The following is a 71,171-nucleotide window of genomic DNA, read 5'->3' as shown; positions in this document are numbered from 1 at the left end:
GAGACAGAGAGTCTTTCTGCCTTACTCTGAATTTCCGGCATCTGTAGAATCTCTTGTCCATAACTCTGCTGCATCCTACCGTCCTGTGTCTATCAGGAAGTACTCTAAAGGGACGGGTAAACTCCACTGCCAGATTACCGATGCAAAAAAAAAAATGCATCTGAAAACAAATAAATGTTGTGGGGTGGTGTAGAGGAAAAATATGAAGAATGAGAGATGGACCAAAAACACTGGGTTGAGATTGCAGCTCAGTTAATCTACCCGCCGCGCGAGCCGAACCTTCCGCCCTCCAACAGGTCACTTTGACTGCTCGCCGCAAGAAAACTTCGGAGTACTGGGAGACAGAGTAGGAAGGCTTTGGCTCGACAGGCTTCGGCGAGCAGAGGCTGAGGGATGGAGCCGACCCCCAGTGAGGTAAGGCCGTGTAAGTTTCTTTAATTACTCTAATTAACTTAGCACATAGGTAATGGAGGCAGCATTTAGAGAAGTCGAGCTCTCCGTTTGCAGTATGTGGGAAGTCAGGGCGAGCACAATTGTCCCTGATGACTACACCTGTAAAAGGTGCATCCAGCTGCAGCTCCTGACAAACCGAGTTAGGGAATTGGAGCTGGAGCTGGATGAACTTGGGATCATTCGTGATGGCGTTAGGCAGAAAGAAACAAGAGTTACAGGCAGATAGTCACCCCTAAAAGTCAGGAAGCAGGCAGCTAGGTGACTGTCAGAGAAAGGGAAGGGGAGTATGAACAGAAAGAGCAGAGGTCCCCTGTGGCCGTTTCCATCAATGATGAGTATTTGTACCCATTTTGGATACTGTTGGTGGTGACGCACTACCATGGAAAAGTTGTAGTGGTCGTGTCTCTGGCACAGAGAATGGACCCTCAGCTCAGAAGCCAAGGAGAGAAACGAGGAGAGCAACAGGAATTCTGCAGATGCTGGAAATTCAAGCAACACAATCAAAGTTGCCGGTGAGGGTCTCGGCCTGAAACGTCGTGTAGCCCCCTTGGCCACCCTCAGGGTCGCTCGGCTCGCGGTCAGATGACCGGATTTCCAAAAGGCATAGAGTTAAAGATGACAAATTTCTTTAGTATTTTAAGCAAGATTATTATTTTTTTTTTAATTTCTATCTTCTTACAGTTTGGGCACCTGCATGGTCAGTACTTAGTAACACCGCCTTTGGCAAGTATCACAGCTTGCAAACGCTTTCTGTAGCCAGCAAAGAGTCTTTCAATTCTTGCTTGGGGGATTTTCCGTCATTCTTCCTTGCAAAAGGCTTCTAGTTCTGAGAGATCCTTGGGCCGTCTTGCATGCACTGCTCTTTTGATGTCGATTCACAGATTTTCGATGACGTTTAGGTCGAGGGACTGTGAGGGCCATGGCGCAACCTTCAGTTTGCGCCTCTTGAGGTAGTCCATTATGGATTTGAGGCTTGGGATCATTATCCTGTTGTAGAAGCCATCCTATTTTCATCGTCAGTTTCTTTACAGACGGTGTGATGTTTGGTTCCAGAATATGCTGGTATTTAATTGAATTCATTCTTCCCTCCACCAGTGAAATGTTCCCCAACTGGCTGCAACACAAGCCCAAAGCATGATCGATCCACCCCCGTGCTTAACAGTTGAAGAGGTGTACTTTTCATGAAATTCTGTCCCCTTTTTCCTCTAAACATACCTTTGCGCATTGCGACCAAAAACTTCTATTTTAACTGCTTCATTCCACAGGACATATTTCCAAAATGCATCAGCCTTGTTTAAATATTACTTTGCAAACTTCTGACGCTCAATTTTGTGGACGCAGAAAAGGTTTTCTTCTGATGACTCTTCCATGGAGGTCATATTTGTGCAGGTGTCGCTGCACAGTAGAACAGAGCACCACCACTCCAGACTGCTAAACCTTCCTGACGGTCTTTTGCAGTCAAACGGAGATGTTGATTTGCCTTTCTAGTAATCCTACGAGCAGTTCTGTCGGAAAGTTTTCTTGGTCTTCCAGACCTCAGCTTGACGGCCACCGTGCCTGTTAACTGCCATTTCTTAATTACATTACGAACTCAGGAAACGGCTACCTGTAAATGCTTTGCTATCTTCTTATAGCCTTCCCCTGCTTTGTGACATCAGCTATTTTAATTTTCAGATTGCTAGACAGCTGCTTATAAAACCCATGGCTGCTGACTATTGGGACAAGTTTTGAGGAGTCAGAGTATTTATAAAGCTTTGAAATTTCACCTGGCTTTTTCCTAACGATGACTGTGAGCAGGCCATAGCCTTAACAAGCTAATTAAGGTCTGAGACCTTGGTGGAAGTTATGTGAGTGCTCAAATCTCTTTGGGTGCCCACACTTTTGCGTGGTGCTCTTTTCTTTCTTTTCACTCTAAAATTGTACAAAACAATAATAATCCACTATTCTTACTTAGAATGTTGAAAATAATGTTTCATCTTTAACTTAATAACTTTTGGAAATCAGTTCATCTTCTATTCACTTAACTATTCACAGTAACAGAAATTCTGTCCAGGGGTGTCAAACTTTTGCATGCCAATTCGCGTTCTACCCTCCAATGTCGTCTTCATCCCTCCCAAAGGAACTCATATCAGACAAAGAACCGTGCTGGAGATTTTGGTGAGATTAAAGGCTGGGGCTTAGTTAACTGTCACAGAACAAACTAAATCACTGTGGGATTCGCAGGCTGTCAGTACCGGGAAGTCACTGTCAGTGGCTCTCATGTCCCAGCGATGGCTGCCTAAAAGCTGAGGGGTGTCACAGGTCATATTGAAAAAAATACTGTCCACACTCACCACGGTGTGCCTGTGAGTGCCGAACAGGCCTTGGGACGCTGAAGCGGGATATAAAGAGGTTGAATGAGTTTATAGAAAAGTAGCAATGGAATATTGTATGGAGAAATGTGGGGACATCTACTTTGGTGCAGAATATAGAGGCACTATTAAATGAAGGGAGATATGTTGGTGGTGATGTTCTGATTGAAGAGCTGTGCCAACACACCAGAGACTGAAGACCACCCTGAATAATCTGTCACTGACTCACTGTACAGATGGTGTTGGTCTTTCTTCCCTGCAACTTGTCTACAGAAGTGTGAAAGGTTTATTCCGATTATGCGCGGCGTTTTGGAAAGTACACCGCATTATTTCGGACATCTTTGTTCTCCAAGTCTGCAAGCAAAATTCCCTGTGGAGAATCACTGTTCTATCCACTTGAAGAGGAATTAAAAATCAGAATCAAAACCAGGATTACTATCTTAGGGATACAATATCAGGAGAAATTTGTGATTTCGTGGACAAAAACTCGCAGGCTGGAGACCGGGAGAATGTTGTCCCTGCCTCACGTGTTTTGGATCATGGTTATGCTTTGTCATCTGGAGGTGACGTTGCGAAATATACTCAGAAAGAGATATATAATCACTGACATATGAGGTGATATAAATGCTTCATTGCAACAGTCTATTGTAAAGACAGAAAGTCTGTAAATTAGAATATATAAATAATAACATCAGACTGAATTTGCGAGAAAAGGAAGTGCTGACAATTTAGATCCAGAACCTTCAATCGAACTGAGCAGAGACGGAAACGCAGTTAGTTTGGGCAGTGGAAAACGTGGGAGGGCTTTGAAGGAACGAAAGTAATTTAGCTTTTCCGATGAGATTCTATAATCACTCTCCTCACCGTGGTTTGTGGTGGGAAGTGTGCATTGTGACCTGCTATGGGACCGCCAATGCCTTATAGTAGAAAAAACTACACAAGTTGGTGGATACGTGCCAGTTAATTACAGGTAATTAAAACCGTCAAAACCATTGTGCACATCTGCATGAAACTCTTCTGTAGAAAAGCAGCATCCATCCTCAAAGATCCTCACCACCCAGACCATTATCTAACAATGAGGCCAAGCATGAAGTGCTGTCCAGACAGGAATGTCTGGCGAACAATGAGGTGAAGGCCCTGGAGTGGCTACGTCAGAGTCGAAATCACAATCTAACTGAGAATATTTGGCTGGACGTGAAGAAGGCTGTTATCCCACACTGCCCATGCAATCTGACAGAGCTTGAGCATTTCTGTAAAGTAGAATGCGGAAAAGAAATCAGAGCCCAGATGTGCACATCTGATGGACACCTATCCACACACACTGAGGGCTGTAATTAGATTAGATTCAGCAGGGTCACAGCCTCAGGTAAGAAGCTCTTCCTGTGCCTGCTGCTGCGGGAGCGGAGGCTCCTGTGGCACCTACCGGATGGTAGGATAGTAAAAAGTCCATAGTTAGGGTAAGATACATCTCTGATAATGCTTTTCGCCCTGGCCAGGCAGCGTTTATGGTAGATGTTCTCATTGGTGGGCAATTGGGTGCTGATAATCCGCTGGGCAGTTTTTAACACACGCTGGAGTGCTTTGCGGTCCTATACGGGAAAATTGCCATACCACAGTGAGATGCAGTTGGTGAATATGCTCTCGCTTGTACAGCGGTAAAAGTCCGTTAGTATCCTGGGACAAAGGTGAGCTTTCTTCATTCTCCGCAGGAAATAAAGGAGCTGTTGCGCCTTTCTGATCAGGATGGAGGAGTTCAGGGACCAGGTGAGATCCTCGGAAATGTGGACACCAAAGAACTTGAAGCTTGATACACGGTCCACTGCAGTTCTGTTGATGTAGATGGGGACGTGAGTGTGACTCCTGGCATGCCTGAAGTCCACAACGATCTCTTTGGTCTTCTGGGTCTTAAGGGCCAGGTTGTTGTCGGCACACCACACAGCCAGGCACTGGACTTCGTCCCTGTAGGCCGTCTCGTCATCCCCTTTGATCAAACCAACCACTGTAGTGTCGTCAATTACTGCCAAAGGTGCATCTACTGAATACTGACTAGAAGGTGTGAGTAATTATGCAATCAAATTTGTAGAAATTGGGTTTTCACTTTGACATTAAAAAAATCCTTTTTCTGTTGATCTGCCTATTAAAAGCCAAATGAAACCCACTGTGATTTAATGTTGTAAAACATTCATGCATGATAACTTCTAAGGAGGTTGAATACATGTTTATATGCACTGTACACCCTCCTTCGCAGTCCAAACGCCCATATCGTCTCATCCCACCAACAGGAACTCGGTATCCGACTTAACAGCGTAGTCTGGGTGTTGTTGAAGTTTACGGCTAGACTTAATTCATGATTAAGAAGGCATACGGTGCACAGATCTTCATCGACAGTGATTTAAGTTTAAGAGTCGAGAAGTAAAGTTGCAGCTATATCGGTCCCTGGACAGACCACATTTGGATTCTTCTGCTTTGTTCTGGTCACGTCACTACCGGAAGAATGTGGAAATTACAGAAAGGGTGCAGAGGAGAATTAGAAACCTGTTGTCTGGACTGGGGAGCATGTCCAATGAGAATGGGTTGAGTGAACTTGGCCTTTCTCCCTGAAGCGCCGGAGGATGAGAGGTGACCTGATAGAGGTGCATAAGATGATGAGGAGCATTGATCGTGTGCATACTCGGAGGATTTTCCCCAGGGCTGAAATGACTAACACGAGAGGGCACAGATTTAAGTTGCTGGGAGCAGTTGCAGAGGAGATGTCAGGGGTAAGTTTTTTTTTGCGCAGAGAGTGGAGAGTGCGTGACATGGGCTGCAGGCGACGGTGCTGGAGGCGGATACAATAGGGTATCTTAAGAGACTGCTGGATAGGTACATGGAGCTTAGAAAAATAGATGACTATGGGTAACCCTGGGTAATTTCTAAAGTGCATGTTTGGTACAGCATCCTGGGACGAAGGGCCTGTATTTTACTGTGGGTATTCTATTGTTCTTTGTTCCTATGAAACCGATCGGCAGAGAGCAGTCGGCTGTACCGTTTTCCAAGGTGCTGCCTGGCCTGCTAAGTGACTCCAGCATTTTGTGTGTGCTGCTCTTATCTCCACATTTTCTCTTGTTTGTGATAGAGTAAGAATGCGGCTTATTATCACGGACACGCAATATGGGATGAAAGCAGTGTTTTTGTGACAGCAAAATCTGTAAGTCACAATAAAAAAATATATGGAGATGTAGGTAGAAAGATAGCTAAATTGGTAGATGATAGATAGACAGAGAGATAGATGAATGGATATATCGAACTGTAGCGAATGGACAAGTTATTCAGCGGGCTGTAGACAGGGAGCACGTTTCTGCTTTCTCAGGTGTTTTGGATCAGGAGTCTGCTCTGTCATCTGGACATGACATTGACAATAAAACTCAGACTGAGGAGCTTCATCACTGACTTACGAGGTAAATTGTATTTGCAACGTTACAGCGTGAAATTAAAAAAAAAAGCCTTTAAATTAAAATAATTAAATATTGATGTCAGCCAGCAGCTATGGGAAGAGGAAGGGGAGACATTGTAGATCCAGTAACCCTTAATAAAACGGCGGTGGTGGGGGGGGGGGGGCGCATAGCCACAACCATTGTGAATATTTTCCCGTATATAGAGACCTGTAGAAACACACATCCAGTGCAGCAAGTCTACGCTGATTAAGGCGCTCCACTCGCCGTCTCTGCACTCACTGGGTGTTAGAGACAAGGGATTATATTGCATGTAACGTCCTCTTCATCTACCACTCCGTGTAACCTCGGATATTTGATGGCGATCAAACCAGAACTGTAACGGTGCAGATGCCGTCCTTCATTTCCATAAGTGCTTCAGGATGAGTCGGAACCTTTTTCGCGAATAGTGAGGCGACTGTACTCCCAGCAAGCAAAGGTGGTGGCGGGATCATCTGCTGTTTTGCATCCGCACATATTTGTGACATTGATCTGGTGTCCTAGTTCAATAATGAGCTTCGGTTTGCACAATGTAGCTCTATTAGATGATGTAACCCTTGTGGTTGGAGTCATTAAAATCAAGAGCTGTTTTCCTTCTCCTGCACTGGATGTTCGGGACACCCAGTACAGCAAGTCAGTACTGACGTCAGCGGAGCAGTCATCGTCTCTGTAGTGGGACTTCAGTCACTGGACGTTGGAGACAAGGGATAATAAACCTCCTTCTCTCTCTCTCTCTCTCTCTCTCTCTCTCTCTCTCTCTCTCTCTCTCTCTGTCTCTCTGTCTCTCTCTCTCTCTCTCTCTCTCTCTCTCTCTCTCTCTCTCTCTCTCTCTCTCTCTCTCTCTCTCTCTCTCCCTTTTCCAATTCGTTATCTCCAAACCCAGCGCTTCGTCTCTGTCTCGAATACATATAGATTATAAACACACACACACACACACACACATATATATATATATATATAGATTCGTGCGGAGCAGGTCATCAGGTAGTACGCAGCTATGGCTAAGCACCTTTCCTATAGGTGCCCATTATCTCCCCGTCCGACTATTCATAAATTCTATTCCCAGCTCCCCGCCGTTTGTGAGGAGCTTACAGATGATGCATGTAGCTCACTTGGACAGGTCAGTGAAGTAGACTGCGAGCAGCAGTTTCCAAAGTCCCGATTCCTCCACCGGCACAAGACTAAATATCTGCCAACTAGAAGAATTACAAACCCTCTGTCTGCTTTCTGTCTTTCAATATCTTCTCAGCTCATGTCAGCAAATTCACCCCTATCAGATGTCATTTAATTTTTCAAATGGAAAGGAACATATTAAATTACGTCTTCTGTACATGCCATCTATATTATTTCTATTGAGCTATATACATGTCTATATTTATCGTGTATGATTTTGTTGTTGTTATTTGACATTCTGGCAACACACATAGAAGTTGCTGGTGAACGCAGCAGGCCAGGCAGCATCTCTAGGAGTGGGTACAGTCGACGTTTCGCGCCCAGACTGATATTTACCTCCTGGTTCGCCGTTGTGTTTATATACGTTACCCCATACACTGCAACTGTGTATTATTTGCAACCCTTTATAGATAGTTTGACAAATCCCCTTAAGGCTTTACACATGTTTGTGATTGCACCTTATTTCCCACCGTCCCATGTCATGGTCCGGTCCGTGGACGCATGATTCCGGGTCTTCCAGCTGTCCCTCGTTTGGTTGAGTTAATTATACGCACCTGATTCCCAGCTTTGGGCTTGGAATATAAATAGCCTTGGGGTTGAGTGTGGGCTGCTGGTTTGTCTTTTCAGACCCCTTGGAGCAACCTGCTGATGGAGGGCCAGTGAAACCATTTGTGATCTCCAGGCCTGGTTGGAGGACCACTGCTTCATGGAGCCTTGTTGCCACTCATTGGGTAGTCTTTGCGGTATGGATTCGGCTGGTTCCCGGGCCAGCTGTGTGACTGTCAGCCACTCCGAGCTAGGTAGGGATCCGGCTGTTTCCGTAGCCAGTGGAGGTTGCTGGCGTAACTGCTACTCGGAGCAACCGCAAAGCAGAGATAGAACTGTCTGTCGTTCTTTGGTGTTTGTCTCTTCTTGTCCTCGCCTCCGTGGGGTAAGTCAGGCTGTTTTCCGTTGCCCTGCGGGGGGAGGGGGCATGTCTTGTCTTGTCTTTTCCTCTGCTGGGTAAGTCCGGCCGTTCTGCCGTTACCCAACAGGTGAAATCTCCCATCTTGTTGTGGAGAGGTTGAATCTCGGCTTGCCTTATATAAGTGCCGGCTCTACGTCTATGTACTGTCCTGTCTCATGTTGGTGTCGTGTTAACGATGAGTCCCGGCTTTTAGTAGGACAAGTCCTAATTCTATGTTGATGTTCAGTTCCTAGTCGGTTTTGAAGCTTCTGAACTTAAAGAGGGGTAACTTTGAAGGTATGAGACGTGAATTAGCTAAGATAGACTGGCAAATGACACTTAAAGGATTGACGGTGGATATGCAATGGCAAGCATTTAAAGGTTGCATGGATGAACTACAACAATTGTTCATCCCAGTTTGGCAAAAGAATAAATCAAGGAAGGTAGTGCACCCGTGGCTGACAAGAGAAATTAGGGATAGTATCAATTCCAAAGAAGAAGCATACAAATTAGCCAGAGAAAGTGGCTCACCCGAGGACTGGGAGAAATTCAGAGTTCAGCAGAGGAGGACAAAGGGCTTAATTAGTAAGGGGAAAAAAGATTATGAGAGAAAACTGGCAGGGAACATAAAAACTGACTGTAAAAGCTTTTATAGATATGTAAAAAGGAAAAGACTGGTAAAGACAAATGTAGGTCCCCTGCAGACAGAAACAGGTGAATTGATTATGGGGAGCAAGGACATGGCAGACCAATTGAATAATTACTTTGGTTCTGTCTTCACTGTCTTCAGGAGGACATAAATAATCTTCCAGATATAGTAAGGGACAGAGGGTCCAGAGAGATGGAGGAACTAAGCGAAATACATGTTAGTAGGGAAGTGGTGTTAGGTAAATTGAAGGGATTGAAGGCAGATAAATCCCCAGGAACGGATGGTTTGCATCCTAGAGTGCTTAAGGAAGTAGCCCAAGAAATAGTGGATGCATTAGTGATAATTTTTCAAAACTCGTTAGATTCTGGACTAGTTCCTGAGGATTGGTGGGTGGCTAATGTAACCCCACTTTTTAAAAAAAGGAGGGTGAGAGAAACCAAGGAATTATAGACCGGTTAGCCTAACGTCGGTGGTGGGGAAACTGCTGGAGTCAGTTATCAAGGATGTGATAACAGCACATTTGGAAAGCGGTGAAATGATCGGTCAAAGTCAGCATGGATTTGTGAAAGGGAAATCATGTCTGACGAATCTCATAGAATTTTTTGAGGATGTAACTAGTAGAGTGGTTAGAGGAGAACCAGTGGATATGGTATATTTGGATTTTCAAAAGGCTTTTGACAAGGTCCCACACAGTAGATTAGTGTGCAAACTTAAAGCACACGGTATTGGGGGTAAGGTATTGGTGTGGGTGTAAAATCGGTTAGCAGACAGGAAGCAAAGAGTGGGAATAAACGGGACCTTTTCAGAATGACAGGCGGTGACTAGTGGGGTACCGCAAGGCTCAGTGCTGGGACCCCAGTTGTTTACAATATATATTAATGACTTGGATGAGGGAATTAAATGCAGCATCTCCAAGTTTGCGGATGACACGAAGCTGGGTGGCAGTGTTAGCAGTGAGGAGGATGCTAAGAGGATGCAGGGTGACTTGGATAGGTTGGGTGAGTGGGCAAATTCATGGCAGATGCAATTTAATGTGGATAAATGTGAAGTTATCCACTTTGGTGGCAAAAATAGGAAAACAGATTATTATCTGAATGGTGGTCGATTAGGAAAAGGGGAGGTGCAACGAGACCTGGGTGTCATTATACACCAGTCATTGAAAGTGGGCATGCAGGTACAGCAGGCGGTGAAAAAGGCGAATGGTATGCTGCCATTTATAGCGAGAGGATTCGAGTACAGGAGCAGGGAGGTACTACTGCAGTTGTACAAGGCCTTGGTGAGACCACACCTGGAGCATTGTGTGCAGTTTTGGTCCCCCAATCTGAGGAAAAACATCTTTGCCATAGAGGGAGTACAAAGAAGGTTCACCAGATTGATTCCTGGGATGGCAGGACTTACATATGATGAAAGACTGGATGAACTGGGCTTGTACTCGTTGGAATTTAGAAGATTGAGGGGGGATCTGATTGAAACGTATAAGATCCTAAAGGGATTGGACAGGCTAGATGCAGGAAGATTGTTCCCGATGTTGGGGAAGTCCAGAACGAGGGGTCACAGTTTGAGGATAGGGGGGAAGCCTTTTAGGACCGAGATGAGGAAAAACTTCTTCACACAGAGAGTGGTGAATCTGTGGAATTCTCTGCCACAGGATACTGTTGAGGCCAGTTCATTGGCTATATTTAAGAGGGAGTTAGATATGGCCCTTGTGGCTACGGAGGTCAGGGGGTATGGAGGGAAGGCTGGGGCGGAGTTCTGAGTTGGATGATCAGCCATGATCATAATATATGGCGGTGCAGGCTCGAAGGGTCGAATGGCCTACTCCTGCACCTATTTTCTATGTTTCTATGTTTTTCAGCTCGAGGAACGCAAGCCTCGAAGATCCCGCAGCCAATCTCCAAAAGTCCAAGCCTCGAAGATCCCGCAGCCAAGCTCCAAGAACCCAAGCCTGAAGTCCGCAGCCTCCAAGCTCAAGACGCAAGACTCCATTGTGCAGCCAAGCCCAGGCCTCTAGACCCCAGCCACGTCCTGTCCTGAAGCCATGTCATGTCCTTGCCTGGTTCTGGGGTCCGAGCCCGAGGCAAGACCCAGGTTCTGGGTCCTTGTCCAGTCTCGGGCTCGGAGTCGACGCCTTGTCTCCTAGCCCATGGTTTCTAGTCCTGGCCCCACTTTCCTTAGCCCAAGTCTGCGTTCTTGTCCCTGCTCCCTGCCTGTATCCTGTCACGTTCCTACTCTAGTCAAGCCCTGTTCCTTGTACTTCAGTGTTTGCGTCCTGCATGTGGGTCCGTTCCCAGCACACCATTGTGACATTCCCTCGTCCAGGATTTTCTTCGGGACTATCCAGACAGTCCTGTAGGATCGCCTGGAGGCTCCCGTTGAAGCGGTAGGATGGGGGTGGTTACTGTGATGTTCCCTTCTGGCAATTCCCCACCTTGCTATTTACCACAGGAATAGGCCTTAATCACCTCATTTAATTTCCAATCATTCCCAGGTTCCCCTAACTACACACACATGTTTCCCATCAGAAACTGCAGGATAAAGGCCCTGTGATCACAGCAAGGTCTGCCAGTTCGTTGGTCGACTCGTGTATGAGTAACCTCGTTTCATGCTTCTTAGGACTATGAGTTCTAAGTCTAGCATCGTTCCTGAATTCGCTACTACAACCAAGACTCCAGTTAAAGACTCTCCTGGACACCAGTTCCACGTTCGCTACGACCATAACTCCTCCCCCCTGGGCCTCCGCGGCCGTGTTCAGCACTTGGGTTCGTTACCAGCGCCACGTCCTTGCAACAGAGCGAACTGACCGCGATGAACCCAGAGGACACGGATCCCGTACAACAGGCCCTGGCCAGCCAGGGCTACCTATAGGGCGCCCACAACCAACTACTTCGGGAGATCGCCGAAAACCTTTGGACACTATCCACGAATGTGCAGGAGGTCAGTGAACAAGTGGACCGAGTTTCCACTTCCTTTTCTCCACACCCTCCTAGAACCCCGGCTACCCAAACCGCACCGCTCGGGATGGCCTCGCCCCGGGAATCAGCAACACCATCCCCTCGAGAGCCGTATGTACCCGAGCCTGAACCCTATGCCGGGGACCTAGGTAGGTGCCGGGCCTTCCTGTTACAATGCTCCCTGGTCGTTGAGCTGCAGCCACGTACCTACACTTCCAATAAATCAAAGATTGCGTACATCATGGGCTGCTACGAGGGGATGCCTTGGCTTGGGCAACCGCGATATTGGATAACCGGCGAGAGGTTTGTTCCTCCTACTCCTCCTTTGTTGCTGAAACTAGGAAAGTCTTCGAACAATCTATTCGCGGTGAGGACGCCGCAAAACGGTTGCTGACTCTTCTTCAGGCTTCGAGAAGAGTGACCAGGTATTCCATTGAGTTCCCGACCTTAGCCGTAGACTCCGGGTGGAATGACGAGGCCCTACGGGGGGTGTTTTGACAGGGCCACTCGGACAGGATGAAGGATGAATTGGCCGTGAGGGACGACACAAATTGTCTGGACTCTCTGATCCCGCAGCCATTCGATTATATTATGGATTTCAGGAGCGTCAGAGAGAGAACTAGTCGCCCCGCTCCTCGGGGAAGCCCACAGTCCACCTTACCAGTCTCAGCCAGCCCCGCTTCCCCAGCCGCTCACAGTGTGGATCCTTTAACAGATTGACCCTTACCTTACTGGGAAAGTATAAAACCTGAACAGTGTGCAAGGATTGATTTGTGTTTTTATACCGATCAAAAGAAAAAGCGAAGTCACTTTCGAGTCAAAGTAAAAACAGATCTCTGCAAGGTGATCTAAGTCCATTACAAATGTGAAATACAAGATAACTGGTGACATAAGTATATACCTACCCCCTTTAATATAACACACTAAATCATCACTGGTGCAGCCAATCGGCACATAATCAGTTAAACGGAAATCACCGTGTGCAGTCAAGGTTTTTTTTTCAATTGAATGTAGTAAAAATACAACCGGATCTGGAAGGTCCAACTGCTGATGAGGCGGTATCCTGGGGAGAAAGGTACTCCATGAAGACAAAAGAGCACTTCATGCAACTCCGCAAAAACTTTACTGAAAAGCAACAGTCAGGAGATGGATTCAGGGTAATTTCCAAATCACTGTATATCACTTTGAGTACAGTTAAGTAAATCATCAAGAGATGGACAGAATATGACACAGTTGTAAATCTGGCTACAGCCGGGGCTGTCCTGAATATCTGAGTGAGCGTGCAAGTAGAGAACTAGTGAGGGGGACCACCAAGAGATCTTTGACAACTCTGGAGGAGTTACAAGCTCCAGTGGCTGAGATGGTAGCGACTGTGCATACAACAGCTGTTGTCCGAGTGTTTCACCAGTCCCATCAGTGGCAAAGAGAAAACCACTTTTGAACAAAAAACTAACATGAATTCTCCGCTGGAGTGTGCCAAAAGGCACGTGGGAGACTCTGATGTTAGCGGGAATAAAGTTCTATGGTCTGATAAAAATAAAAATGAGTTTTTTTTTTGCCCACAGACTAAAGGTTATATACTTCCTGCATCGTGCGGTGGGGATGCTTCACTGCAGTCGGCGCTGGAGAGCTGGTGAATGTAGAGGGTAAAATGATTACAAAACCATACAGGGAAATCCCACAGGAAAACCTGAGGAAGTCTGCAGAAGAAATGCAACTTGGGAGAAGATATGTCTTCCAGCTAGACAATGACCCCAAGCATAAAGCCAAAGCTATACAGGAATGGCTTAAAATAACAGAATTAATGTCCTACAGTGGCCAAATCTCAGTCCACACCCCAGTCCAATTGAAAATTTCTGGACGGACTTGCAAAGGGATGTTCGCTCACGAGCCCCATGCAGTATGACAGGGCCTCAGTGGTTCTTCAAAAGAGGAATGTGGAAAATTGCAGTGTCCATTTGTGCAAAGCCGTTAGAGATCTACTGTATCCACAGAGAATGGAGGCTGCAATTGCTGCCAAAGGGGCATCTACTAAATACGGACTTTAATGTGGTGAATACTTAAGCATAAAAAATCTATGCTTTCCTGGGCTATCTCTACTCCCTTTCTTTGAATAAGGGAACAACATTCGCAACCCTCCAACCCTCCATCTCGTCCGGTCCCGGTGTCTTATCCAACTGGATGATTTCCAACTGTTCCAGCATATTCTCTTTCTTTATATCCTTAATATCTATATGCTCAAGAGTTTCTTTCCGCTTTAAGTCATCCCCACAATCGCCAAGATCCTTTTCTGTAGTGTGGTGTCTTTCATCAGCAGTATATTTGTTTCAGAATTCTCATGAGTAACTTTAGGTTTTCATTCAACAATTATATGATTAGCTGAATTAACATTGCCCAGTTGCACCAATAGAACAATGTTCCAGGCCTTTAGACACTGGCAATATAATTTAACTCTTGAAACAATATGACTGCCAATGACTTGTATAACCAAGATTCGTACCATTTCAGAATTGAATTGTCCGTACTTGCTATGTAGATCCTTGGCCAGCTCAGTAAGTTCTCCTCAATAACTATTCAGAACTCAAACTAAACATTCGCACAGTGATGAAGAGTCTGGAACAAAAATTAGGCTCATAAACATTTGAGTCAGAATGTAATTACAGAATAAATATAGAAACCGCATATATGTGTTTCAGAGGAGAAGATGTATTCAAGATATGTGCAACAGCAGGTGTTTCCTGTGAGCTCAACAGAAAAGCACTTTTTAGAGACATTGCTGCAGAATGTGACAAGACGGTTTCTCTATATAGAGAATGAATGAATGAATATTAGGCGCTATATTCAATTATTACTGTGCAAATATTCTATCTGGACGTTCCTAGGGACATGAAGATTCAAGACACGTGTTGAAATGCTATTATTAAAATAGGAGCGGCTACATTACCTTAAAGTCGTGGCAAGATGCCACGGAAAGAGAACGCACATGTTCTTGTTCTGAAGCAGTTCTTAGTGTCAACAGTGTTAGGGGGAGGGAGAGGAGAAATTGATTACATTGACACATTTTAAAGTCAATGCAATCCCTGCTAACAGCTAGAATCGAAAGTAACTCGAGTGCCGGATCTGCCAATAAACTATTAGCTCAAACTGCATGTAAAAATGCAGCAAAATTTTTCAAATTGCGAATGTAAATTAACAGATCAATGAGTTTAACCTCAAAAATATGACTGAAGACATAAACAGCTGCTGCATTATTTGAATTTTTGTATTGCTTTTTGCCGTCCCAAAGCTGTACTCGGGATTGACAGGTGCGAAAAATACCAAGAGTCTGGTTAAGAATATAACACCAATAATGTTTTGAAATTGGGGAGAATGCATTTGATGATATGGGTTTGGAGTAGCAAAACAATATTCATTGGAATCAGTTGTGACCTATTCCAGATAGATAATACATGTTGTGGAAATCTAGGTTTCGAAATGAGTCGAAGGCGAGGCCACTGTCATATGTTGTGTGTCCTTATTTCTCAGGGTTATTTTATGATACAGTAGCATCGTGTATACCGGTATGTCAATAGGCTTCATTGTCCATCGATGCACTGCATCCAATCCAGAAGTAAATATGATAAAATCATTATCAAAGGAACTTTGGCATAGGGAAAACACAGCCTGAGGCAGCGTCCAATCCAGCTGGACATTCGTCTTCCATTCTGCCCAAAATACTTCCAATTTTCTCAGAATTCCCTGCAGTTTTAGTTTCTAAAACTATTCTGTTTTTCCTCTCCCCTTTTCACTGCCTTTCTTTAGTATTCTGTACTGTTTTATCTTTTCACTTGGTGCATTGGATCCTTATGCAACTCAGCATTGAGTTCACTGTGCTTAGTCACAGCCCAATGTTTCATATAAAAGATGATGACATTCATTCTGCGATTTCAGATATGTCCTTCTTTTCCAAATTCCTTAATGTTCCTTCGCATTTCCATTTTCATTTCGCATATTTTTCAAGAAAATGTACTGACTGACTTAGAAATTTTCACGTTGATCACAATTTATTTCTAGAAACAGAAATTCGACAGATAAATGCAAGATTGGTTCATAGACTACAAGTTTCGTCGGGCCTGTTGGATGTTTTCAGCTTTTCGCATGTGACTTGTTCTCCTTTGCCTTGCAATAGCGTTTAGTTGCTCATCTCAGCTTTGATTTTGTATGTATGAATGTATTTATTTATTTATTTTGCTGTATTAGAACATAGAACATAGAATAGTACAGCACAGCACAGGCCCTGGCCCACAATGTTGTGTCGACCCTTAAACCCCACCTCCAATATAACCACCCACCCCCACTTTAAATTCCTCCATATACCTGTCTAGTAGTCTCCTAAAGTTCACTAATGTATCTGCCTCCACCACTGACTCAGGCAGTACATTCCGCGCACCAACCACTCTCTGAGTAAATAACCTTCCTCTAATGCCCCCCTTGAACTTCCCATTCCTTACCTTAAAGCCATTTCCTCTTGTATTGAGCAGTGGTGCCCTGGGGAAGAGGCGCTGGCTGTCCAGTCTATCTATTCCTCGTAATATCTTGTACACCTCTATCATGTCTGCTCTCATCCTCATTTTCTCCAGAGAGTAAAACCGTAGCTCCCTTAATCGCTGATCATAATTCATACTCTCTAAACCAGACAGCATCCTGGTAAATCTGGCTTCCAAATCCTCCTCTGTACCTGTTCCAATGCTTCCAAATCCTTTTTCTATAATGAGGCGATCAGAACTGGCACACAGTGAGATTGCTCTACAAGTGTGGCCTTCCAACCAGGAGACGACTTTCATAGAACTGCATCATGATCCCGCGTCTCTTAAACTCTATCACTCGACTTATGAAAGCCAACACCCTATAAGCTTTCTTAACTACCCTATCTACCTGTAAGGGAACTGTCAGGGATCTGCGGACATGTGCCCCCAGATCCCTCTGCTCCTCCACACTTCCTGTGCACCTAACGTCCAAGTGAGATTGCTGCTACCAATTTGATTCCAGGACACGGGGAGGATCGGCCGTCTTCCAGAAAATGGTTTCCCACTGTACTCTGGAGACGACTTTGAATTACGAAACGTGGAGACATACAAAAAAAGAATCTTGAGATACATGTATGTCATTATGTCCCAATAAAAACAAACTCTGATGAGGGCATAGAAAACAGCAAAAAACTCAAAAAAAAACGAGAATAGCAAGTGCCTTAGCCAGAGAAAATAGAAACTAAACCGATAGACAGTAGGAACAGATTCTTGCGCCAATGATATCTCTGCTGAAATCCGCACAAAATTGCACACACCATATCTACCAGCATATTTACAGTCAAACCAGCCGCATCATGTTCCTGATCTCTCTGAAAGTCTACGGAACCCAACTATCGCGCAGAGAGAGAGAGAGAGAGAGAGAGAGAGAGACTGTGACTGTGTGGCGCGTCACTCCTCACACAGATCTTGTCGCAGTATTTTCGCTTTATTTTACGAGGTCAACCTTGCATGTACGCAAGAGCGGAGCCGACTGCTTTCTAACCCGGGAACCTCCGCTCCCGGGTCCGGCGCCGATGTCAGTGCGCCACCAGCCGACCCGAGATGCCCTTTTCCACAAAGAAACGATATCGGTTTTCCACTCCCATCCTATGTGTACTGCAGACTGTAATTAATCCTAGCCCTTACAATCCACCCACAGATTTCAGATCATTGATCAGAGTCTCATTTGTCTCTTCGATTTCTCAGTCAAGGGATAAACATTGTGCTCCAGTTCACTGGCAGCTTAGCTGTCTGGACAGTGAATACAGCAATCTTCGTCTATTCCCCAGCGATCTGCCCACGTTCATCTCCTAAAGGTAGGATAAATCCTATCAGGTCATGGGAATTCAGCCATCTCACCACCATCTCTCCTTTCAGCCGAAAGTTAAGCTGCCTTGTCCCTCATCTTCCTAACAAGCAACACATTTCTGTTCCGGGATACTAGTGTCTTCCCTAGGTACACTCTCTCAAATGTTTCCCGGTTGACCCATATTTTAAATCCCTTCAGCCATCACTTTTAATGATATTCTATTTAATGTTTTGAAGATCTTTCTCATTTTTCAGACATTCGCCATTTTGTATCATCCACAAATTTAACCACAATGTTTATGTTATTTCAAAGGAACAAACGGCCTAACACAGCCCCTTGCAGAACACCACTAGGCACGGTCTCCAAGCTAGAATTTCACGCTGCAACCTCCATAGTCTGTCGAGTTCTACACCCAAACTTCCATGTGGCTCGGCATCCTGTGTATCTAAATCTTCATGTTCAACCCACCATAGAAAGCATTAACAGATGGAACGCCAATCACCATGCCGAAGCCACCCAAGGCGAATCCATTAAATCATTGAACTCGCTTTCTACAGTTCTAAATTCACTTTTTTTCTGCGATGACCTCTTCCACACAAAACCAACATGCTGGTTGCCACTCCTACCCTATGTTGCTTTTTTCCTGTAATCAATCTTATCCTTGGCAATCTACCCCACTAATTTCACAACACTCATTGGGGACTCAATTGTCTGCTCGCATTTGTAGTCATGGGAACAACATTGAGATCCAATCCACTGGTAGCTTGGCTGAATGGACAGTAAGTACAGAAATCTTCATCGATTGCACAACATTCTTCCAACTTGTATCTCCATTAGGTAGGATAAGTCCTATCAGACCATGGGAATGTGTCTATCTTAATGTCCTTCAAATCATTTAATAACATCGACCTCTTTGCTTCACAATTCAGCAGCTTATTCTAATAGCACACTCTGATCTCACTTTCCCTGTATCCTTGTCCTTCATGAATTTAAATGCAGAAAACTGATTTAGTACTTTGCCGACATCCTCTGACTCCTGACACAAATTAGCTCCATGCTCCTTCAGCAGTAATACCCCCACCATAGTCTGTCTCTTGTTCTGAAACTGCAACACATGTAGTTAGGATTCCTCTTGAGCAAGTTGTTAAGATCGTTCTGAAACCTTTGGAGTTTATTTTCCTTGATAAAGTTCTCTATATATCTCTAAATACCTTATCCGATTTCATGAGCTATGTTTTTATTTTTCTCCCTTTAGTGACTAGAACTCCAACTTCGTCTGTCACTTAAGGCCCCTTCCTTTACCATCTTTATCTTTCAATCTCACTGAACGTACCTTATCTGACCTCTGGACTAAGTCAGTGAACTGGGCATATGAGAAACTTGAATCGGGTGAGTGACTGATTGAGCGAGACCATATCCGTGAAATAAACTACCGGGAAATAAAGCACCTTGCAAAAAAGGAGGGAATGTCAGGGGACTGACTATCATTTTAAAACGTGAAAAAAAAACACAAGTTCTGGAGTGCGTACTAATATTCCTGGAGATTTATGAATTCCCGGAGAGATATATTTCAGATAATTCCATGTATCACCAGAGGATGGTATACAGCACTCTTTTGTTATTTCTTTGATGATTTTGCGTGGAAATAACAGAAAATATTCTGCCTGCAATCGTGAGACATAGATGGACAAATTGACGACAGCATGAAGTATTTTTGTATTGCAACCCCCCACCCCCATTTCCGCACCGAAAACTGATCAGCAAGGAACATGATTTAAAGGAGCATTCAACAAGGCGTGATGCTGTCATGCTACTAGTGATAGTGTGAGTCGGGACAGGATCGCTGAGCAAATTATCAATGAGACGAACAGCATGATGTTGGGAAAATGGGAGTTGAGTAATCTGGTCTCAGAGAAAGCTCACCAGATCTTAAACAAAGTTACAAGACAGGATATGTTTCGATGCACACATCGGGTCGGGGATTCATGGCCTTTCCAGTTTCTAACTGCTCATTGGTTTCTCACAGCCAATGAGAGAAGATGGCCCCATCATTTCCATTAAAGGACAAAATGTATCTCATTGGTGCGTTTCAGTGAATTGCGGTTCACAACTCAATATGTGAAATTTGACGGTTCAGAGAGAATTATTGAGTACTCGGGGGAAAGAAAAAAAAGTTCAGATCAAGTGGAGCGTGAGAAGGGTTTGGAGAGATTCTCAGCTGTCTGCAGTACCGGCTCCTTTAACATTCCTGAGAAACCTTTCTAAATGACCACCGCTATAATGCTGCACACTGTCGTGGCACTGACGATGATGCAGATCTGGACCAGTGAGTATATTAAGAATATGGAAATTATTGGGCAGTGAAGAGAAATTATTAATAACCTGTTCACTTGCGCATGTTTATTACAATCTTGCTAAATATTACAATCTTACTGGAAAGAAGAACACAGAAATAACATTATGATTACGCAATATTGAAACATATATTTCCCCTACGAATTTCCCGTGCAAAGGAAAGCTTAATTTGTTTGTATGATTAGAGTATAGTGGCTGAATTGATCAGGAATCGGGCAGATTTGTTCGCAACTCATGACGATGAAAATAGAACACTGAGATGTGTTTACTTTGCAGCTTCATTGAAGATGTTTTTTTTATATTCCATTGTTTAAGCAAGTTCTCGTTTGAATCGCTGACGTTAGAGAACTGTTTCCATTAATTATATGGACTTACACGTTTGAACTTCCTATTGAGGTCTTTGTGAAACGGTTCACTCTGAAATTGCACCTACACTAAGTGAGGTGAGACTCAGAAATTATCCCTCTGCAAACGAGCGGCTGTTGTCAGATGATATTCCAAACAGATTATAAATTGGAATTGACTAGAACTGGAGATAAATTGATGTTAGGAATCTACGTATCGGCATCCGGAATGAATAACTCAGTGAATGTGCGTAGCTCCCAAAGCTGCAGTTGCTCCTGGCTGAAGGCTTGTGCACAACTTTCTTGCTGTTATTTATTAGTTACAGCTCTGTCTGCCACCATGTGGCATGTTCAAGTGAAGGAATTTGAAAAAAATGTACTTAGACTTAGATTTTGGAAGCGTTTTACATCTTTGAAATCATTCTGCAATACAGTGAATATTTACTAATAATTTTGGTTTTATTCTTCAATCATCCGAAGATTTTTAGTTTTAATCCACCATACAGTGATGGAATGAGATTCGTTATCTATGATCTTATCTTACATTATATATCAAATTTTACATTTAGCTTCCCTTTCATTGCGCGTCAGGAGAAATACAACGAAACATTTTGTTTTGCAGTCCATATTCCTGTGTTCCAGTGCACGGATGCGACGAATCACAGTTAGTGACATGCTGAAATTTATATTCTTATTCCCTGTCTTGGTTTATATTATGATTTAGATTCTAATGGAAAATGCGAACGATTTTTTTTTTAGCTCCTTTCAAGTATCTGGATAAAATGTTTAATGCTTGACTGCCGTATGAAATGGAAACATCCAGGGAATAAGGGGCACCAAAGAAATGGGAAATTCACTTAACATTTAGGCAGAATGCGCAATACCTATGAAAATAAAAAAAAATACAAATAGCTTTCGTCCGCAGATACAGCTTAATCCGTCTTGCGTTTTTGACTTTATTTCTCTTCTGTTGACTATTCCGCCTAACATCCTACGACCACACAACCTAATCCGACTACTTCACAAGCAAATCTAATTCTGCATTTCTCATTTCAGGTCGCTTCGGGGATTGTCAGCCAGAACCGTCAGGTAACTTTGCTAACTTTTCACTGCGCGAAACTACTTCATTTTTTTACTAACTCGTTTTTTTAATTCCAATCCCCTTGAAATAAAGGCCTATTTGCGTTCTATACCGCAGACTGAATCTGTAAATTAACCTTCTGGGAATCTTACACGAGTCTTGCAAAAAACACTGAGCTTTGAGTTATCCCACCACTTAGATAATAATTTGCACCATTGTTCATTTTACCAAAACGCATTCTCATACAATTCCCAACATAATGTCTCATCAGCCACTATTTTCTCGATTTTCCAGTTTGTCTGCGTTCTTCTGCAATCGCATTGCTTTCTCGGCACTAACTGCTCCTCATACTATTTTCGTATCATCGGCAGACTTTGCCGCAAAGTCATAAGTTCTATTATCTAATTCTTTGCCAAACGATGTAAAAAGTAGCGGCCCCAATACTGACCGACGAGGATCACCAATCGTCATTGGCAGCCAAAAGAAAAGGCACCTTTTATTCCAAGCCGCTGCCTCCTGCCTGTCAGCTATTTTTCTGCCCATGCCGTTATCTTTCCGGTAAGGAAATAGGATTTTATTTCAACTTGGTTCGATGATGAGTCATCTTCAGGTAGGGCGGATAGCAGAGAAAGTACATTCCCTGGCCTTAGTTTTCCCTAAGCTTAAATAAGCTTTCATTGTTAAATTCATCCTCTTACTGCTGATGCTGACGACACGTGAAGTCTCAGTTCGACTCTTTCCAACAAATTTTGGCTTCGATATCCTAATGAATGAGGACTGTGTGCAGTAGGACAATGACAGAATGGCAGATCTGCCGCTCTCTGAAGGATGCATATGACCTTGTCTTCTGGGGAGCTACCCAATTCTTCTCCTGGGACGACAGGCTTCCTCTAGCTCTCAGTCGTCAACTAGTTTCTTGTCTTTTTGTCACTTTAAGCAGCTCAAAAGGGGTTTCACTATCCTGACCTCCCGCTTGATCAAACGTTTTCAATGAAGAATTTTGAATTTTCGGGCGTCCTTTAGCAGCGTACGCGATGCGCCGAGCACTAATGGCCTCCAGCTTTACCGCTGTTTACTGCGGATCGTTATTTTCTGTTATTTTCCAGAAAGTGTGAAGTTGAGGTTGGTGAATGGCGGCAGTCGATGCGACGGGAGATTGGAGATTCAGTACAAAGGAAACTGGGGGACTGTGAATGCTCGTTCTTGGGATATGCCGAAATCGAATGTAGTGTGTCGGCAGCTGGGCTGTGGCGCTGTACATCAAGCCTTTGCTGGTGGCTATGAGGAAGGATCCGGACCTGTTTTCACGCCGAATATTCAGTGCGGTGGGAGCGAGGCCTCTCTTCAGGAGTGTAAATCAGAGCCATGGGGTGACACTGGCTATTCACACAGTCAGGATGTTGGCATTGTTTGTAAAGGTAAAAGTTAGGTTTTTATATCTGCGGCGCCGCGAGTTTGATGTCCTCCTGCATGTCACTAATGCCAATACACGAACAGAACGCCCTCGGCGTCAAAATAAATCCAATTTGTGTCGGGATTATTTTCGTCATGTTGGAATTACTATTCGTGTTATCGTATCTTGTACTGATGATAACCAGTGTAAACATACTTGTCAGTCTGTACAACTACACGACCATATGACCAGGTCGAACATGATCTGTGGTGGGAGAGAAATTCGCCATCAGACCATGAGACATCGGAGCATAATTAGACTATTTGATCCAATGAGTCTGCTACGCTTTCAGTCACGCCTGATCATTTCCCCCTTCCTCAACTCCACTCCCCGGACTTCTCTCTGTAAATTTTCTTGCCGTGCCCATCAAGAGCTTAGCAAGTTCTGTCTTAAATATCCCCAACGACCTGGTTTTCAGCAGAGTCTTTCGTAATAAATTCACACATTTACCTCCCTCTGGCTGAAAAAAAATCTCAGCATCTCTGTTCTATACGGACGTCCCCCTTTCGTGAGGCTGTTCCCTCTTGTCCAAGAATCCTCCAACACGGGAAACATCCTTTTCACTTGTTTTCCGACTAGGCTTTCAACATTCGAGATTTTCACTGAGATCCCCTCCCCGTCCTTGTAAATTACAGCGCGTACAGATCCGTGGTATTAAACGTTCTTCTGTGACAATCCTTTCATTCGTGGACTCATCGTTGTAACTTCCTCTGAACCTTCTTTAATACCAGCGTATGTTTTTCTTAGAATGGGAGCACAAATCTGTTAACGATGCTCAAGGTGACGCCTCACCAGTAGCGTATAAATCCTCCGCATCATTTGTTTCCTAGTCGTCTGGAAATGAAAATGCTAGAGAAAAATAATGCGTTCGCCTTGCTCACCACCGACTCAGCCTGCAAGTTAACCATTCCGGGTGTTTTGCACCAGGACTCCCAGGTCCCTTTGCAGTTCAGATTTTGTTTTGAATTTCTCCCCGTTTAGAAAGTAGTCTGTACCTTTATATCTATTACCAAAGTTTATGATCATACATTTTCCATCATTGTATTTCATTTGCCACTTTGTTCCCCATTCTCCCAACATGTCTACGTCATTTTACAGCCTGCCAATTTCCTCAACACTACCTGTCCTTACTCCAATCTTCATATCATCTGCACACCTGACAACAAAGCGGTCTATTTTATCATCTAAATCATTGACATACGGCATAAAAAGAAGCAATCCCGAAACCTAAACCTGCGAAACACCACTAGACTCTGGCAGCCAACTTAAATGACTTTTCCCACTCGCTGCTTCCGAGCAATCAACCAATGATCTCACCATTTTTCTGTAAGAACATGGGCCTCTAACTTGTTAAGCAGCATCTACCTTGTGAAAGCTCTTCTGAGAGTTCAAATAATCGACATCCTCTGCATCCCCTTTATCAATCCTACTTGTAATCTCGAAAAGGAATATCTGCCGATTCGCGAGGCAAGATTTTCCGTTATGGAGTCCATGCTGAGTTTGGCCTGCCGTGTCCGGTGTCACCAAGTACTCCATTACTTCATCGTTAGCGATTGCATCAAACACGTTTCTAACCACTGAAGTCACGTTGGCTGGTTCATAATTTCCTTTCTGCTGCCTTCCTTCTTCCTTAAAGAGTAGAGTGAGTTCTGAAATTTACCATTCATCTGGCACCATGCCAGAATCCAATGTATTATGGAAGATTATTAATAATGCCTGTGCAATATCTACCGCTACCTCTTTCAGAACCCTAGGATGCTGTTCGTTTGGACCGGATGACTGATGAACCCTTCACTGTTTCAGATTTTTGAACACCATACTCCCTTGTAATAGTAACTGCACACACTTTTCTTCCCTCACACCCTTTAATACCTGGCACACTTCTATTGCCTTCAACATTGAAGACTGATGCAAGGAACTCATTTAGCTCATCTGTCATCTCCTTGTCCCCCGTTATTATTTCTCCCGCCTCATTTTATATCGATCCTATATCCACTTCCATCCTGATTTTATTGTTTACGTATTTGAAAAAGATTTTACTATTGACTTTGAACTTGTTTGCTGGCTTGCTTTCATCTTTTCACCTTTTTCCTCCAAATGATTTTTGAGTTCCTCTCTGTAGATTTCGAAACGCTTCACAATCCTCCAACCTCCAGATAATTTCTGCAGTTTTGTCTTCCGTTCCTTTTCCTTTAACTTTCACTTGCCTTGCCAGACACGGCTGTACTGCTTTGCCTGTTGAGTATTTCTTCGTTTTTTTTCAAATATATCTCGTCTTCACTTTCCTCATTTTTTTGCCCCCAGAAACGCACGCCATTGCGGCCCTGCTCTCAACCCTGTCAGCAGCTCGTTCCAATTTACATTGGTCAACTCCTTCCTCAAGCTGGTGCAATACCTTTACTCCACAAAAATATTCCTGCTTCAGATTATACTTTTTTCCTGTGGAATTTTAAGTTGAACTCAATTATATTGTGATTACTGCATGCAGTCCATTTACCTCATGCTCCCTGATCACCTCCGTTTCATTATGAAACACCCAATCCAGTATAGTTTATCCCCTAGTAGACTCAACGACAAATTGCTCGAGAAAGCCATCTCGCACCATTCAATAAACTCACTCCCTTGAGACTAATATCTAATCCGATTTCCCAGTCACCCTGCATATTGCAGTATTCCATGATTATAATACATTTGCCCTTTTGACACGCCTTTTCTATTTCCCGTTGGTTCAGATGCGAACTCCTGTTGGGAGGCCTGTATATAACTGCAACTAGGGTCTTTTCCCATGCAGTTCCTGAAATCAACCAACATGGATTCAACAACTTCCGTTTCTATGTCACAGATTTCTAAAGATTTGATGTCATTCTTTACCAGCCTAGCCTGCCACCCTGTCTGCATCCATTCCTATCGCTCCAATGCAACGTGTACCCTCAGTCATTCAGCTGCCAACTACAGCTATCCTTCAGCCATGATTCGCTGATGGCCACAACATCATACCTGATAATCTGCAATGGTGTAGCAAGAACATCCACCATATTTCCTATACCCCGTGCACTGTTAAAACACTTTGAGTACTGTATTGTCTCCCCTTTATTGATTCTGCATCCCTAATTTTATCCTGTCATCTACTTGACCTTCGTGACAGTCTTCCTGTACGCTATATTTGGTTTTATACCATCCGTCTTATTCTGAGTCCCTTCACTCTGGTTGTCACCCGCTGCCAACAGTTTAAACACTGCACAACCGCTCTAACAAACCTAACCGCGAGGATATGGGCACCCTTCGGGTTCAGGTGCAAACCGTCGCTTTGGTACATGTCATGTTTCCCTCAGCAGTCATCCCAGTGACCCAAGAACCTGAAACCCTATCCCCTGCACTAGCGTCTCAGCCGTTCATTAACTTGTCGACGTCCAGACTGTGCAGACTCGAACCAGAAATGCCTGGAATTTGATGATCAAAGTCAAAATCAATGTGAAGCAGATGATGATTGTTTTCTTATTTCGTCCACATTTCGTTTTCAGTTGCTCCAAATTCCACAATTTGCAGCCATTGATTGTAGTGTCGTTCAGCACCGCAACAGTTCTTTTCCCCTATCCTATACAAGAGAACCAACATGATAATCTGATCCGATTTGACACACGCTGTCCCATATCTCTGCTAACATGTTCCATCTTTATATCTGTCGAAGTTGATTTAAAGTTGCGTTTCTTTAACTGTTTCAACTACTTTCTCTCGCAGTTCCCTGGGACACCTGCCAATATGTGGTTTAAGAGGTTGGCCCTAGGCTGCTTTTGATTATCTTTCCTCTCTCATGATACACCTGTGCTTTCAATTATTGATCCATTTTCCTTACAAAAGCATTGTGAGCGTCAAAAAAACAAATAAATGATAATAAATAATGGTGACAGTATGAAATAAGGGAATAAGCAAGTAAATAAACAAGTAATCATATAGCTGCCGCGAAATGGGCAGATAGATAGACAGATAGAAACATAGAAACGTAGAAAGCTTTCAGCACAATACAGGCGCTTCGACCCACAATGTTGTGCCGAACATGTCCCAACCTTAGAAATTACTAGGCTTACCTATTGCCCTCAATTTTTCTAAACTCCATCTACCTGTCCAAAAGTCTCTTAAAAAACTCGGATCCGCCTCCGCCACCGGTGTTTCCGGCATCACATTGCACGCACTCACCACTCCCTCCGAAAAAACGTCCCTCTGAAATCTCCTCTGTACCTACTCCCCAACACCTTAAAACTGTCCTCTTGTGGCAACCATTTCCGCCCTGGAAAATAGCTTCTGACTGCCCACACGATCAATGCCTCTCATCATCTTATACATCTCTATCAGGTCACCTCTCAGACTCGGTCGCTCCAAGGAGAAAAAGGCCGAGTTCACTCAAACTGTTTTCAGATATACCAACATACCAATGAATGTGCATATAAAATACTAATTTATCAATTTAACTGCTTATTTATTTGTTTGTTTGTTTGTTTGCTTATTTAATTAATAAATATATATAGTATCTGAATAAAACATATATGGAAATCAACAAACAATCGATGCTTCGGGCTGAGGCCATTCCTCACCGTGAATAATCAATGTTCGTATTTTGTGTGTTTTGCTCCTCTCGATGGATGCTGACTGATGTGCAAAGATCCGTCAGCATTTTGTGTCTGTTGCTCAAAATTTCTAGCCTGCGCAAAAACTCTTGTGTTAACGTTTAATCATTTTTTTTTTATTCCAGAAAGTATGAAGGTGAGACTGGAAAAAGGAGGCAGTCCATGCGCCGGGAGAGTGGAAGCGAACTTCGAGGGATACTGGAGACCTGTCTATGCTTCCAGCTGGGATTTGCAGGATGCAACTGTGGTGTGCAGAGAGCTGAGCTGCGGCGCCGCGCTGAAAGCCCCACACCAATATCATTTTGGAAAGGTTTTTGACTCCGTTATAACGTATAATGTTAAATGCATCGGGACCGAGGCTGCTCTACGGGAATGTGAATCAGAAGAATGGAAATTCTACAACCATCCTCAACCCAACTATGCCGGCGTTATCTGCGCAGGTAAATTGAGCCCCCTTTCTCTGGGTACACACTATCTTTATTGATCTGGGCTGTCCTAGAATTAGAATAACACAAACGTACCGCTCGCTGCGAGAGATCTGGTACTAAATCTATCTGTTTAGAGATTACTACTGCCATGTTGAGACAGCTTTCTGATTTCAAACACCTACATAAACTCGTAAATATGTGACCACCGGCACAGCCACCATCTGTGGGTAAGAAAATGCAGAATGTTGTCGTCAGGACTAGTATAGACCAAACTCGATATTTTAGCAACTTCTCTTGCACTACAGCTGTTGCTGGTTCCCCTGTGTTTCGTCTTATTTCGAAGTTGTCAGTAAACTTCAGCTAATTGCGAAGTATGAATAAAATGTGATGAGTCCTGTAGGAAGTAAGGGATTAGGAAACTGTCCTTACATCTCTCAAGGATATACGGTGTATCAGAAATATGGGATAGTAGGCAGAGCAGGTGGTGTGGTCCTGTGTATATGAAATAATATTAAATCATTAGAAATTCTTGATATAGGATCGGAAGGCGTAGCGTCTCTCTGGGGTGAGTTAAGAAATGGCAAGTTTAAAATTAACTTACTGGCAGTTTCATAAAGACTTCCAAACAGTATCCAGAATGTGGATTAGAAATTGCAGCAGGAGATAGAAAAGGCAGTGTCAGAAGGGTAATGTCATGAAATTGGTTGGGGACTTTAACATGAAGGTGGATTGGGAAAACCAGGTCAGTACTGGACCTCAAGAGAGAGAGAATTTGTGGAATGTCTGAAGGATAGCTTTTCAGAACAGCTTGTTGATGAGCGCACTGTGGGATCGGCTGTGCTGAATTGGGGTGTTGCACAATATCTGGAGGTGATAAGAGAGCTCATAGTTAAGGAACCCTTTGGGAAAAGTGATCAGAATATGATGGAGTTCACTTTGCAACTTGATAAGGAGGAACTAAATCCCAATGTGTTGGTATTTGAGTGGAATAAATGAAATTACAATGGCATGAGAAAGGAACAGAACAAGGTGGTTGGAAAGGGACACTAGCAGGAAGGACAGCAGAACAGAAATGGCTGGAGTTACTGCGAAAATGAGAGAAATACAATGCCAAAAAAGAAGAAATGTCCGAATGGAAGAAGGACACTACCGTGGCTGACAAGTGAAGTTGGAGCCAAAGTAAAAACAAAAGAGAGGGTGTACAAAGAGGTCAAAGCTACACGAAGATCAAGATCGCAGAAAGAAAGAAAAAAAGGTCATTGGGAACGAAAAGATGTATTATGGAAGGTCGCTGGCGACCAATATCAAAAAAAAACTAAAAGCATTATTAAGTATAGAAAAGTATGGAGAGTTGATGATAGATATTGAACCAATAGAAAATGACGCTAGAAGTGTTCTGAAAAAACAAAAATAGTTGAAGAGATCGTGAAGCCTTTAACGATGATCGTTCAAGAGTCGAAAGATGCTGGCATTGTACAGCATGTCTGGAAAATTACAAATGTTACGTTACAATTTAAGAAGGGTGGGTGGCAGCAGAAAGAAAATCAGAGACTAGTTAGCTGATATCAGTAGTTGGGAAATTGTTGGAATCGATTGACAGGGATGAGATTACGGAATACCTGGAGGCACATGACAAGATAGGCCAAAGCCAGCATGGTTTCTTTAAAGAAAAAAAATCCTGTATGACTAAACTATTGCAATTATTTGAGGAACGTAAAAGTAGGGTAGGCAAAGGAGATGTGGTAGAAATGGTGTACTTGCATTTTCAGAAGTCCTTCGACAAGGTGCCGCACATGAGGCTGCTTAGCAAGATAAGAGCCATGCAATTACATGGGAATTACTAGCATGGGTGGAGCATTGGCTGTTCGCCAGAAAACAGATCTTATTCTGGATGGCTGCCGATTACCAGTGGAGTTCCACACGGGTCGGTGTTGGGACCGCTACATTTTACGACGAATGTCAATGATATGGAATATGGAATTAATAGCCTGTGGCTAAATTTGCCGATGATACAAAAATAGGTGGAAGTGCGTGTAGTGTTTAGAGACTTAGATAGTTTAGGGGAATAGGCAAATACGTGACAAATGAAATACGATGGTAGAAAATGCATGGGGAAGAAATGAACGGGAAGAGTATTATTTAGATGGGGAGATAATTCAAAATGCATAAATGCGAAGAGACTTGGGAGTCCTTGTGCTGGATACCATGAGGCTAACCTTCAGGCTGAGAAGGTGCCGAAGACAGCAAATGCAATGTTGGTATTCGTTTCCAGAGGTGAAGAATGTAAGAGCTGGGATGTGATGTTGAGGCTCTATAAGGTAGTTGCAGAACACACGGAATATTGTGTGCAGTTTTGTCCTCCTTGGTTTAGAAACGATGTACTGACATTGGAGAGGCTTCGGAGAAAATTCACGAGAATGATACCAGGAATGGATGGGCAGCCCTTGGGCTGTGCTCCCTGCAGTTCCAGAGAATGAGGGAAGTTCTTATAGAAACTTTCGAAATGTTACAAGTCCTGGACAGATAAGATACGGCAAAGATGTTTCCCATGGACGGAAAGTCTTTGACAAGAGGGCACGACTTCAGAATTGAAGGACGACCTTTTCGAGCAGAGAAACGGATACACTACTCTCGTCAGAGGGTGGAAAATCTGTGGAATTTGTTGCCCCGGCGGCTGTGGAAACCAAGTCATTGAGTGCATTTAAGGCAGAGGTAAATAGGTTCTTGATTAGTCAGCACATCGGGGGGGGGGGGGAAGGCAGGGGAGTGGGGATAACTGGAAAAATTGGATCAGCCATGACTGAATGGCGGAGCATACTGGATGGACCGAATGGCCTACCTCTGCTCTCATATCTTATGGTCTTATGGTCACACTCATGGCGCTGCGAATGCCAATGTCCTACCGGATTAGATTCCACACTCATTCCCTGAGGAAATAGGAACAGGATTTCAGACCATCGCTAATGCTTGGTATCATTACATAGAATCGTTTGCCTTTTAGTTATAACGAAGTATCTTCGACCTCAGAACGTGCGTGTGCTGCCCTTTGCATTGATAACGCGGTCTGTGTGCCTCTGTGTTCTTTTCTATTTGGTTCAGATTTGTGTGAACTGCAGCGTTGCATTTTAAGTCTCAAATGCAAGCAAATTTTGCCGTTGTATAACTCCCGTTGTCTCACAGAACCAATAATTGAACCTACATTGTATGAAAACAATGTGAAACAATTTATGGTTAATGCAATTCCGAAATTACTGTTTCATGGAAAATTATTCCCAGACATTGTCACACTTGAGAGGATCAAATGCTATCGGGACTGCAGGAAACTTGAATAAAATTAAACCGCTGGATGAACTGAACTAATCACCAGTTCTGTGTAGAGAAACTATGAACAACACCGTTCCATTTCGGGACAATGTTGTAGATTGCCTGAACAGGAAACAGAGAGCAAGGGATTCAGAGTGAGTTCTCTACCTCATAAAACTGAAGATACGGCCGAAAGGGGTTTCTACTAACAGCGGAAAAGAGAAGTGCACCGTAGTACATGCTGCCGTTTCTAGAGAGGCTACTGCTTCGGCCATCGGGTTTCCGGACTTAGAATCGGAATTAATATCACCGGCATTTGTCGTGAAGTGTGTTAACATTGTAGCAGCCGTATAACGCAATACGGGAAAACATAGAAAAATTGTGAATTGCATTAGGTGTATATATATGACCATAAGATATCAGATCAACATAATGCCATTCGGCACATCAAGTTCACTCCGTCACTTCATCATTGCTGATCCATTTGTTCCGTATATGTCATGCTTTTATATAAATATGACATGACATGTGTGTTTCTGTGTGTAGTGTGTGTGTGTGTGTGTGTGTGTGTGTGTGTGTGTGTGTATGTACGAAATAGTTAATTTAAATAAAGAGTGCAAAAACAGAAAAAAAGAACAGTGAGGTCGTGATCATGGGTTCAATGACCATTCAGAAATCGGATGGCAGATGGAAAGAAACTGTTCTTGAATCGATGAGAGAGTGCCTTCAGGCTTCTGTACCCCCTTCTTGATGTTACCGATGGGAATTGGCATGTCCTTGGTGGAGGGAGTCGCTTTGATGACTGACACCGCCTCTTTGAGGCACCGCTCCTTAACGATGCCTTGGATATTACAGAGACCAGTTCTCATGATCGGACTGACAAAATGTACCACTTTTTGCAGCTTACGATATATCCTTGCAGTTGTCTCGCTGTAGCAGACGGCGAGAAGGACTTACTATTTCAAAAGTTACTCAAATCAATTCTTCTTGACTGCGGTCAAGCAATTCACTCTCCATCAAATCTCACGAAGCAAAATCGGTTTACACAAAAGCAATTTATACAACTGAGCCGTACTATGGTTTGCATATTCGGGTTTAGCTGTGATTTCTCCGTCTTTGACGAGGAGAATCTGTTCTCATAAAATCCAGACAGCATACCTAATATATATTAATATAACTCCTAGCGATAACATTTTTAATGTGATTCTTCGATTTTACTAACCTCTATTTAGTTAAATTTAACAGTCTTTAATTATCAAATAACTTTTACTAAAACAGGTAATTGTATTGGCTTGCTGGGATTCTATCGTCTGAAACCATTTCTGACTTTTCTTAACGTCGTCAACGGACAGGAACTCCGCCGGACGATACTTGTATTCACGACGGAAACAAAAGATTGCTCGAAAGACAGGGTCTGATTCTGCATAATCTGCATAACATTGTGATGGGGTAACCTCGTGTTTCTAATAAACTTGATTAATTGTTCAACTAATTGCGAATATTCTTGATGGCACAGCAGTGCACATTAAAAACATTTTGCACAAGGATTCGTATAACGGGCTTTCGTAAAGTTGGGGCACACGGGTTGCAAGGCAAGCTGAATAATTTTGAAATTACGCTGCACTGCAGGAGACAGAATCCAATTATAGAACAATGCTTGTCTTATTGTTAATCTGTGACCAATTTTGCATCCAAAAGGTGGTGCTTGAACTTTTGTTGTGTACGATGTGTACCAATAACTAGGAAATAAATGCTTGTCGTATGATTATCAATTGTATAGATGAAACGAAATTGATAGATATCTAATATATAATACGACAGGACATAGATTAAAAAAAAGAATATTTTCATTAATTCGAACTTCATACAGCTGTGGTTAATCCACACTTGTGATACAAAAATATTGCTGGAAATTGAGTAACTTAGTGAAGGAGACAGATTCGGTAACCTGGGAAAACGTTATATTCAGTAAAATTAGGTTAAAAATAGAATAAAGAGTTTGTTTGTTGATCATCTGTAAATTGAATCATAGAAACGTTCAGTGACGCGTCTTATAAGTTGAAGACGCAAATCGGCCATGATTCAATACAGCATGTTCACCACTCAACAACTCCGAATAACTTGAACATATTTTGAATGTGAGTAAGCCGGAACACCCCGAAGAAGCCTATGCGGTCTTTGGCAGGACGGCGAAACACCTTGCAGACCATGGAGGGAATTGAATCTTCTTCACTGGCGCTGTACAGGGTTACAGTAAATCCTACGGCAACGTGTGACCCAAGTTGAAACGTGGCTTGATTAATGCATATAAATTATAAGAGGACGAGAGATTGGCGTTTACGATGCTATAAAATACACAACAATAAAAATTTAACCTTATATGAATATGGGGCCCTGTTTTGCCTGACAGACTCTGAATGACATCTTGAATGTACTGCCAAAGAGAAAATGTCAACCTGCGAACGTTTCTTCCAGATAACCTCTATTGCCTGAAAAAAATAATCTACCTCATCTGATCTGGTTGTGTCTTGCAAACTATTTTTGGGGGGTCAATCTCGGAATGCTATCCCTGGACGTCGTGGGAAACAAATGCAGAAATATCAAACACTGGCAAAGATCAATGCATTTTTGTTAGCTACAGGAGATGCAGCTGAAGATACAGGGAGTTTAATGCAAAGCCTTTATTTATGTTGACTGCAATGACCATCGAGTATTCAGAACAATAAACTGTATGAAAGGTGTGTAACACTCCCTCGCCTAGCGGCTTGATATCGGGGGTGATAACCCCCCTGCCCGGCCAAACTTAAGAAATCCCGTTTCGGTGGAAGCTGCGCGATGTGTCCCCTGTTACAAGTCAGTACCCCGAAATAACAAGCAGTACACAATACGCGATTAAATGATTAAGCTTTATAACTCTTACTTTGACTATGTCGTTAGTAGACAAACAAAATATAGAAGAAAAAGGGCGCCAGTCATATTAAACAGTGTGTGCACAATCGTTGGCGCTCACTTAGTAGTCTTCCTTCCACTAATCGATATTCTCCGGGCGACGCCCACCTACGAACGCCCGCTCGGAGTCCACTCCGTCTGGCAGCCGACCGAATCTCTCCATTTGCGTCCACTCTGTTCATCCCTCTCTCGCCTTCTGGCAAAAGCCCGCGAAAACAGCTGCTTACAGAATCACAGGACACAGCAACAATCTCTTATTGGCTAGCCACTGAATTCCAAATTCCCGTTATCTCTAGTCATAACAGAGACATTGCTGCTACAGAGAAGCCATTACCTAAAAGTGGAACATTACACAGAAGCCATTACATAAGCCTTAGCAGTGAAACCGTACAGCGTGTTGCATGTGTAATATTGGAAGTAGATTCTATGTGAGGGTTTCTATGAATTTCGTATAATGCGCTTTGAAGTTTTTCCACGAGGAGTCATCTGTCATGAAACTGAAGTTTTCGAAAAACTAAACAAGAGAATCGACGAGGCAACGCGGTAAATGTTTCCTCCATGAAATTTATGGAAGTTTGGTCCAGAAAGTTAACTCATGTGCTCTCACTGTTGTGGTAGCTATTTCAATAGTAAACTTTATTGTTGATAGGACACAGGGAATCATACTGTGTTAGGATACAGAGTCATTAATAGGTTACAGAAGTGGGCTGAGAAGTGGCAGATGGAGTTCAACCCAGAGAAGTGTGAGGCGGTACACTTTGGAAGGACAAACTCCAAGGCAGAGTACAAAGTAAGTGGTAGGATACTTGGTAGTGTGCAGGAGCAGAGGGATCTGGGGGTACGGGTCCACAGATCCCTGAAGGTTGCCTCACAGGTAGATAGGGTAGATAAGTCGAATGGATATAGTTTCAGAGTCTCGAGGTAATGATGCAGCTCCATAAAACTCTGGTTAGGCTACCTTGAAGTACTGTGTCCAGCGTCCATCTACAATTTGAGAGGGAGAAGGGAAACTCGGAAGTGTCAGTATTACAGTTGAACAAAGGGAACTATGCTGCTATGAGGGAGGAGCTGGTCAAAATTCAATGGAACAATATCCTAGCAGGGATGACAGTGGCACATCAATGGCAAGTGTTTCTGGGAATAATACAGAAGGTGCAGGATCAGTTCATTCCAAAGAGGAAGCAAGATCCTAAGGGGAGTAAGGGGAGGCCGTCACTGACAAAGGAAGTAATGGACAGTATAAAAATAAAAGAGAAGAAGTATAACATGGCAAAGACGAGTGGGAAGCCGGAGGATTAGGAAACTTTTAAAGAACAACAGAGGGTAACTAAAAAGGCAATACGCGGAGAAAAAATGAGGTACAAAGGTAAACTAGCCAAGAATATAAAGGAGGATAGTAAAAGCTTTTTTTAGGTATGTGAAAAGAAAAAAAAAATAATTAACACCAAAATTGGGCCCTTGAAGACTGAAGCGGGTGAATTTATTATGGGGAACAAGGAAATGGCAGACGAGTTGAACAGGTACTTTGGATCTGTCTTCACTAGGGAAGACACAAACAATCTCCCACATGTAATAGTGGCCAAAGGACCTAGGGTAATGGATGAATTGAAGGAAATTTATATTAGGCAGGAAACGGTGTTGGATAGGCTGTTGGGTCTGAAGGCTGATAAGTCCCCGAGACCTGATGGTCTGCATCCCAGGGTACTTAAGGAGGTGGCTTTAGGAATCGTGGTCGCATTGGTAATCATTTTCCAATGTTCTATAGATTCAGGATCAGTTCCTGTGGATTGGAGGGTGGCTAATGTTGTCCCTCTCTTCAAGAAGGGAGGAAGAGAGAAAACAGGGAATTATAGACCGGTTAGCCTGATGTCGGTGGTGGGACATATGCTGGAGTCAATTATAAAAGATGAAATTACGACACGTCTGGATAGCAGTAACAGGATTGGTCCGAGTCAGCATGGATTTACGAAGGGAAAATCGTGCTTGACTAATCTTCTGGAATTTTTTGAGGATGTAACTATAAAAATGTACTAGGGAGAGCCAGTGTATGTAGTGTACCTGGACATTCAGAAAGCCTTTGATAAAGTCCCACATCAGAGATTAGTGGGCAAAATTATGGCACACGGTATTGGGGGCAGAGTACTGACATGGATTGAAAATTATCTGGCTGACAGAAAACAAAGAGTAGCGATTAACAGGTCCCTTTCGGAATGCCAGGCGGTGACCAGTGGGGTACCGCAGGGTTCAGTGCTGGGAACGCAGCTGTTTACAATATATGTTAATGATTTATATGAGGAAATTAAGAGTAACATTAGCAAATTTGCCGATGATGCAAAGCTGGGTGGCAGTGTAAAATGTGAAGAGGATGTTAGGAGAATGCAAGGTGACTTGGACAGGCTGGGTGAGTGGGAATGTGGATAAGTGTGAGGTTATCCACTTTGGTGGTAAGAACAGGAAGGCAGATTATGATCTAAATGGAGTCAAGTTAGGAGAAGGGGAAGCGCAACGAGATCTAGGTGTTCTTGTACATCAGCGACTGAAAGAAAACATGCAAGTACAGCAGGCGCTGAAGAAAGCTAATGGCATGCTGGCCTTCATAACAAGGGGAATTGAGTATAAGAGCAAAAAGGTCCTCCTTGCAGCTGTACAGGACCCTGCTGCGACCACACCTGGAGTACTGTGTGCAGTTTTGGTCTCCAAATTTGAGGAAGGACATTTTTGCTGTTGAGGGAGTGCAGCGTAGGTTCACAAGGTTAATTCCCGGGATAGCGGGACTGTCATGTGTCGAAAGATTGGAGCGACTGGGCTTGTATACTCTGGAATTTAGAAGGCTGAGAGGGGATCTTATTGAAACATATAAGATTATTAAAGGATGGACACACTGGAGGCAGGAAACATGTTCCCGCTGGTGGGTGAGTCCAGAACTAAAGGCCACAGTTTAAGAATAAGGGGAAGGCCATTTAGAACGGAGTTGAGGAAAAACTTTTTCACCCAGAGAGTGGTGGATATATGGAATGCTCTGCCCCAGAAGGCTGTGGAGGCCAAGTCTCTGGATGCTTTCAAGAAAGAGATGGATAGAGCTCTTAAAGATAGCGGAATCAAAGGTTATGGGGATAAGGCAGGAACTGGATACCGATTGTGGATGATCAGCCATGATCACAGTGAATGGCGGTGCTGGCTCGATGTGCCGAATGGCCTACTCCTACACCTATTCTCTATTTTGTCTATTGTCTATCGTCAGTTCTGGTCACCTCACTATAGGAATGACGTGGAAGCATTGGAAAGGGTACAGAGGAAATTTACGAGGATGCTGCCTGGTTTAGAGAGTATGGACGATAATCAGAGATTAAGGGGGCGAGGGTTTAATCTTTGGAGAGAAGGAGGATGAGAGGAGACATGATAGAGGTGTACAAGATATTAAGAGGAATAGCTAGTGTGGACAGACAGCGCCTCTTTCCCAGGGCACCCCTGCTCAATACAAGAGGACATGGCTTTAAGGTAAGGGGCGGAAAGTTCGAGGGGGATATTAGAGGAAGGTTTTTTTTTTCTCAGAGAGTGGTTTGTGGGTGGAACAGGGATCAGTGCTGGGTTCATTGTTATTTTTCATCCATATCAATGATATGGATGATAATGTGGTAAATTGGATCAGCAAATTTGCTGGTGATACAAAGATTGGAGGTGTAGTAGACAGTGAGGAAGCTTTTCAGAGCCTGCAAAGGGACTTGGACCAGCTGGAAAAATGGGCTGAAAAATGGCAGATGGCGTTTAATACAGACAAGTGTGAGTTATTGCACGTTGGAAGTACAAACCAAGGTAGAACATACAGGGTTAATGGTAAGGCACTGAGGAGTGCAGTAGAACAGAGGGATCTGGGAATACAGACACAAAATTCCCTAAAAGTGGCGTCACAGGTAGATAGGGTCGTAAAGAGAGCTTTTGGTTCATTGGCCTTTATTAATCGAAGTATTGAGTCTAAGAGCTGGAATGTTATGATAAGGTTATATAAGGCATTGGTGAGGCCGAATCTGGTTTATTGTGTTCAATTTTGGTCACCAAATTACAGGAAGGATGCAAATAAGGTTGAAAGATTGCGGAGAAGCTTTACAAAGATGTTGCCAGGACTTGAGAAACTCAGTTACAGAGAAAGGTTGGATAGGTTAGGACTTTATTCCCTGGAGCGTAGAAAAATGAGGGGAGATTTGATGGAGGAAAATAAAATCATGATGGGTATAGACAGAGTGAATGCAACCAGGCTTTTTCCACTGAGGCAAGGGGAGAAAAAAAACAGAGGACATGGGTTAAGGGTGGGGGGGTGGGTAGTTTAAGTGGAACATTGACGGGGGGGCGACTTCTTCGCACAGAGAGTGGTGGGAGTATGGAATGAGCTGCCAAATGAGGTGGTAAATGCGGGTTCTTTTTTAACATTTAAGAATAAATTGGACAGATACATGGATGGGAGGTGCATGGAGGGGTATGGTCCGTGTGCAGGTCAGTGGGACTAGGCAGAAAATGGTTCTGCACAGCCAAGAAGGGCCAAAAGGCCTGTTTCTGTGCTGTAGTTTCTATGGTTTCTATGAATGCGCTGCCTGAGTCAGTGGTGGAGGCAGATACACTAGTGAAATTTGAGAGATTACTGGACAGGTATATGGAGGAATTTAATGTGGGGGGGGGATGTATATGGGAGGCGGGGTTTGATGGTCGGCTCAACCCTGTGGGCTGAAGGGCCTGTAATGTGCTGTACTATTCTATGAAACTTAGATTTTAGTAAAGCTAAACAAGAGAATTGACGGGGCAACGCTGTAAATGCTTCCTCCATGAAATTTATGGAAGTTTGGTCCACAAAGTTAACTCAGGTGGTATTGCTGTTGGGGTAGCTATTTCAATACTAAGCTTTATTGTTGATAGGACACAGACAGTCATACTGAGGTATTGTTTTTGTCTTTCAATTTTGCGATCGAGGAAAATCATTTTCCTTGCTTCTATCGTATTGGTTGAAGAATTGTGTTGCAATCCAAATATAATGATTAATAGGTCTGTCGATGACATCAAATTACTGATACATTGGTTTGTTAAGAATATTGCCTGCAGTTACAGCTGGAATTAGATCAAATGGTAATGTGCGGAAAGGAATGCCTTTAAGAATTTAACTCAGATGCATGGTGCAATATTTTAAGAAATTAGAAGAGATCCGAACAGAAAGAATTATTATATAGATCTGGAGGTCCTTTGCTGAACATAGAGAGACCGGGGTGAGTACTTTGCTTACCGGCAATGACATGCCAATTAAAATTGGTAGAGTATATTTGCATCATTGGCCAAGGATTCGAGCGTGATTCTGTTGAGCTAAGGCTGTACGCTATCTTCATGCCAATGCGCCTCTAAAATTTTATGCAATTATAATGGCCGTGATATGTGAATGCTAAAATGAATCTTCACAGCGTGCAGAAAAGCGTCGGAATGATATTGCACGGACAGCTGGAGATCTGTGAACAATAGATAAAGCTATTTTTCACTAGAGCAGACTGAGATGTTACCTTACAGCGTATATAAAAAATGATAACTTCGTTGCGTAGACAAGAAGTTCGGCAGCGGGTTAACTGCCGTGGATTGTCTGTCTGGAAAGCAGCGCCTTTCTGCTGCCGAATCAGCTCGGGAAGAACGACGCAACAAACTTTTAAATTCCTAAGTCAGCGAGTTGTTTTTTTATGTCCCCCTCACACTGTGAAACGGGGACACCTCTTGTTCCCTTATTAGGGAGAGAGCGAGCCTGTGATATGACACATTAACGGGTGCGCGTCGTTTTTGGGATACTGCATGGCTGGGTCTTAATTGATAGTTTGCTGCACGCTGGACTGGTCGGAAGGGTTTGCTGATTCTTTTGTTGGTGGGTGGGGGTTATCGCTGCGTTGCAGCTGCTTGTGCGTGAGAGGGGGAGCTGGATGTGCTTCGGAGTTCAAACGTTTTAACTGCTACTCATATTTTGGGGCACTCCTCTGTTTTCGTCGATGTTTGCTAAGAAAAAATAATTTCATGATGTATATTGTCGACATTTCTGTGACATTTGAACTTACCCATTAAGATAACGGAAATCTAAAGTCTCCAACAGAAACGCTGCTGGACCTAAGCACATGGTCTGTGCGTCGATGCAAGTGAGTGAACGATTCGGCGAGCCCTTCATGGAAGAGTATGGAAAGGGCAGTCACCTGAATGGAAAGATGGGAGATGGTGAGGAAACACAGCTAGAAGTTGATAGGTGAGAGCAAGTGGGTGGGAAAACTATAGAGATGCATAGAAGGAATCTGACAGGCAAGGGAAGCGTCACTTCAGAGAAATGGAAGTTCTCAGGGTCAATACCATAAGTGACCTGACTTGGTCCAACCAAGCAGAGCCCACTGCCAAGAAGGGTCACCAGCGCCTTTACTTCCTGAGAAAGCAAAATAAGTTTGGCCTGTCCCCTAAATCCCTCACTAATTTTTATAGATGCGCCGTAGAAAGCATTCTTCTAGGATGCATCACAACCTGGTATGGAAGTTGTCCTGTCCAAGACCGAAAGAAGCTGCAGAAGATTGTGAACACGGCCCAGCGCATCACACAAACCAATCTTCCGTCCGTGGTCTCACTTCACACCGCACGCTGTCGGAGCAGTGCTGCCAGAATAATCAAGGACACGACCCACCCAGCCAACACACTTTTCGTCCCTCTTCCCTCAGGGAAAAGGCTCAGGAGCTTGAAGACTCGGACGGCCAGATTTGGGAACAGCTTCTTTCCAACTGTGATAAGACTGCTGAACGGATCCTGACCCGGATCTGGGACGTACCCTCCAAATATCCGGACCTGCCTCTCGGTTTTTCTGCACTACCTTACTTTCCATTTTCTATTTATTATCTATAATTTATTGTTTTATTATATTTACTATCGATTTGTACTTCAGGGGCGTGAAGGGCAGAAACAAATATCGCTGTGATGATTGTACGCTCTAGTATCAATTGTTTGGCGAAAATAAAGTAAAGAAAGAGGAGGGATAGCAAACGATGCACTAGGTAGGTGAGAAGCCATAAGAGGCCAGAATGGGGAACTGAAGACGAGGGGAGGGGAAGCGACTTCTTTTAACTCCAAGGAGAAATCCATATTTATGCCTTCGGCATAAAATCTACAAGACCGGCAGACAAGGTTTTGTTACTTCACCCGGAGTGTGTCCACATCGTGACACAAGTGGACCGTCATGTTGCAATGGGAGTTGGAATTAAATTGTTGGCCTATCGGGAAGTTCTGTTGTGAGAGTGAAAAATGAACTGCACATTGACGAGGTCTCACTGATGTAGCGGAGGCAACAGAGAAACGACAGTTACAATAGACGACCATAGCATTTCATAGGTGAAATGTTACCTTACCTGGAAGGACTCGTTGCAGCCTTTAATGGAGGGGAGGAAGGAGGTGAATGAACAAGTGCAGAATTTTGTCTGCTTGCAGGGATAAATGCCCAGAGAAAGATTAGAGGGGAGGGATAACTGGTGAAGGGAACTACGGACGGGGCGATGTCTGTGGAAAGAGCCGTGTGCCTACTTAGAACGGGAGGCATAAAAATTAATTTAGTGCTAGGGGACCTTTAGAGATGGAAGATGATACCTGTAATCTGTCAAGTAGGGTGTTGTGCACAATCCTTATTTGATGGAGACAGACGTGAGAGAGCGGAGGAACATCTGGAGGAAATTCTGAAATGTTTTCCTCGCTGCCACTGCTACTGTGTGATCCGGAATCTCCGGAGGGGAAGGCCCCGAGTCATTGGCTTTGCTTATTGCTCGGCGGCCGGGACGGGGTCCAACCTCTGCGCAAAGACGGTGCTCGGTGCTCGGCGTCGAAGGGCTGGTCGGAGTCTCGAAGTTTTCGGACGGATTCAGAGTCGGCTGTGGTCAGGTGCTTCCAATGCGCCGACAGTTGTCGGTGCCTGTAGGTTTCCGGCAGGCAGAGTTTCTCCCTTTTTCCGCCTGCTATCGGGGACTATCGGGAGTCGATAGGAACTTTGAGACTTCTTTCACCGTTCCCATGGTCTGCTCTTTATCAAAATATGGTATTGCTTTGCACTGCTGTAACTATATGTTATAATTATGTGGTCTTGTTAGTGTTAGTCTTTGGTTTTTCCTGTTTTTTTTTTGTGATATCACTCTGGAGGAACATTGTATCATTTCTTAATACATGCATGCATTTCCAAATGACAATAAACGAAGACAGAGTGTCCTCATAATCTAATACAATAATCTAATCTAATCGAATGCAGTCAGTCTTGACTTAACTTAATTACCGCGTTTGCATTCATCACCTTTGTAGAATTCTGAATAAGAAATATTGAAAGTGGACTGCTATTTTTAGCCATGGTCTCTTCGTCGAAAATCTTGACTTAATTTCATCAGATTTGTTTCATGTTTGAAGTATTTGTCTTCTGTATAGAATGATTACATCATTTTTTTCTTCTATACACATTTTTCAGTGAATACTTGGCTCCACCATGGAGCGACGATGGGGAAGTAAAAGTATTTTTTTATAAATCTTTTTCCCGGTATTCCCTTTGAGAAAAATGAATGATGTGTTTGGGATTCCGATGCAAACGTCACCATATCTAGAATTAAAGATGATAATGATGATGATGATGACGATGATGATGATAATGATAATAATAATAATAATAATAGCAATAATATTCTTACTTTTTTCCTTAATTATAATAATATTTCATGCCTTTGGTATCATACCATAAGAAAGATAATATAATTTCCTCTGGTTAAAAGAGGATATAAAAATAATAGGAATAAACGTGTTAAGAATCTATTATCTGGCCTTAATTAACCACCAAAGAGAGAAAGTAATTTTGATACTCAGTTCCTCTATCCCATTATGAAACTTGAACGTGGAAAACAATGTCATCTGTTTGAGAACCAATTGGGACTTTATATACAATGAAAGCAAGAGGAATTCGCTGCATATTGCTCAAATGTTCTTTTTCCTAACTGTGCTTCATATCCTCCTCAGACCACCGAGTTCCAAGATTGGTGTCCGGAAATGATGAATGCTCTGGAAGACTGGAAGTGCTGTTTGTTGAAACCTGGAAAACGGTGTGTGATCTGCACTGGGATATGGATGATGCCAGCGTGGTGTGCCGACAGCTTCAATGCGGAGTCGCTGTTGCTGTGCGGGGAGGAGCTTATTTCGGAGAAGGAGCAGGACATGTATGGTCTAATGCCTTTGAATGTCAAGGTAATGAGTCGGGGCTGTGGGACTGTCCATTTTCTTCAGGAGCTCATCGTTGCAGCCATGAGAATGATGTCAGTGTGATCTGCTCTGGTGAGTACCTAGGATCCAGGTATTTGTTATCGACATTTTTCTCATTAACGATTTGCAAATTGCATCAGCCGAGGACAGTTCGATATGATTTTCATCTGACATTGACGGACAGATTAAGAGGGTGATATTGCTGGAAGAATAAAATAACGATTGACTTCAATTTGGGTTTCGACGAAAGAAATTAACATATTTGAAGATTTCAATAAGTTGAAACAAATATCACCAACAAAAGCGTAGCATGCAGCGTTATTATAAATTAAACAATCATTACTGCAGTAGAAAATATATAAAAAATGAAAAATGGTGTTTCCTTGAGAAATTGAGTGCGAAGTACATGCCGGAAATTTTTTCAGCACGCCTTTCAAATTCTATCACACAGCTTAACGTGAAAATTAATAATTCGAAGAAATTTAATGGTACTGAATTTTGTCATGTGCCTAAATACAGACATAAAGCTGATTAAACGTTAAAATGCGCAGCAGGCTTTGAGGCCACATGATGGCTATCTCTATTAACAGAAAGCAATCAAATATTATTTATTTCCGTACTGATACTTTGATGGATTATTGAATATTGCCCGAAACATTTCTCCTTTCTTCTTTAAGGAAACACACAGATGAATTGGTGCGGAACTGTAGATAAATACAAACCATTGTTTTTGCAGCACAACTTCCAAGCATGCATTTGCACCAGTATAGAATATACATGATTATAGCGAGATAACTTGTTGCAATAGCGTCGGAATTTACTGCTACAAATTTAGCAATAACGACTGTAAAAATGACAAAAACCCCCGCAGAAGAGTAAATAAAATATCAACTATATAGCTGTTAGTTGAACGACAGATGGCTTGTGAATTCCCCATAGTTTATAATCACCAGCGTACACTTTGTTGGCCCTAACGTGAATAACAGCTTGAAAGTTGCTTATGAACCTAAGAAATCAGTCGTCAGTGAAGGAGACAAACAGAATTAATAAATTGAAAATACACTTGGACTAAGATGTTAACTGTCCTGTGCTGTCACCAGTGGGATCATCAGTTGATCTGCCACCTGTCTTCCGGAGTTTCGGCCCGCTTATGATCAAGACTCCCTCGAGGTGGTGGGCCAGCAGTGCTAAAGCACAACCTCCCACTGGTGAGCTTAAAAACTTGGCAAAGAACAGGAATTCTGCAGATGCTGGAAATTCAAGCAACACACATCAAAGTTGCTGGTGGGCACAGCAGGCCAGGCAGCATATCTAGGAAGAGGTACAGTCGCCGTTTCAGGCCGAGACCCTTCGTCAGGACTAACTGAAGGTGGAGTTAGTAAGAGATTTGAAAGAGGAGGGGGAGGGGGAGATCCAAAATTATAGCAGAAGACAGGAGGGGGTGGGATGCAGCCAAGAGCTGGACAGGTGATAGGCAAAGAGGATACGAGAGGATTATACACACATTCTTTCTCTCACTCTCCTTTTTCTCCTCTGTCCCTCTGGCTATACCCCTTGCCCATCCTCTGTGTCCACCCCCACCACCTTGTCTTTCTTCCCGGACCTCCTGTCCCATGATCCTCTCGTATCCCCTTTGCCAATCACCTGTCCAGCTCTTGGCTCCATCCCTCCCCCTCCTGTCGTCTCCTATCATTTTGAATATCCCCCTCCCCCTCCCACTTTCAAATCTCTTACTAACTCTTCCTTCAGTTAGTCCTGACGAAGGGTCTCGGCCTGAAACGTCGACTGTACCTCTTCCTAGAGATGCTGCCTGGCCTGCTGCGTTCACCAGCAACTTTGATGTGTGTTGCTTAAAACCTTGGCATCTGCCTCTATCAGAGTTGTTCCATTCCAACAGATAGGCTACTCTTCGGGTGCCTATGTAACTTACTGAAGGGTTTGCAAAAGATGTATAACATATAACCATATAACCATACAACAAATACAGCAGGGAAACAGGCCAGCTCGGCCCTTCTAGTCCGTGCCAAACTCTTACTCTCACCTAGTCCCACCGACCTGCACTCAGCCCGTAACCCTCCATTCCTTCCCTGTCCATATATCTATCCAAATTAACTTTAAACGAAAACATCGAACCTGCCTCAACCACTTCTGCTGGAAGCTCGTTCCACACAGCTACCACTCTCGGAGTAAAGAAGTTCCCCCTCATGTTACCCCTAAACTTTTGCCCTTTAACTCTCAACTCATGTCCTCTTGTTAGAATCTCCCCCACTCTCAATGGAAAAAGCCTATCCACGTCAACTCTGTCTATCCCTATCATAATTTAAATACCTTTATCAAGTCCCCCTCAACTTTCTACGCTCCAAAGAATAAAGACCGACTGGAATAAATACGCTGTCCAACTATCTGCCCCTCTGGACGTATTTGGTCCACACCCATGCTGATCCTGTCTCTGCTACCTCAGCTACAGCCCTGCTGGTTGCTTTGATCTCTCTTCTAGTAAAGCCGAGGTCACGCAGCCACTTCTGGAAAGTGAACGCAATAAAGCCACGGCAACCTACTTCGAATGGTTAACATGAGACATTCCCCCGTCTGTCGCTGCACTCTGACATTAATTCTGCATACTTGGTTAACTTGTGCTCATGGGCTTCAACGCTCTTGTTTTCACAGGGGACTGTGAGTTCACGAATAACCACTTCTCTACTGGTGTCAGACCATGCGATTATATCTGGGCGCAATGTGGTGAAAGTTATTTGCCTCGGGAAATTGCCTTTCCCATCCAGGTCAGCATTGACACACCAGTCATTGGCTGAATAAAGTCTGCTTGATCGTGGGCTTGCGCTGCACACCCTTGACTTGGAGCCTTCTTTCACAAATGATATGCGGTGTTCTGTGCAGCATGGGGCATGAGATAAGTTGTTCTGCAGTACTCTCTGCTCAACCGCTTCTGTTACAACTTTGAGAACGGTGTTATGTCTCGAAGTGTACATGGCGCAGGAAAGATTGACTCTGCATGCAATCAAAATATGTTGAAGTGTTCCCTTCTCGCCGCAAGCAGCACATCTGTCTGTCTTATCTTCATGCCAGGTGCTGAGGTTGGCAGGTGTTGGGAGCAGATCGTACTCTGCTCTACATAGAAAAGAAACGCGGAGCGGTTCCATCTGCCACAGAACATTCCAAGATAGATGTCGTTGTTCAACGCTTTCCCATCAGGTCCAAGCCCCCTGTTTGGCCAGGCCAGCTGTTTTAGCTGACCTCTTCTCCTCTTCTACCTGTCGTATTTCTCGCGTTACAAGCTCACGGCGCCCCTCACCTGTAGAAGACAACCACCACCTGTGGGCTGTCCAGCCAAGTCCCTGGTGGCCTAGCTGGGTAGTCCCAACCCTCTCCTTGTGCTTCAATCTAGACTCTGCCTCATCAATTGCTGCATGGGCTGATAACTTCCTGCCTGATCTCACAACCGGCTGGGTGTTGTTGATGACAGGGTCTTTTGAGTCTCGAAGCATCATGAATATCTTACCTTGGATACCTTGACCTCTTCAACAAGGGATTACACTGGGACGGTAAGCTTTGTCTGGCTACTATGGATTGCAGAATTGGTGAGGCTGCTCGGTACTCCAAGCCACTTCTTCACATACCTGTTGATCTTCCGTTCCATTGCATAACGATTGTAAACGTGATAAAAACCTCAGCAGAAGAATAAATAAAACATCAACTATATAGCTGCTAGTTCAAAGACAGATGCCTTGTGAATTCCCCGTAATTTATAATCATCAGCGGACATTTTTGGGGGGCCTAACGTGAATGACAACTTGAAAGTTGCTTATTAACCTCAGAAATGAGTCGTCAGTGAAAGAAACCAACATGAAAATAGATAATGGAAAAGTGCAAAGAAAATATACATCTCAAGCAAAGACTAACATCAATTTAATCGCCAGTAACGAAACAGAAAATCGAAAATGCCCCTTCTGAGTGCGCAATATCTGATTGTAGGAAGTATCCTCAAATATTACACGTAAATAGATAGATAGATAGATAAATATGATGCATATGCATATGGTCCACTGAGTGGGCAAGAACAGCATGGGTGGAATATGGTGCTGAATAATGGTATTTTCAACTTCAATAAAATAACGCGAGATTCCTGTCGTGGTGTATGCAGATTATTCACAACACTTAAAAATGCATTGGGGAAAAAAAAATGATTGTGTGTCAATCAGATAAAAGAAATACCGGTCTACATTGTGCCATACTCTGCTATTTTCGCGAAGCTCTGCCGAGCGGATGCCCTGGATAGCGGTCCGATCCTGTGCAAGTTCTTTTAATTAGTTTATGTTGACATTAATTAACTGAATTCAATTATTAATACAACAGGGAATTCTGTAGCACGACTCGTTGATGGGGACAACAGATGTTCTGGCCGGGTGGAAATTCAGCACGGGGACCAGTGGGGAACACTTTGTGATGAATACTTCAGCTTGGAAGATGCTGCCGTGGTCTGTGAACAGCTACAGTGTGGTGCAGTAAAGGCAACTCCCAGAGATGCATACTTTGGCACAGGAAACGGGCCAGTGTGGAAAGATAACTACATTTGTTTGGGCAATGAGTCCCGATTAGCTGATTGCCAAGTCTCAGCGTGGAGTCGGATCAGCTGTTCGCATGGAAATGACGCCAGCCTGATCTGCACCGGTGAGTTGTTGAAACATTAGTCTGAATGAAACCTTTCTTTGGTCGTAGAGATATCCATAACAGAGACAAAAAGAAAAGAAAAAAGAAACAATCGAATGTATCCAAAGTTTTCTGGCAAAACTATATCACGAATCTAAATTTTTGCGGCATCAGTCTGCGTTTGCAATTCGGACTGTTTTATTTTGGATACTTAGACCTTGAGTACACAGTAAATAAAACTAAAATTTGAGGAGAAATTATTGGAAAGTGCAGAGAATTATGTCAATTGGTGTTTCCAGATAGTAATTTTTGTACCATTTTAAAATCTGTAAAAATAAAGATGTAATATTTGCAGGTGAGTTAAGTCATATTATAAACTGTTGAAAAAGAACAATGAATTATATTAAAATTTTAAATGACTCTCTTTATGTTCGGCGAGTAAGAATAATACCTGGGACTGCTACGTGTGTGTCTTTTTTATCCTGCGGAGGGAGAAGAGATGTTAAGTAGCTTCTGGGGTGATTGCCTTGTAGGAAATCAGTGTATAAACTAATATTTGCCGCTAATAGCTGAAAGTATCTGGGATACGTTGAGTAATTATTAACTGTTTTACACAATCTCATCCATATTGTAGATGAAATGTGGTCTGTGCGGCTGACCGAAGGGGGAAGCCGCTGCGACGGCCAGGTGGAGGTTTATGATAATGGCAGATGGAGCAGAATACAGGATAACTTTTGGACTATCAATGAAGCCAATGTCGTCTGTAAGCAACTGCGTTGCGGTGTGGCCACATCCTCCTACATCGCCTCGGGGTACAAAGGGAAAGAATGGCCCGTGTGGGTGACCGACCTTCAGTGTGAAGGAAGCGAACCTCATCTCCAAAACTGCAGTGCTTCCATATTCAATCGGTCTTTCTCTGACTTCATCGGCGTTGGCGTCCTGTGTTCAGGTGAATAGCATGAAAAGTGGAAATTGTAATTTGTAATATAGTGTGACTATTAATTATATATAGAGCTAAATTTAGAAATACTGAGACTTGCAGGTATTTATATCTCCATTTGTCTCATCACATCGGCGTTGACAATCATATTTCCCCTTGCAGGGTTTCCAATTTATATACCCACCCACAGCTCCTACGGCAGCTCCGCTCCTAAAACGTACAAGCGAATTTATTGTAATCAATTTACCTACTAGCTAGTACAAGTTGGGAAGGTGCATAGAAAACTGAACACGATGAATAAAAACGCATTTACCTGGGCAAAATGTGCAAAATTCGCATAGAAATTCAGCATATATTCTGCTTCGCCGGAACTACAAATTTGCTGCATATATTTTCAACGATTCATTCATAATTTAGGGTGTATACTGAACGGGATCGTCCTGGCAGTTCAACAATTTTGCTATTGATTGCAATTAAATACCAGGAGTTCTACCTGCCTTCTTTGTCTCTCTCTCTCTCTCTCTCTCTCTCTCTCTCTCTCTCTCTCTCTCTCTCTCACACACACACACACACACACACACACACACACGCACAGACACACATGCTTTCTTTCTTTCTCTCTCTCTCTTGCTCTCTCTCTCTCTCTCTCTGCCCCCGCCCCCTCTTGCTTCTTCCCTCAGTATTATTGCTAGTCCCCTTGTTTATCATTTTCAAAATCAGACTTCCATTCAGGTCTGAAAATATGATGATTTAAGTTAAAGCAATGGCACAAACAAGAGCCGTGGGGTACTGTTACAGCTTGGCCAGACCCCACTTGGTCTACTCTGTTAAGTTCTGGTCACCTTACTGCAGAGTAAATGCGGAAACAATCGACAGAGTGCAGAGGAGATTTACGAGGGTTTTGCCCAGATTGGAGAGTGTGACTGACTTATGTGAATAGGTTGCGTGAACTCGGCCTTTTCTTCTTGGAGTGAAGGGGGACGAGAGGTGACCATAGAGGTGTATACAATGATTATAGGAAATATATTTTGGGTCATTTGTTCGGAGTTAAATGGAACTACAACGGGGTATTGTTTGAAGGTTCTTTGGAAGTAGCTACAGAGGGGGTGGAAGGGGTAAGATTTTTACAGAGAGTGATGGGTGCATGAAATGCACTGCTGGTGATGGATGGGGATACAATAGGGTCTTTTCAGAAACTCTTAGATAGGTACATTATGTTTAGAAAAATAGACGGCTATGTGTTAGGGCATTTATAGGCAGTTTATAGAGAAGGTTACATACCAGGTATAACTGTTTTCTTCGTTCTGTGCTCTAAAAAGAGGAAATTGAGCATTTAGTTGAACATGGAAGGGTTTCTGGAGGGGGAATTTAAGAGAAGAAATTTGCAAAGAAATGCAAAACGAGGCGATGGTTCTGACGCCTGGCATTATTTCTGATCGGAACCATTAGGGATAAAGACTCAAATAAATGTTCAGATACGACGGAAATAATTGTACTTTACTTCTAATATTTTTCGCTGCATCTTTTAATTAAATAGTTTGGTGATATTTTTGTCCGTGTACTAATACCATTTTTCATGGATTTTTTTTTTCTGTGCACCAGTATGTCTAGTTGCCAGGAGTGTCGGAGAGAGATCAATTTTGTGATATTAATTCTGAACCAACATTAATTGTTTGTTATATTTTCGGAACACCATCATTTATAACAGAATCCAACACTTTCCAAACCACTGACGATCGGTAAACTGGACTATAATTCTCTTTCCTTTGACTTCCTCCCTTCTTATAGTGATATTTGCAATCTTCCCCTCCTCCAGGACCATACCAAGGTAGATACTTTACATAGACAATAGGTGCAAGAGAAGGCCAACCGGCCCCTCGAGCCCGCACCGCCATTCAGTATGATCATGGCTGATCATTCAATTCAGAAATGCTTTCTCTTCATATCCCCGATCCCTTTAGTGACAGGGGCCATATCTAACTCCCTCTTAAATATAGCCAATGAACTGGTCTCAACTGTTTCCTGTTTTAGATAATTCCAGAGATTCACCACTCTCTGTGTGAAGAAGTTTTTCCTCATCTCCGTCCTAAAAGGCTTCCCCTTTATCCTCAAACTGTGACCACTCGTTCTGGACTTCCCCAATATCGGGAACAATCTTCCTGCATCTAGCCTGTCCAATCCCTTAGAATGTTATACATTTCAATAAGATCACCCCCCGCCCCCCCGTCTTCTAAATTCCAGCGAGTATAAGCCTAGTGGATCCAATCTTTCATCATATGAAAGTCCTGCCATCCCAGGAATCAATCTGGTGAACCTTCTTTGTACTCCCTCTATGGCAAGATTGTCTTTCCTCAGATTAGGGGACCAAAACTGCACACAATACTCCAGGTGTGGTCTCACCAAGGCCTTGTACAACTGCAGTAGAACCTCCCTGCTCCTGTACTCGAATCCTCTTGCTATGAATGCCAGCATACCATTCGCCTTTTTCACCGCCTGCTGTACCTGCATGCCCACTTTCAATGACTGGTGTACAATACACCCAAGTCTTATTGCACCTCCGTTTTTTCTAATCGGTCACCATTCAGATAATAATCGGTTTTCCTGTTCTTGCCACAAAATTGGATAACCTCCCATTTATCCACATTAAATTGCATCTGCCATGAATTTGCCCAGTCACCTAACCTAACCAAATCACCCTGCATCCTCTTAGCATCCTCCACACAACTCACACTGCCGCCCAGCTTCGTGTCATCTGCAAACTTTGAGATGCTGCATTTAATTCCCTCGTCTAAATTATTAATATATATATAAGGTGAAGTGATTCTTGAAAGGTCACGACCAAAGCATCTGTAATCTGTTCTGCCACCTCTCTCCGAATTCTGGGATATAGTCCATTTGGTCCAGGTGACTTCAGACCTTTGAGTTTGCCAAGCATTTCTCCTTTGAAATGACACTCTCTCCAGCGAACTGATATTCACAGGTTACTAGCTCACAGCTGGTGCCTTCACAGTGCACCCCAGATGCAAAGTACATATTAAGCTCATCTGCCAATTTTTATCTCATATTCCCACCTCATCAGCGTCATTTTCCCGTCGTCTAATACGAGCGTTCATCTCCCTTTCCCTCTTCACACAACTGAAGAAAACACAACTTACGGTATCCATTTTTTAATATTATCGGCTAGTCTGCGCTCATAGTTCATTTTTCTTTTATAGCTTTTTTGGATGCCTTTTGTTGAAATTTAAGAGCTTCCCAATCATCCAATTTCCGACTCAATTTTTCTACTTCATTTACCATTTCCTTGGCTTTTATGCAGTCCATAACTTTCTTTTGCCAGACACAGTTGCCTACCCCGCCAATTGAGTATTTCTTCCTTTGAGCGACATATCTACCCTGCCTGTCCTGCCCAGAAATTTCAGCTCTTTCTCATCTGCTGTCATCGCCGCCAGAACATTCCTCCGATCCACCTGCGCAATTCTTAATTTGTCGTTCGTGTAATTTATATATTCGGATATATAACCGAGGAAAACTGTCGTTGCATGACCAGACCGGATTTCGGTAAATCTGATTTCGTGGTCGCCCTTCTCGTACCTGCAGACAAGCAGACAAGCTCTATATATTTGGACAGCAAAGGGGACGTCGGGGGAGGCAAAAGCGACGGCTATGGGATGCTTCTCTTCGGAGGACTGAGCAGAGTTGAAGAACATATCGATGTATCTGAATGACAACACCGAGGTTCTCACATACTTCATATAATTAATTATAGATGAGTGTGGACGTACAGAATCACTCAGAATCTTTCGCAAAACGAAAAATTAGATGAAACATGAGATTCGCAATCTGGCGAGGACCAGATAAGAGGCATACAAGACCAGTGAGCAAGAAAGATACAGGTGGCCGTAGTACTTTATGCAGGAAGAAATGTTAAAGGAGAAGGGGATTTCCACACTAAGCATGAACCATAGAAACATAGAAACATAGAAAAGCTACAGCATAATAACAGCTGCTTCGACCCACAAAGCAGTGCCGAAAATGTCCTTACCCGAGAAATGACATTGAGTTACCTATAGCCCTCTATTTTCCTGAGCTCCATGTACCTGTCCAGGAGTCTCTTAACAGGCCCTATCTTTTTCGTCATCACCACCGTCGCCGGCAGCCGATTCCAAACACTCACCACTCTCCGCGTTAAAAAAAAAACAATTGACCCATGTCATCTCCTCTGTAACTAGCCCAGGCAACATCCTTGTAAGTCTCCTCTGCATCCTTTCTATGCTTTTTACATGTTTCCTGTAGTGAGGCGACCAGAACTGAGCACAGTACTTCAAGAGGGGTCTGACCAGGTTCCTATATAGCTGCAACATTACCTGTCGGCTCCCAAATCAGTCCTACGATTTATGAAGGCCAATGCACCGTGATCTTACTTAACCATAGAGTCAAACTGCCCAGCACCCTGATTGTCTAATGGACTCGGACCCCAAGATCCCTCTGATACTCGGCCCTGCCGATAGTCTTACCATTAATACTATATTCTGCTATTGTATTCGATCTACCTACCAAAATGAACCATCTTACATTTATCTAAGTTGAACTTTATCTGCCACTTCTCAGCCCAGTTTTACAACCTATCAATGTACCGCTGTAACCTCTGACAACCCCCCACACTATCCACAACACTCCCAACCTTTGTGTCATCAGCAATATTACTAACCCATCCCTCCACTTCCTCATTCACAGCATTTATAAGATTCACGAAGAGTAGGGGTCCAACAGATCCCTGAGGCACCCCGCTGGTCACTGAATCCACAAAGCAATGTGCCCTTGGATCCCCTGTCTCCTTATTTTCTCATTAAGCCTTTCATCGTGTACTTTTTTAAATGCCTTGCTGAAATCCATGAAGGAAGCTCGACCATTTTGGATGGGTTTGCACAAAGTAAAATCAAGCGACGTAGTGGAGAAAAGCTTCGCTTCCAGATGGGCTCAATCCACTTTATGCCCGCTTTGACTGTCAGAACATGGACGAACCATCAAGTATTTCCGGAGCCCCCGATAATTCTGTGATTCAAGTCTGTGAGGCTGACATGCAGTTAGCGTTCATGAGGGTAAACTCACCAAAAGCATACGGCCCAGAAGGGATGGCTGGCCAACTAGTTCAGAACTGAGCTGATCAACTGCCTATCGTGCTCTTTCGCATCTTGCTTCGGCAGTCTGATGTGGCCACCAACTTCAAGTATACTTCACATACTAGTTTCTTAGGAGAACCTGATGATCTGCCTGAATAACTATCTGTCAGTTACAATGGCAGCAACAATGAGGAAGTGTTTTATGAATTTGCTAATGGGTCATATCAACTTCTGCCTCAGAGGAGACTTGTCCGGCCCAAATTTGCCTACCGGAGCAACAGGTCCACTACAGATGCCAACTCACTGGCTGTTCATACTATCCAGGATCATCTGGACAGCAAAGATACACACATTGCAGGGTTGTTTCTTCACTGCAGATCAGCATAAAATGCCACCATCCCCTTAAAACTGATCAAAAACTCGAAGTCTGTACCTCAATAACTACTTATACAATTGTATCCTGGACTGCAGCCCCGGTCAATATGTTCCGAATGGCAACAACATCTACTCTAAAATCTCCATCAGCACAGGTGCTCCAAATGGTTGCGAGCACAGCTCCACGTTTCCTTCGCGTTACACTGTATGACAAAGTACAGCACCTCTGCCATACTCAGATTTACTGACGACACCACTGACAAAGTTGATGACACAATAGCATTTTGAAGGGATATTAAAAATCCTGAGGAGTGGTGCCACAGCACCAACCACTTTCTCAAAGTCAGCATGACAAAGAGGAGGTATTGAGTTCAGGCGGAGGAAACCACCGGTCCATGAGTCAGGCCTCAACGGCGCATCAGATGAGGAGAGGGTCAGCAATTTCAATTACCTGACGACCTGTCCTAGACTCAACACAGAACTGCAATTATAGCGAAAGCACAGCAGATTCCAGAGTTTCTTGGAAGATTTGTGTATCGGACCGCAAAGCGTTCCAGCGTGTGGTCAAAACTGCCCAGCGGATTATCGGCACGCAATTGCTCACTGTTGAGTACATTTTCAATGAACGCTGCCTGGGCAGGGCGGAAAACATTATCAAGGATGCACCTCACCCCAACCATGGACTTATCACTCTCTTCCCAACCGGTAGGCGCCACAGGATCCTCCGCTCCCGCACCAGCAGGCACAGGAAGAGCTTCTTCCCTGAGGCTGTGACACTGCTGAATCTCTCATCAGGCGCTAAGCAGTATGGAATCCATATTGTACTGTCTCAGTATTTTTATATTTGTGTGCTGTAGCACTTATTTTATTCGCAGTTATTTTGTAAATAACGCTATTCTTTGCATTTCAGGTCAGATACTGAATGCATTTCATTGGCTTTGTATCTGTACTCGGCACAATGACAATAAAATTGACACTAACCTAATCTAATCTAATTTCGAAGATTCGGCATGGTATTTATTCTGAATTTTGGTGAACACAACCCAGAGCCATCAGACGGTCTTCTTATGAAAAGACATTCTGGTGAACGTCCTTTGATGCCCTCCTTGTTCAGCAGATCCAGTCTAAGATAAGGGGCCCAAAACTGCACTGATTACTACTTGTGAGGTCTCACCAGTGCTTCACATAGTCCCAAAATTACATCCATTGCACTTGTCTTGTTATCCACAGGCTCACACCTGTAAACTGTCGTCTGGAGAATCCTGCACAGGGGCTCCCAAGCTCTTCTGTGCTTTTTTTTTGTATTTTCTCTCCAGTTAGGAAACAGTCAAACCATTTTTATTCTACTAAAGTGCATGACCATCCACTACCCAAAACTGTATTGCATCTGTCATTTTTGTCCACTCTCCTAATCTATATTTGTGTTTCTGTGTCCTATCACCTCCACAAATCTGACTGTCCCTCCAGCTACCTTCATATTGTCTGCAAACCTCTGAGCAAAGTCATCAACACAATCGTCCAAATCATTGACACATAACGTGAAAGGAATTGGTCCAATCACAGACCACTAAAAACACCACGTGTCACCGGCGGCCAACGGGAAAAGGTTCCCTTCATTCCCGATCTTTGCCTACAGCCAATCAGCGACTGCTCTGTCCATCCTAGAATATTTCCTTTAATACCATGGGCTCTAACTCGTTAAACAGCCACATGTGCGGCAGGTTGACGATGGCCGTTTGAAGATCCAAGTACCGCAAAATCAAACGCTTCTCCTCTGTCGATCCTACTTATTATTTCTTCAAATAATTCCAACAGATTTGTCGGGCAAGTACATTTGTCAGACATTTGTTTGTCTTCTGCATTCTCATTGATAGCAGATCCCGATATATTTCCAAACACTGAGATCAGGCTAACTCGCTTGTAGTTTCCTCGTTTGTGCGAAAGGCAGGAAAATGGAATGGCAGCAGATGTGGAAAAACGTCCAACTACCGGCCTCTGAGTTCCGTCCTTAATGAGAGAAGCAACTCTACTTTTCTCGATATGTTGTATTCATCCAAACTTTTACATTTTATACTTGGATTTCAAACATTTTCAAGTTCCGGAATAATTGTTACAACGTGGCACAACTCTTTTTAAGAGTAATAATAATAATAATCCCAGAGTCATCTTTAGAAACGACGAGCCGGTGATGTTTCTACTTTCCAATGTACTGATTTACTTTCCATATTACTGTTCGATAGGCCACTTGCAGTTACGACTCTCGGGAAGTGAAGATCCATGTGCTGGTCAGCTAGAGGTTTATTACCGTGGATCTTGGGGCATGGTCTGTGACGACTCCTGGGATCTGGTGGACACCAGCGTGGTCTGCAGACAACTGGGTTGTGGATCTGCTTTGGAGTATAAAACTCACGGTTACTGCGGAAGGCGCTCTCCCCCAGTTTGGTTAGATGAAGTGAGATGCTCGGGTAAGGAAACATTTCTCTGGGAATGTCCATCAGCACCATGGGCCGAACATGACTGCAGTCATAAAGAAGCTGTGACGTTGACTTGCTCCGGTAAAGAAAATCTCAATTTTATTTAAATTTACTTTTCTTTGTCTGCGCAGCACGCAATGACTACGGAGATGTAATAAATAATGTAAAACTGGAAAGGAGACGATTGGGCCAGAATGAACTGTCTAAATATTGATAATGAGTGAGAACACACGTACGCAGAAACAATAAACTTATTCCCTATGTATCTGGAATGTTTATATTTCCCATTACTAATGTCATAATATTAATCATCCTGAATTCAGTATTGATTCTGCCTAATAATTCTTCTGCCGTCGCTCAAGTGTTTCCCCGTTTTCTTTACTCAGTCGAGGCAAATAAATAATCTCCAGTCTATGTATCGGTGTAGTTTGATGGTTGAGTGACTGTTCACCAACTCGTTACACTACTCAAGGAGCTGTGAAAAAAAATACTGCTAGGCGTTCTTACAAAAGATAGATTCAAATATTGATCCGAATTCCTTCGACCCGTAGCAAAGTGTTTCAGACTAAAATATGCAAGCGATTCTTAAATACCCGATCTCATGATGAAATTCAATTACTTAGCAAAGCAGTAGTAAGTTGCTGTGAACATGCAAGTAAGCAGGGCCATCTAGTGACTAGAAATAACATAGCAGTCCAAATCAGGAGAGACAGAATAATACAATTTATCAAATCGGATCGATGTAAATTCCGTATAATAAAATCCAAAAAAAAAATCAAAAACATAGCATTGTTTTTCAATTTCCATTGTTTCTTTTTCCCCATGATTCTTTACCTCTTCTTCTCACTTACTGAATTAATTGGGGAAAAAAGTCAGGAGTAAAATAATATCTGGAAACAAAATCAACTAGAAGAGCCAACGGTAGAAATTTGATACCGAGACTAGAAGGCTGTAGTGTGTCCAGAGAAGACGAATATCCTATTGAGTTGTATTGTCGCAGAAAGGAATAAAAGTCAGATAACACAATCAGAGTAGCTGTGGCTAAATGAAGTGGCAAAAAGCCAGAAGCTAATGTGAGGTCAGCTTTTCCGAATTCAAAACACAGGTGATGTGCATGCGATTAAATAGTGTAGGTGATCACATTAGAATCTCCAAAGATAATGCCTGGAATATATATATAAAATTAAAATAAGTCCTAAAATCAGTTTCAAACACTCTTATCGAATCGGGGGATAGAATAAATGAAAATAATATTGTAATTTCGCCTTTATTTCATCACAGACTGCTCTTACTCTGGATTTAGTAGGTGCGGTCTTAAGAATAAGGTACTGAGGTTCAGTCAAAACATTTAACCACGTACTTTTCTTTTGCCCTGAAGAGCAAGTGACGGTTTGTGTCGGTCCACTTATTTCCAACGCCTCAATTCATACTTTTCGTAAGGACAGAGGCTGGACAGTTTCTCCTTGCTCTTCACACTTCTTCCCTAAATGAATTCAAATATTTACCTTTCTCAATTGTTGGTGAATCCGATGAGATTCCAGTATCAGACACTCGATCTTCTATTCCTCAATTTTCCGTCACTAACCCCTTCCCTCCTTTCAGTAACTCAGCAGAATATATCATTCCGTGTTTCCTGGGTTCGCTTAATTTTGCTAATCTATCACTTCCTACTGAATGTGCTCATTTTATTTGTTTATCCTTGTTACACACACACACACACACACACACACACACACACACACACACACACACACACACACACACACAGACAGACACACACACACACACACACACACACACACACACACACACACACACACGGCTAATTTCTGTTGCAGAAGTAGAGGAAAAAAACGCGTTTCCCATTGTATGCTAATTTTGTGACAACCTTTGTCTTCAAATGCATCCTTATCAGAGCACAAAAAGTTGCGCCTGCAGGACGGAGGTAGTCGATGCAAAGGAAGAATTGAAGTGTGGTACAACGGGACCTGGGGAACAGTCTGCTCCACGAACCTTGATGGCAAGTCTGCAGAAGTCATTTGCAAACAAATGAAATGTGGACCAATTAATTCTATTTATCCTGACTCATATCAGTTTGGAAAGGGACGTGGACCGATATGGTTGGATGAGGTTGAATGTACTTCACACGAATCGACCCTTTGGCAGTGTCAGTCGCAACCGTGGGGAAAACACCAGTGTGACCATTCTGAGGACGCAGGAGTTGCTTGCGAAGGTAAATAAGAGAATCTTATATCTATTTACGTTTTACATTTTTACGTATAAATTCGTCAAAATATTTATTTTGTCAACAGAAACCAATATGACGGAAGGAATCACTGAAAGAGCCTGCTTGCAAGAAAACGCATTCTCCTCTTTCCCTTTAAAAGGTGACGAATTCGAAAACTTCTTTGCTGAAATCAGAAAACCTTGTATTAATGTCGCTATCAGAAAAATAAATTTCGTTCCTCTTGCCCTCTGCGAAATTGGGCGCGCATTGACCAGAATCCTGGTTTCCCACGACTCTGTTGAGCACTGCCAAAGGGGAGTGAATTGTGAAGAATTCCATGTCCGGACAGAAGATAGAGGGAGTTAATTGGAATTCATCGGGAACATTTGTTATCAGGCAAGATTATAAATGATATGCAGGAATTGTCTTCTGACCTGCTGGACGGACTTGGGAATCGGTATTACCTTAGAAGGAGGGAAGTGAACGAGGGAAAGTATGGAGATAGTCAAAGGCGAGAGACATTGTTGATTTGGATAAAACAAATGAAGTAAATATATGTAAACCGCAGGATACATAAAGACGGTCGGGCTATTGGGCAATATAGAAAGATGAATAAAGGCTACGATCAATAGATAAAAGATATCTATTTCGTTGGAAATATGAGAAAATGAGAGAGCAAGGCATTCTGTATTACATAACCAAAATAACACAAGTGGTTAACTAGAGAGAACATAGGACGACGTATATATAAAGCCCGCAATTTATGGCTGGAGTTGAAAGATGTGCATGAGCTGTATTCGAGTGTTTTTTTTTCCGCCGGTATGAACTGAAGACAAAAAACAAACTGGCTGACAGTGAAATTGGTTTTGGTCTTCATCATGTCTTTGAGCATTTCATGATGAAGTATGAGTTGAAGAGCAAGGTCTGTGACGTACTTGCCTTCATTAATCGGACACTAATGATAAGAATAAGATATGTTGCCTGTTCGTTCAACAATGAATGGACTTCATAAACTATTTGTGGATATGAAAAGCAATGATTTCATATCATTTACATTTACATTTGTCGCATTTCAAGAAGCATGTGGAGTTTATAGAAGAGATTTACTCAGAGTCTGCCTGGATAAGAAGGAATGGAAGCACTTGGGACTCATGCTGCACCTAAAATGAGTCCTAATAGATACGTATCATTAGGTGAGACAGGCCAGGTAGAGAGTCTGAACCATTGTAAAAAAAAATCAAATATTAATGGACGCATTTAAGGTGACAGATGACGGCTTAAATGAAGTGGTAGAGGAAAACCTTTATTCGTAAATTGAAAATGATATTGCTTGGAGCAGGCTTTGAGGAGTGATAATAGAAATATTTACAATTATCGTGATTAAAAGGCTTTCAGCTGGAGTAGGCAAATATAAATGTTTGAGCGATATCGATTATACGAGGCAGAAGAGAGGTGGTATAACTTGGCGTAGTGTTGGATTAAGAAATGTTGGGCCGAGTTGCCTGCCCTCGCGTTCTATAATTAGTTCTATTTTCTCCCTGACGAACTTCAAATTCTCAGACTAATTATTAAATAAACCTCAATTTTATTGTTTCATACCTAGATGTTCCATTGCGTCTTGTTAGCGGCAATCACAACTGCTCCGGAAGGCTTGAGGTCCGGTTTAATGACAGCTGGGGCACGGTGTGTGACGACTCTTGGGATCTGGCTGATGCCAATGTAATGTGCAGACAGCTAAGGTGTGGCCTTGCTCTCTGGGCTCCAGAAGATGTTAAAATGCCCCAGGCAGCCGGTCCTGTCTGGCTTGATGAAGTAAAATGCACGGGAAGTGAATCTTTTCTGTCCAGCTGTCGTTCCTCATCATTTGGTCAACACGACTGTGATCACAAAGAAGATGTCATCGTTCTTTGTTCTGGTATGCTTTGTGCTTTGTCTGACATTTCCAATTTCTCTCCAAATGATTTGTTAATTTCGGAATGAGAAATATCCAATATAAACACCAATAGAGATGTGTTTTCTGAAACTTCTTTGCAATATGTACACAGGTTCCGGAGTGACTCCTACTGAACGCAACAATTCAGGTATGGATTTTTGACGCTTACATTTCGCATCTATGCTGCAGATATCAAGAATTGATTATTCGTATTTCCTAATTGCTAAGTTCACAATGGATGCTTTAGAAACTGTGTGGGATCCTGATCGTCTTCTCAAATATTTTAACCAGCAATATGCAGAATTCTTAAAAAAACATGATCTCCACTCCCGGTCAGACATTTTCTGTGAATCAACTAGCTGCTGGTCCAATACTCTTGAGAAAGTTTTGGTGTTTGCAGATAGTAAATATTAAAGTTGAAAGGAAATTTGTTACCAAATATCCATATATCGTCATATACTGCCTTGAGATTCATTTTCTTACGGCATTCATTGTACATGTATAGAAACACAGCAGAAACTTTAAAGAACTACTCAAATACAAGCGCAGAAAAAGAACAAATAGCAAAAAGCAACAAAGTACGCAGATGCAAAATCAGAAAAAAATGTCAACAAATTGATCAGTAAGAATTAATGCTGAGAACAAGAGTTATGTAACCCTTGAAAGAAAATATAGGTTGTGGAATCAGTTCACCACTGGAATAATTGAAGTTACGCACCCTATCGGGAGCATGGTGGTTGAGAGGTAATAACTATTCCTGAGCCCAGTTGTGAGGACCCAAGGCTCCGGTACATCGCATCAGTGAGAAGGGAGCATGGCCTGATGATTATTTAGTGATCCTGCGAAGGCGCTGCATATAATGTGTGCGCAACGGCAGTGTAGTTGAATAATATGTCGGTCCCGAAATACTACTCGAGATATGGTGGCGTTTTGTAACAGTGCAAGTGCTCAGACTTATTTTTGGACCCTGCATGCACCCGTGCAGGAAGAAATATTAAGGGTATGAGATCCCATCTCCTCAGTATTGCTCTGCCTTCATAAAGACCAACCTCGCTATGTGGGCCTGGCGTATAAATGCATAATTGGTATGAAAATAATTCCGCAGCTACTAGTTACAAACAGAGTGTCAGTGATAATAATCGGCAGCTTTCCAATATTTTCTGAATTCATTGAGTGTACACTTAATTGTGTACCATTACTATCTAAATCTCTCTGTGCTGATTAGAGGCGGATAAAAAAAAATGCAAGGATAACTACGATGGAATTTTTTTTTCCTGGAAATGTTTTCTTATAATTAAACTCACCTTCCTTCTTGCTGTTTCAATCCAGCAATGTGCGGGAAAATGGAATTTGAACACGACGTTACTTGGGGTGTTTATCCTGATCTAATACCAGGTGGAGGAGAGAACGTTTATTGTGCTGGGAAATACTTCTGACATATCAGACTTTATTGTGAAACAGTGTTTGTGTCTCCGCTCCGCTCTTTCTGTCATGAAATACATAGGGATATAACTTTTATAAATCGTGATAACTGCATGTATGATTAAATTCATTAAAGATTGCTCAAAATTCCGTTGCATTGGATCTATAGTGTTTGTTTTGTGTTTATCGAAATATATGTTTTTACTTTTCGTTTTAAGATTTTGGAAACTGGACCCCATCCATCATGGTTACTGTCTGCATAACCCTTGGAATTGTATTCATCATTGAGTTATTAATACTGGTGACGATAGCAAGGAGACGGTCAGCAATCAGTGGTGAGGGCCAATCTTTACATCGACGTTTTATTGTGACGTTTTCAGTTTTTTGGGGTTTTCCCAAAACATGATTTTTGTGCAAACATGACTAAACTTAAATATGTTTTTATAGCTCTTGTTCCGAATTTTTTTGCCTTCCGTGGGACATTTGTAATGGTGGTTTTCACTGGCCCTTATTGATCGTAGATTTATGATAAATTTTCATTATGTAGTAATGGAAATTGGTTAAATCTGATTTGTTAAGTGGCTACCTTACTGTTTATCTCACTGTAATACATCCATGCTCTGAACACCTGGACGTATAAATTTCAAGAATCTGCCCTGTATCCTCGAATATTCTGAGGATATTATTAATGATAGCATCCGTATCGATCTAATCAAAATATTAAACTTGTCATCGATTCAAATGTGATGTGTATTCACTATGAAACAATAATCGGAAATATGCTCATTATTCTGTACCCTTCCTTTCATCTTTCTGATGCCAAATTTATTCGGTTGATAGGCCAGAGGCATCATCCACACATCGGTCGATTCAGCGATCACGTTCACTGACTCTTCACCTTGACTAAGATCATTTTAATGAATTTTAATTTAATCATAATATGCGTGTACAAATTCGTTTATGCGGATGTTATCCCCACTCTCTCTTTATTAGGTGCACTAATGAGCGGCTATGGATCACCTGTTGACTTTTACCAAGCAATTTATGAGGAAATTGAGAATATTCCACCATTCAAGAAATTTGATGAGATGCAAGGTTCAGGTGTGTATTATGACACGGAATCCGCTATGTACAAATTGATACCGTCTCAATTCATCCAATATTGGTAACAAAATCAAGCAATAATAAAAAAAAACAAACACACACTCACACACGGCTGTATAGGAACTTCAGAAATGAAATTGTAACAACAAAAAAAACAATAGTAGGATGTCATACAATAAACACAAGAGATTCTTCGGATGCTGAAAATCTTGAGCAAAGCACACAATGTTCTACTGGAACTCAGCAGATGGTGGAGAATGAACTGTCAACGTTTCGAACCAAAACACTTTATTAGCTCTGTAAAGGAGTTACAGAAGCCAAAATAAGGAGATGGAGCATGAGGAAGCAGTACAGGTTGGCAGGTGATAGGCGAGACCGGATGAGGGGAAAGGAAACCTTATGGCACGTGAGAAATTAAGTCAGAAGCTTCGGGGACATAAGTAGATGATGAAAAGCCATATACATTGTTCGACGGCACAATAGATATGAATTGTGACGGGTGCTGAGAACCAGGTATCAGCTGTCTGAGTGTGGAGTGTGGTGTGGTATGATATTACTCACGATCAACGTGCGGAACCTCAATGGATAATAGAAATCTGAAGCATACTCTGCCAGCATCTGCTGATATAGTTTCCAATACTTCAGAGTATTAGCGGCATTCCCTTTCTTCTTTCCTGAAATAACCAGCACTTTTCTCAGCAATTCCGAATTCTGAACTTTTCCCTGTTCGCCAGTAGAATGCAGAACGGAGAACATTGAACATCGAGCAATATGGCACAGTACGGTTCCTGATGCTCACGATATTGTGCCGACCTGTTAACTTACACGCGATCAATTTTGCTGTCCCATCCTACACATTCCTTAGTTGATTTTACATAAAGCAATGGAGCACATGTGGCCACATAAAAGTTTCTTAAATGGCCCTAATATATCTATCTCCAACACCAGCGCGAAAGGGCGTTCCACGCTTTCACCCCTTTCCATCTAGCAAAATCACCGCTGACAACACTGCATTCTTTCTTCGAACCAGGTTAAAGGTAGCTCCCTCATATTAGCCATTTCCGATCTGGGAAAATCCTCTAAGGAGGAACGGTCCAGCTCGAACAATCTATAATTATAAATTGTTGCCCCTAGTTCGGGAATCATTGTGTTCAATCTCTTCTACACTATCTCTGAGGATTCATACCTTTCTAAAGTGAGCTGACCAGAAATAAGCGTGATATTCTGTGTGGTTTAAGCAGGCAAATTATGTGGCAGACTATCCTCTCCAATACTTTACCCACCACGAACTATGGCTCAATCTACCAAACTTTCCAAGGACATACCTACTCACATTCTTGTACAAAGACATTTAACTAGGAACTTGAACTAATTTTCCCTGTAAAAATGTTCTGCTAATTGGATGACGACTTTAGTCACTTCAGCTTATTTTGTTTTTGCTTCATATATCGACTGAACTGTAACCGGTAACATTAACGGTCCCCACTTAAAGGAAGGCCGAGATAAGTACCTTTGCATTGTATTACTTTATCAATCTATCTGTCTTTCTATCTACATATTTCCTCATTCCCCTCCAGCAGGCTTGCCGTAGTCACCTTCATCTGTCAATAAAGCGTTAACAAGAGCAATACATACACGAGTTAGCAATAAAATCGATTCTATGAACACTTAGCGATTGTTTCATTAGCAATTCAAGGCGGAACACACATCTTCCTTTTCACTTTCTATTGAACGGTATTCAACGATTATGCCATATAAGGTAAAGATGATACTGTCATTGACGCGATGATTGAATGATGTGTTCATTACAAAAACAAGAAAAATACCAAACAAATACCTTGATTATCTCTTTCATTGAATTTTAGTTACTGGATCCATTCCTTCCATTAATGAAGCCGAATATTACACCAACGACTATCTATATAGTGCATGTCATGATCCACAAGACCCTGAAGGATTGTTTTCCAATATTCATGGTCAGTACACTTATGTTCATTTTGCTCTACTTTGGTTCAATCTGTCTGTAATCACAACCCGGCAAAGAAAATTGTCCTACTATGTGCGTATTGATGTGATTGAACAATCTCGTGGTTTTGTGAGGATCTTGCGTTACAAGAAGAGTGTTACTGAAGTCTGTAGTCAGCATTCAATTTAATAAATCATTGATTTCCCCCTTGTAATCACTTTGAATTATAGTCCTTTAAATATGAAATAAATGAGCATGTTTGGAGTATGAGTAAATAGTTCATCATCCCAAGTAATTTGCTGTACGGCGGCATTCGTCGGAAATAAAGTTTTATGTATGATCGCTCCATGATCTGGTTCCTGACGATGGCAATGATGTTGTGAGTGACATAATTTATTGCTTAGACTGTGTGAACGTGACGGACAGTGGTTGTGTTGATATTCTACTACCCTGCATTGCTGATATTGTTCAGAACAAACAAGACGAGTTCTTTCCTTTCTTCTAGCCTATCCACAGTAGCCAGAAATATATATTCATTGATTGCCTTGTATTTTCTGATGTATTTTTGTGTCTGTTTAACACTCTGTTTCCAGAAATACATCAGGTTTCCGTCAGTGGCCTATGAGAAGCTCTGTTTTTATGCGAGCAAAACATTATTTCCAAGTTTAAAGCGAATTATGTGACATTGCACACTCCACATGTTCTTTTAATATACTACTTTTTAAAAGTCGAAGCGGACTGGTTGTGTAAGCCAGAAATATTGCAGACAATCTGTCGCCAACAATGGCTGTTTCAAAGAAATTGTTTGTTTTGACTCCACATTGAATTTTGTCCCAAAAGTTACTTTGTTTGGTGAAACTGTGTTTTCTATTCAATTTGATGCCGTTCATTTTCGCTGGAACAGAGGCCCGGTCGTAGATTCGCTTGCATCCGGCTTTCCATGTTTTCTCTTCGACTGACAGCAATGACGAAATGACCGACAGCACATCAGGATTTCCAAATCACTTGCAGCTCGAATCATCGACGGTTCATTCCCATACTTCACATCAGCCCGTTGAAGACCAAAAAAAAACTAAATGTGCCCTCTTTTGCTTGCACTTTCTATATGTTATCGTCTGTAAAGTACGCGGTTGTAGAATTGTTCAATATATACACAATAAAGGGTGCGGTGCTCAAATATTAGCGGCAGACTATGGAACTAATATAATAAATGAGGGAAGAATTCTATATGATTGTTTTGAATTAAATTGTACATTTATATTGAGGTAGCATAATTTGGCAATGCTTGTAATCCATTTTAAAGTGATTGCTACTTTCAGTGCGATTACTTTGCTACTTAAAATCTAGACACCTTAGTATATTCACGAAAACAATATTCCTATCGGTGTTGGCATTTAATTGCAATCCCTTTTATACAACAAGAAATAACTTCGATTTATTTGTCAGCCCAAATTTATAAACAAGTGCACAACTTCTACTACTGACAGTATTGATTTTGCATCAAATAAAATGTATTACACCTGATAACATGTCATTTCCTCCTATCAAGAAAGATGAATATGCAGATTTTCTATTCCCTAAACGGACGTATTGATAAAAACAGAGAAACACGGAAATCTACGGCACATTATAGGGTCTTTGGCCCTGAGTGTTGTATCGATCATATAAACTGCTGCAGAAACTGCTGAGAACTTTCCTGCCGCATGGTTCTCCATTTTCCAAGCTTCATCTACTCATCTCTCTTAAAAGAACCTATTTAATCAGCATCTTCCACCTTTGCTGGCAGTGTATTCTGCTCACCCGCCACTCTCTGTGTGGAAAAACTTACCCCTGACATTACCCATGTACCTTCTTCTAAGCACCTTAAAACTATGCGAACTCTTGGTAGCCACTTCAGCCCTGGAGGAAAATTGGCCTCTGGCTATTCACACGATCAATTCCTCTCACCATCTTTTACACCTCGATCAGGTCACCTCTCCTTCTCCGTCGCTCCAAGGAAAAAAGGCCGAGTTCACTCAACCTGTTCTCATAAGGCCTGCTCCCCAATCCAGGCAACATACTTGTAAATTTCCTCTGCACTCTCTCCATAGTATCCACATCTTTCCTGTAGTGAGGTGATCAGAACTGAACGTAGTACTCCAAGTGGGGTCCAACTGTAGTCTCTTGCAGCAACATTACCCCGAGGCTCATTAATTCACTCAATACCACGGTTGATGAAGGCCATCACGCTGTCCGCCCTCTTAACAACACTGACAACCTGCACAGCAGCTTTGCCTGTCCGATGGGCACGGAGTCCAAGCCCTTGTTGATCCGCAACACTGCCAAGACTCTTATGATTATTAATATGTTTTCTTTAAATTTGACCGACCGCAATGAACCGCTCCACATTTATCTGAGTTGAACTCCACCTTCCACTTCCCGGCTCAATTCTGCATCCTATCAACGCCCTGCTGTAATCTCTGACAACCCTCTGATGGGGTGAAGGGGTAAATAGGGGTATAGACTACGAACAATGATTAATTAATGATCAGTCACCTTGTGGTGGCTCAGTTTACTGTTTTGGACAGTCAGAAAGAAGCTTCACGCTGCAACCGGTGACGTACTAGTCATTGTAACCGGTGACGTACTAGTCATTGTAACCGGTGACGTACTAGTCATTGTAACCAGTGACGTACTAGTCATTGTAACCGGTGACGTACTAGTCATTGTTCTCTAAAGACAGGCAAAGGCTCAGATAAGGAACTATCCGATCTTGCAGAAGCAGCTCAAGGTGCAGCTAAATATGGGAAGTATAGTGTAGGGGCTAGAATGTTCTGGGGAAAAGGGAAAGGGTCCGAATGAGGAACTGATGGGCTAGCTTTGGCTTAAAATAATTATAACTAACTGACCAATGATTATTTTACATCTAATTGCATGTGATTGAAATGATTCTAATATTAACTAAACTTGTAATCGTAAAATTTCCTGCTACCTGATCAATGTTATAAATTGTGGAGAACTGTGTCATTCGGGGGCAGTGTCTGGACTGGCTCTTTTGGGAGATCCCCATAGCATGCTATGAGTAAAGAATAAAGGTTTGAAAAATAATTACGTGTTTTAGTGTTTTTGTAGTACATTTGTCTTTGCATCGGTCGGTCCAGCTAGGAGTCCAAGACGAGGGTCTCGTGAGACGGTGTCAGCTGTCGACTCGGTGGCGGTGACGTGAGACAGATGGGCCCAAAAGTTAGGATTTCCCTTGACCTCTTTCATTAACTGCCCACCTTGACGATCCCATCGTCTGGCGGGTAATTATCGAACGGACTCCTTTAGAAACCTGAGTTGAGGTTCGCCCGAGTACCACAGGTTAAAAGAGAGGTTAGAGTCCCGAACGTATAAGGTAAAGTAAGGGGTTAGCGTCCCCGAAGAAGTATTGAGAATATTAAAGCTGCCGGTGGTAACAAACTGGACAGCGGATCATTGGTAGTGATCTATTACATTTTTTCTTTGAGTGAGTTACAGCAAATTGGTCAGCAGGTTAGTGGCAGTAACCTATTACATTCTGGAGCTGGTAACCATTCTAATTGGTGTGGGGGGTCGGGGCGTGTAGCGCAGTAAGTTGACCAGCAGAGGGCAGAGCGGACGTTTGGTCAAACACAGGGGAAGTGGCTCTCCTCTGCAATCTATCCGGATGCTGTAAATACGTTTTGGGGAAGATTGTGACAATTTGCCCGTCTCAGCACGCAGCCTTAGACCGGTTGTTAAGAGGGGAAATCCCCCACGCGAAGGTCAGGACCCTGAAGTGGGGGTGACAAAAGGAGGCGGCTGACCACCCGATTAGGAAGCATGGGGCAAACATTACATAAGTCTGTAAATAACACGCCATTGTTTAAACTTTGTAAAGATGAATCAGAGAGACAGGATGATTACCGAAGCTTATCGGCATGCTTAAGTAAGAAATTGGGGAGTGAAATTTGGCCTCTGGGTGGGACATGGGATTTGAATAAATGTCTAAAGGTAGAAGAAGCAATTTGGAAGCGTAGTACCGGACAAAAACGGAAGGTTTTAATGCCCAATTAGAGTAAAACTACCGAAGATTTAAATAACAGATCTAAGCAAAGTAGCAGGCAGCATAACGCACGTCGCAGAAGGATTAGTGTATGTGATAGTGAACGGAATTCGAAACCGTGGGAGATATTAAAAGGATCGTGTGAGGATCACGATAAGAATAAGGAAGAACAGGATAGTGGGGGGTGGGGGGGGGGAAAGAGATAGGTGGGCTAAGGATAGAGGAAAGAATGATGATGAAGCCGGCAAAAGTAAAACTGAGGTATCTATTGACCTGTCTGACGGCCCATGCTCTTTAATGATAATAAGACTGAGGAGGAGGAGGTATGGCATATCCCCGTTGCCCGTGTTCGACCCCGGCCCACGGCGCTGCCACCCGCCCCCCCCCCCCCCCGTAACGTTACCGCCGCCCAACCTCTGGTGTCCCCGTCTAATATGCCTTCCCATACAACCGCTTCAAGCCCAGTGGCCTCTCGAACCAGGAGACAACTTCGGCGAAGGGGGAATAATAGGCGCCAGCCTGGGAGGCGACGAAACCTTTTGGTGGGAGACGGGCCCCTGGTAGACCCCGAGACCGATACTGATTACGACTCAGCTGCTGACAGTGAAAATCCAGAATGGGTCTCTGAACCCAGAGGGAGAGGAATCTCGGGGTAATTTCCCAACAGAACCCGAGAAATAGAAGGAAGCTATAGGGGACCATGCCAACTGGGAGTCCTTTTCAACCGCAACCCCGCCCGCAGACCAGGTGGATAAGATTTTTAAAAAGCCTCTGAGGAAATCTTTACAGCGTCCCGTAGACATCGCTAAGGTCCCCGAGTTCCGCCCAAAGGCGGGAGAAGACGGTTGCGATTTTTGGGAACGCCTCTGCTCCCTCTATGCAACCTGCGCTAGAGATGCCGCCTATAATGCCGGCAATACTTCGCCCCAGTTTATTTCGATGATATTGCAGTGCCTCCCCGAGGATGTGTCCAGGGCTATTAGAACTGATATGGACTGGCCCGATAGGAATAAGCAGGCCATGAAAAGCGCAGTTGAGCATTTTTGGAGTCATGCAGGGATTCCAAGCCAACCAGAGTAAAGCATGAAATTGTGCGGCCTATACATCCGGTGGTCCCTACGATTTTAAACAACATTCCACCGGATTCCCAAGCTTTCACTATAGTAGATCTGCAGCATGCGGTTTTTGCAATACCCCTTGCTCCTGAGTCACAGAACCTTTTTGTATCTACCTTTCAAGGTCAGCAGTACCC

General features: G+C 42.9%; 2 protein-coding genes and 1 long non-coding RNA gene across 3 annotated transcripts; all 3 read left to right on the top strand.

Moving 5' to 3' along the window:
- Nucleotides 1-12,060: 12,060 nt before the first annotated feature.
- On the top strand, nt 12,061-49,087 carry LOC134342153 (scavenger receptor cysteine-rich type 1 protein M130-like; the record flags this gene model as incomplete). Its single annotated transcript, XM_063040126.1, has 8 exons — nt 12,061-12,296; nt 17,747-17,856; nt 21,605-21,637; nt 22,736-23,047; nt 27,830-28,144; nt 43,409-43,720; nt 48,020-48,334; nt 48,948-49,087. Coding segments are annotated over exons 1-8 (1,773 nt in total), but the record flags the coding sequence as incomplete, so codon positions are not given.
- A 64-nt stretch (nt 49,088-49,151) lies between these two features.
- Nucleotides 49,152-59,218, top strand: LOC134342149 (uncharacterized). The gene is made up of 3 exons (XR_010016961.1): nt 49,152-49,262; nt 56,989-57,303; nt 59,138-59,218. It is a non-coding gene; the product is annotated as an uncharacterized LOC134342149 (long non-coding RNA).
- A 2,007-nt stretch (nt 59,219-61,225) lies between these two features.
- LOC134342152 (scavenger receptor cysteine-rich type 1 protein M130-like) lies at nt 61,226-63,832 on the top strand (the record flags this gene model as incomplete). The annotated part of the gene is made up of 4 exons (XM_063040125.1): nt 61,226-61,364; nt 61,495-61,530; nt 63,023-63,139; nt 63,798-63,832. Coding segments are annotated over exons 1-4 (327 nt in total), but the record flags the coding sequence as incomplete, so codon positions are not given.
- Between the last annotated feature and the right edge of the window lie 7,339 nt (nt 63,833-71,171).

The sequence above is a fragment of the Mobula hypostoma genome, unplaced genomic scaffold (assembly GCF_963921235.1).
Source record: "Mobula hypostoma unplaced genomic scaffold, sMobHyp1.1 scaffold_127, whole genome shotgun sequence".
NCBI classification, from domain to species: domain Eukaryota; kingdom Metazoa; phylum Chordata; class Chondrichthyes; order Myliobatiformes; family Myliobatidae; genus Mobula; species Mobula hypostoma.
Note: the sequence above shows the minus strand (reverse complement) of the source record. Positions and strands in the feature narration are given on the sequence as shown.